The sequence below is a fragment of the Hyperolius riggenbachi genome, chromosome 3 (assembly GCF_040937935.1).
Source record: "Hyperolius riggenbachi isolate aHypRig1 chromosome 3, aHypRig1.pri, whole genome shotgun sequence".
NCBI classification, from domain to species: domain Eukaryota; kingdom Metazoa; phylum Chordata; class Amphibia; order Anura; family Hyperoliidae; genus Hyperolius; species Hyperolius riggenbachi.
The window spans coordinates 30,345,209-30,417,297 of NC_090648.1; the positions used below are offsets into that span (position 1 = coordinate 30,345,209).

Sequence of the window (72,089 nt, forward strand, 5' to 3'; positions counted from 1 at the left end):
AATCGAGCAGAAAAAACGCAGTGTGTATTCCCAGCATAATACTTTTAGCCATAGACCTTGAACAAATATGCAGATGACTTAAAGGAAACCAGAGATTAAAAATAATAAAATATTTATACATACCTGGGGCTTCCTCATGTGCACGGATCACTCCCATGCCACCATCGTCGTCCTCCTCTGCTGCCTGCAGCTCCGATATCAGGTCCCGTTACTTCAGCAAGTCTGCACAAGTGAAATGCGCTCTCTAGGTAACTCCAGCGGCCACTTTGTGCAAGCGCCAGAAGTGTGACACCATTCCGCACAAGCTGGCACAGGCCTTCGGCCACCACCTCACAAGACCATGTCCAGCAACGTGCGCGAGGACAGAGACAGGAGAACACCAGTGGTGGAGCAGAGCCACGTGATGAGTATGCCGAGGCCGGAGCAGAGCCACGTGAGTATAAAATCAACTACGTATGTATTTGTACTTGTGTTGCTGGATGTCCTGATTGTACAGATCTTTGAACGGCTTATGTATCTATGTTCCCCACTACTTGTTTTGTACTATTTACAGCACCACGGAACATGTTGGCGTTATATAAATCCTATAGAGTAAAACCCCTGTCCCTACATCCTCCTGTGTCCCAGCGCCTGGCGCGCGCATGCACGGCACACGGGCAGACTTCAGACAGCGGTGGGGGACGGTCGCGTGGCCCTGTGCGTGTGAGGGTCGTATCCGTGCACGTGGGACACGTCCGTGTGTTTTTTATTTTTTTTTTATCGGGCGGGCCTTTTTACTAGTAAGCAATAATGTGTGTGGCCACCCCTGTGTATCCTCTGTCCTGTCACACATTGGGAGGTGAGTTGGTGTCAGGCGGTGCCAGTGGGCGGCACCCTGCACTGTAGCACGTCACCTGTGTCCTCAGTCAGTAGTCTGATATCACACAGCGCAGGGTTTACAGCTCTGTTCCTGATCAGATAGGATGTGACAATTACAGCCAGATGGGTCTGTTAGTCCAAACTCTAGCAAGATAACCACGTTATTTCCGCAATGTGATAAGTGGAAACTGCGCCGTCACGGGATTCACCCCCTTATCTGCTGGGAGAGGTTGGAATCGCCCATCCCCCTCATTATCACTAAGGCTAGCACATCGATCCTGCAGCTTAGCAGTTGTGTGAGACACAAAGCATTAAGGACAACTGACAAAACTTGTACAATTTAATTGTCTCCATTAGACACTTTAATCTGTGTCTCATGACTATTTTAAAGGTTAGTGAGTTGGATAGTGTATTAGACTGATATTGCAATTGCATGATGCACCCACTACAAGGATGTAGCAATAATACATTTAGGACTAGATTTTTTTTTTGGGTGGGGGGGCATAAAGGGGGCCCGATTTGCGTGATCAAAATTTATATTTGTATGGCCAGCTTTACATATTTTTTGCCTAACTCAGGTGATAAAATGTAGGCAAACTAGTTGCAGCAATGATAGGAACCAAATGTAAACATCACAAACAGAACTCTTAGGGCTCGTTCCCACTGTTGCGACGCGATTTTGGCCGCATTCCGACGCTTGTAAAAACGCATGCGGATGCGTTTCCGCATGCGTTTTTACCCGCGATTTCGCATGCGATTTCGCATGGCAGGGTGCCATGCGAAATTAACCATGACACTGCCAGGGCAAAATAAAATTGAAAAAGGTGCGAAATCGCACGCGAAATCGCGGGTAAAAACGCATGTAACAAACGCATGCGTTTTTACTATTAAATACATTAGCGGCGATTCGCACGGATTCCCGACGCAGGCGAAATCGTTGGCTCTTTTGTGCGTTTTTTTCACGCTGAAAAAAACGCACCTCAACAACGCTACAGTGGAAACAGGCCCATCCACTTGCATTACATGTGCGGATCTGCATGCGTTGGACGCATGCAGATTCGCGATAGTGGGAACGAGCCCTGAGGCTTCTGAGCAGGGCAGATTGTCCAAATGATGGTGCTAGTATGGTAGGAAAGTTACTTACAGTTGTAGTTGGCTAGTTGGCTGGCATGTTTCAATCCTTACTTGCTAGTAGAGTTGGGCCGAACCTCCGATTTTAGGTTCGCGAACCGGGTTCGCGAACTTTCGCGGAAGGTTCGGTTTGCGTTAAAGTTCGCGAACCGCAATAGACTTCAATGGGGATGCGAACTTTGAAAAAAAAAAAATTATGCTGGCCACAAAAGTGATGGAAAAGATGTTTCAAGGGGTCTAACACCTGGAGGGGGGCATGGCGGAGTGGGATACACGCCAAAAGTCCCCGGGAAAAATCTGGATTTGACGCAAAGCAGCGTTTTAAGGGCAGAAATCACATTGAATGCTAAATGACAGGCCTAAAGTGCTTTAAAACATCTTGCATGTGTATACATCAATCAGGTAGTGTAATTAAGGTACTGCTTCACACTGACACACCAAACTTACCGTGTAACGCACCGCAAACAGCTGTTTGTGTAGTGACGGCCGTGCTGGACTGGTGCGCACCATGGCGAGAGTGCAGGTTTTGGTGGCTTTACAGCCCATATGGTCGCCTGGCTGATGTAGCTGAATGACAGAACAGTGACTGTCCAGCTGATCAAATTTGGTCTGACCACAATGAAGCAACGACCTTATTATCTTTTGTGTGCCCCCCGAGACACTGATCTAGGCGCCGGTCATTGCTTCATTGTGATACGCAAGCCCCTTCACCACGGCAAGGTAATGATCACGAAGGGGAATGGGCGCATGTACATGCCTTTTCTTTTGTTGTTGCAGCTGCCCGCAGTGCAGCCAGAAAAATTAGGCAGTCATGTACACGCACCAGAAAAATTATTACAGCGGCCGCTGCTAGCAGCGGCCTAAAAAATTCAGCAATCCGCCTGGAGTCCCGGACCCTGTTGGTGGTGGCGGAGAAGGTAGTCAAGCGGCCTGCAGGCAGACATGCTGTGTGGAGGGACTGGGAGCGACTTAGTCTTCTTGGGGCAGGTCAGGCAGCCAGTCACACGGCGTGCAGGCAGAGATGCTGTGTGTGTGCGGGGACTGACTTAGTCTTGGGGCGAGCAGCAGCCCTCCGGGATCCATGCCTCATTCATTTTGATAAAGGTGAGGTACTTAACACTTTTGTGACTTAGGCGACTTCTCTTCTCAGTGACAATGCCTCCAGCTGCGCTGAAGGTCCTTTCTGACAGGACGCTTGCGGCAGGGCAGGAGAGAAGTTGGATGGCAAATTGGGACAGCTCTGGCCACAGGTCAAGCCTGCGCACCCAGTAGTTCAAGGGTTCCTCATCGCTGTTCACAGCAGTGTCTACATCCACACTTAAGGCCAGGTAGTCGGCTACCTGCCGTTCCAGGCGTTGGTGGAGGGTGGATCCGGAAGGGCTACGGCGAGGCGTTGGACTAAAGAACGTCCGCATGTCCGACATCACCATTAGATCGCTGGAGCGTCCTGTCTTTGACTACGTGGACACGGGAGGAGGATTAGTGGCAGTGGTACCTTGCTGGTGTTGTGCTGTCACATCACCCTTAAAGGCATTGTAAAGCATAGTTGACAGCTTGTTCTGCATGTGCTGCATCCTTTCCACCTTCCGGTGAGTTGGTAACAGGTCCGCCACTTTGTGCCTGTACCGAGGGTCTAGTAGTGTGGCCACCCAGTACAGCTCATTCCCCTTGAGGTTTTTTATACGGGGGTCCCTCAACAGGCAGGACAGCATAAAAGACGACATCTGCACAAAGTCGGATCCAATACCCTCCATCTCCTCTTGCTCTTCCTCAGTGACGTCACGTAAGTCAACCTCCTCCCCCTAGCCGCGAACAATACCACGGGAAGGTTGAGCAGCACAAGCCCCAGGCGACGCCTGCTGCGGGTGTTCTCCTGCCGCCGTCCCCTCCTCCTCCTCCTCCCCCAAAAAAACACCTTGCTCATCATCCTCTGAGTCTGACTCATCTTCTGCACACGACTTCTCTTCTTCCTCCTCCTCCCCCCTCTGTGCTGCCGCAGGTGTTGAGGAAACAGCTGGGTCTGATGAAAATTGGTCCCAGGCCTGTTCCTGCCGTAACGGTTCCTGGTCACGCTCATTCGCAGCTTCATCCGCCACTCTACGCACAGCACGCTCCAAGAAGTAAGCGTAGGGAATTAAGTCGCTGATGGTGCCCTCACTGCGGCTCACCAGGTTGGTCACCTCCTCAAACGGCCGCATGAGCCTGCATGCATTTTTTATCAGTGTCCAGTTGTCGGGCCAGAACATCCCCATCTTCCCAGACTGTTTCATTTTACTGTAGTTGTAGAGGTAGTGGGTGACGGCTTTCTTCTGTTCTAGCAGGCGGGAGAACATGAGCAGGGTCGAATTCCAGCGAGTCGGGCTATCGCAAATGAGGCGTCTCACCGGCATGTTGTTTTTCCGCTGAATTTCCACAAAGCGTGCCATGGCTGTGTAAGACCGCCTCAAATGCCCACAGACCTTCCTGGCCTGCTTCAGGACATCCGCTAAGCCAGGGTACTTTGCCACAAATCTTTGAACAACTAGATTCATGACATGTGCCATGCAGGGTATGTGTGTCAGCTTCCCCATATGCAAAGCGGCAAGCAGATTGCTGCCGTTGTCGCACACCACGTTGCCTATCTCCAGGTGGTGCGGGGTCAGCCACTCATCCACCTGTTTCTTAAGAGCAGCCAGGAGAGCTGCTCCAGTGTGACTCTCCGCTTTGAGACAAGACATGTCTAAGATGGCGTAACACCGTCGTACCTGGCATGCAGCATAGGCCCTGCGGAGCTGGGGCTGTGTAGCTGGAGAGGAGAACTGCCACTCAGCCAAGGAGGAGGAGGACAGCGAAGAGCATGTAGCAGGAGGAGAGGAGGTGGCAGGAGGCCTGCCTGCAAGCCGTGGAGGTGTCACAATTTGGTCCGCTGCGCCCTGCTTGCCATCGTTTACCACCAGGTTGACCCAATGGGCTGTGTACGTAATGTAGCGGCCCTGCCCGTGCTTGGCAGACCAGGCATCCGTGGTCAGGTGTACCCTTGACCCAACGCTCTTCGCAAGAGATGACACCACTTGCCTCTTAACTTCACGGTGCAGTTGGGGTATGGCCTTTCTCGAAAAATAAGTGCGGCCTGGCATCTTCCACTGCGGTGTTCCGATGGCCACAAATTTACGGAAGGCCTCAGAGTCCACCAGCCGGTATGGTAACAGCTGGCGAGCTAACAGTTCCGCCACGCCAGCTGTCAGACGCCGGGCAAGGGGGTGACTGGCCGAAATTGGCTTCTTCCGCTCAAACATTTCCTTCACGGACACCTGACTGCTGCTGTGGGCAGAGGAGCAGGAACCGCTCAAGGGCAGAGGCGGAGTGGAGGAGGGTGCCTGTGAAGGTGGAAGGGGAAAGCGGCAGAAGCAGATGATGCACCTGAAGGAGGAAGAGAAGGAGGGTGACTTTTCTTTTGTGTGCTGCTGCTGCTTTTGCTCAGTTGGCCATCCCATTGCTGTTTGTGCCTTTTCTCCAGGTGCCTTCGTAAGGCACTTGTCCCTACGTGAGTGTTGGCCTTTCCACGGCTCAATTTTTGTTGGCAGAGCGAACAGATGGCTTTGCTCCGATCTGAGGCACACACATTAAAAAATTTCCACACCGCTGAGCCACCCTGGGATGTGGGCACTATGGGGACCTCAGCAGCTGATGCTTAAGGGCAAGTTGGCTGGCTGTACATAGGTGGCGATACATGGTGCCGGACACTGCCACCAGCTGTTTCTGACGAAGAGCTGCCCCAGCTTCTTTCAGCAACTTCTCTCCTCCTACTACTCTCTGACTCCCCCTCTGAACTGTCCCCCTCTTCATCTCCTCTATTGGGAACATACAGAGGATCCCTATCATCGTCATCATCGTAATCATCCTGCCCAGCTTCGCTTGCCTCAGACAAATCCAAACATGCACCATCAGTAGGTCCTTCATCCTCCTTACACGTTACATCCATAGTGTTGCCGCGTAACTCAGACATATGAGCTGGTGAAAATTCATCTGGTTGTAACAACAATGGCTGTGCATCAGTGATTTCAACACTAAATAATTCTTGCGAAGTGTCAAATGCAGCGGAAGTGGTGCTAGTAGTAGCGCTGGTGGCTGAGCAAGATGAGGTGTTCTGTGTCGCTAAATACTCAACCACGTCCTGACAATCTTGGGAGGTGATGGGACGTGCCTTCTTCCGAGCACTGTACTGTGGGCCAGGTCCACACGAAATTACATTCACACGACCTCGCGCAGACCTGCCGGGTGGCCTTCCTCTGGCTCTGGCACTACCTCTTCCTCCACCTGTTTTGTCCATATCGGGTATGCACGGAGTGGTATATCACACTGCGTGCACTCACGTAGGTAGGTGGGTTCACTTAACTGCACAGGTATGCGCACTGATGCAGTGGGTTCACTGAACAGAACAGGTATACAGTGGCGGGTTCACTGAACAGAACAGGTATACAGTGGCAGGTTCACTGAACACAACAGGTTTGCAGTGGCGGGTTCACTGAACACAACAGGTATGCAGTGGCGGGTTCACTGAACAGTACAGGTATGCAGTGGCGGGTTCACTGAACAGTACAGGTATGCAGTGGCAGGTTCACTGAACACAACAGGTATGCAGTGGCGGGTTCACTGAACAGTACAGGTATGCAGTGGCGGGTTCACTGAACAGTACAGGTATGCAGTGGCGGGTTCACTGAACAGTACAGGTATACAGTGGCAGGTTCACTGAACAGTACAGGTATGCAGTGGCGGGTTCACTGAACAGTACAGGTATACAGTGGCAGGTTCACTGAACACAACAGGTATGCAGTGGCGGGTTCACTGAACAGTACAGGTATGCAGTGGCGGGTTCACTGAACAGTACAGGTATACAGTGGCGGGTTCACTGAACACAACAGGTATGCAGTGGCGGGTTCACTGAACAGGTATACAGTGGCGGGTTCACTGAACAGAACAGGTATACAGTGGCAGGTTCACTGAACACAACAGGTATGCAGTGGCGGGTTCACTGAACAGTACAGGTATACAGTGGCGGGTTCACAGAACAGGTATGCAGTGGCAGGTTCACTGAACACAACAGGTATGCAGTGGCGGGTTCACTGAACACAACAGGTATGCAGTGGCGGGTTCACTGAACACAACAGGTATGCAGTGGCGGGTTCACTGAAAAGTACAGGTATGCAGTGGCGGGTTCACTGAACAGTACATGTATACAGTGGCGGGTTCACTGAACACAACAGGTATGCAGTGGCGGGTTCACTGAACAGAACCGGTATACAGTAGCGGCTCCACTGAACAGAACAGGTATGCAGTGGCGGGTTCACTGAACAGTACAGGTATGCAGTGGCGGGTTCACTGAACAGAACCGGTATACAGTAGCGGCTCCACTGAACAGAACAGGTATGCAGTGGCGGGTTCACTGAACAGTACAGGTATACAGTGGCGGGTTCAAAGAACAGGTATGCAGTGGTAGGTTCACTGAACAGAACAGGTATGCAGTGGCGTGTTCACTGAACAGAACAGGTATACAGTGGCGGGTCCACTGAACAGAACATGTATGCAGTGGCGGGTTCACAGAACAGGTATGCAGTGGCAGGTTCACTGAACACAACAGGTATGCAGTGGCGGGTTCACTGAACAGGTATACAGTGGCGGGTCCACTGAACAGAACAGGTATGCAGTGGCAGGTTCACTGAACACAACAGGTATGCAGTGGTGGGTTCACAGAACAGGTATGCAGTGGCAGGTTCATTGAACAGGTATGCAGTGGTGGGTTCACTGAACAGGTATGCAGTGGTGGGTTCACTGAACAGGTATGCAGTGGTGGGTTCACAGTACAGGTATGCAGTGGTGGGTTCACAGAACAGGTATGCAGTGTTGGGTTCACTGAACAGGTATGCAGTGGGGGGTTCACAGTACAGGTATGCAGTGGTGGGTTCACAGAACAGGTATGCAGCCAGGAACAAGCTAAGGCTAACTAATCTTTTCCTATGGGAGACAGTCTGCAGCAGCTCGCCCTACTCTCACTAATGCAGGCACACGAGTGACCGTAATGGCCGCCGCTGCCTGCCTTATATAAGGGGGGTGGGGCTCCAGGGGCTAGTGTAGCCTAATTGGCTACACTGGGCCTGCTGACTGTGATGTAGAGGGTCAAAGTTGACCCTCCATGTGCATTATGGGGCGAACCGAACTTCCGCAAAGGTTCGCCTGCGGGACGCAAGCGCGAACCACGGAAGTTCGCATGGAACCGTTCGCAGGAGAACCGTTCGGCCCAACTCTACTTGCTAGCAAGCTGCTCCAGTGTGGACAGATCACAGACAAATAAGCAAGGGGAGGGGGGAGAGGCAGGAGGGAGAGACACACTGTGTGTACTTCCTTATCTTAGTAGCTAAAGGTAGCCATACATTAGAACGAATATGGGCAGATTCGACCAAGAGACAAATGTATCTCTAATCGAATCTGCCCATACACTACAGGCCGATTCCCATCCGATTTCAGCATGAAATCATCAGGGAATCGGCTGAGCCGCCGCTGTCTGCCCCGCCGCTGCCCCCAAAATGTATGAATGTATGTAAATTATGTAGTGCATTTATACATTACCTGTCCTGTAGCAACTCGCCGGGTCCAGCCGTCCATCTCGCCGGTAAGCCGCATACACGCTAGCGGTGCATAGCGTCTGCCGTCAGCCGCTATGCGCCTTCATGACGTCAGAGCGCCGCCGGCGGAACCCGGCGAGATGGACGGAAACCAGGTGGAGGCCGACACTGGACAGGCAATGTATAAATCCACACACTACATACATTAATACATTGCGGCGGGGGTTTCATCGTCTCGTCGCTCGTTTGCAATTCGGCCGTATCGCCGCGCACCCGACCAACCAACCTCGGCCCGACATTTTCCAACATGCGCGATCGACTGTGCGGCCAATTTCTGTCCCGAAATTGGTCGCTTTGTCGGTCGGGCATGCACTTGGCAGCACCAATTTTCATCCAATTGGAATTGGATGGTCAAATGGTTGGTTGATCGCCTAGTGTATGGCCCCCTTAAGTATACTAGCGCTTGTATTTTACAGGCAGGACGTTTTGAATCCGGATAATGCCATTTATTGGGTAATTTAAAAGAAAACCAGTAAGCTTTCAGCTAGTAAGCCTTCTTCACACTCTATTCCTGGTGACTGACAGCGTTAGAACATACAATCAGAAGGAGGTAGAGAGATTATTTCTTTTTTGCAAATGTGTCATCCAGACACATTAAAGAGAACCTAAGGCAGATGGGACACAGAAGCATATTCTCTGCCTCCTGACATGTCTCTGTGTCCACACACCACTGCTCTCTGGCCCCCCGAGATTAGCAACAAGATTTGTTGCTATGTCAGAGGTTAACATAGGGGAGAGGGATTCCCTGTTTAAAATGCCCGCCAGGGGCGTTCCTGCAGGGTTTCCAGAGCTGCCATTGGGCAGGTCTCTCTGGCCACGCCCCCTGCCGCTCCCACGCCTCCCTGCATGCTGAGAATGAATCTCTCATTCCAGCGTCGTGACCCAGAGGTCATGAAAGTGGGCCAGTGTGGCCCACAGGAGCGGCGGTTTTTGCGGCCACCTGATCCGCTCAGCCCCGCGGATCAGGTAGCCTACTTTTTTTTAAATTTAATGAGCCCACCTCGGGCTCTTTTTAATTACAAGTGATCTTGCAAGCAGGGCCGGCGCTACCATAGAGGCAGGGGAGGCAGCTGCCCCAGGGCCACAGAGCTTGTAGGGGCCCCCAGTGGCTACAAGAGGAAAAAAAAATGTTTTCAAATCGGCCTTATAGGTTTTTGAGAAAATCGATTTTAAAGTTTCAAAGGAAAAAAATACACATTTAAAAACCTGCCGACTTTAATGGTTGATAGCAAATCCACCTTAAATGCTAGAAACCCTAAATTTGCAGGATATGTTAAGGAGTTCATTAGGAATAAGAGGAAAAAACAATTTTTCAAAAAGATCTTATAGTTTTTGAGAAAATTGATTTTAAAGTTTCAAAGGAAAAAGTATACTTTTAAATGCGGTAAATGTCACTTTTAGTAGCAAACCTAACGGTTGTGTAATTTTACATGCATCAAATGAAAGCGCAATAAATTTCCTGACGGGGTTTCCAGGGGGTCTATACGCAGCCGCAGCGCTTTGGCCAGGGATCGCTATACAGCCGCAATATGGCTGTATGAAGATCCCTGGCATTTTTTTCTATTTTCCCAATTTTTTTTTTATGTTTAGAGTGTGGGAATTTAAAAAGAAAATGATGTGGGGTCCCCCCTCCTGAAACTTTTTAACCCCTTGTCCCTCGTGCAGGCTGGGATAGCCAGAATGTGGTGCTCCGACCGATTGGGACTTCACACCCTGACTATACCAGCTGCAAAAAAGGTCCCCTAATGCCGATTTTTGTTCCGGGGTATATGTTGGGGGGGCCCCCCAGGTTTATTTTGCCCGGGGGCCCCATTGTTGCTTAAACCGGCCCTGCTTGCAAGGATTGTGAGGTATTTATATAGCAAATAGATTAGACCCTTCCTGAGTTTACTTAACGCCTACATAGATTCAGGCTGACATGGACCCTACAACGTTCAGTGTAGACTACTGGAGCCTGGAGACCGTAAACTGTGTGTTATAGTGTGTGTGTGTGTGTGGGGGGGGGGGGGGTGCACAGCGATTCTGGGGCTCGGGGGGCAGTGCCCCAGTGTTGCGCCGTCACTGTTTAGGACAGTGTGTGTTTCACTGCAGCAACATGCACATGACTGCACTCAGGGCTGGGATGCACTAGGACAACTATCTCGAAATTTTTAAAGTTTTTAAAATACACATGTACTAGCTGTACATTTGTCCCAGAGTACATCTTGTTTCCTATGATGCTGTCACAATAGAAAGTAAAAATCTGACAGCAGGTATTTTATTTTTTTACAAAACCACTGACTGGAAAGGACCCTATTATGGCCCTATTATGGCCAGGGTCACACTTGTTTGAATCGAATGCGTTTTAGAAAATACATGCAAAAACGCACATAATGATAGTCTATGGGCCGAACAAAAAAACGCATTGCTATGCGTTGTAGATGCGTTTTTAAAACACTCAACAAACTCACTCTTTCTGCACACTGTATGCAATGCAATGCTATGGTGAAAAAAAAGTGCATGCGTTTCACATGTGTTTTTGCCCTGATAAGGTAAAAACTACATTGAATTTTTTTTTTTTACTTGCTAAATATGAATATTAATTAAAAACCGTAAACGGAAACACATGAAAAACACATAAAAACGCACGCGAAAAATGGGAACGCAGGAAAAAACTAGAAAAAAACGTTCATAGCAGAAAACTGATGTCTTCTGCATGGACAGGCTGGGTTCACAATGCACAGTTCCGTTCCAGTCCTTTCCTGTCCTCAGGGCCGGATTTAAGGCAAGGCCACATAGGCCTAGGGCATCATATGATCAAGGGCGGATGGGCAGCAGGCTATAGTGGGGTAGGGGGGGCGGGAAGGGTCACCTGGCTACCTATACAGAAGGGAGGAAGGTCATCAAGCTATCTATACAGAAGGGGGGAAGGTCATCTGGCTTCTTATACTAGAGGGAAGGGGGGAGGGGTCATCAGACTACTTTTACTGGAGGGGGGGGGGGGGTGTTATCAGGCTACCTATACTAGAGGTGGGGGGGGGGGTCACCTGGCTACCTACACTAGAACAGTAGAGTGGGGTAGCTACAGTGGCCTTAGGCGGTGAAGAGTACAAATCCGGCCCTGCCTGTCCTGTCAGTTTTGTAGACGTTTTCTATGAGTTTTCTATGGCACACATTCAATGTGTACAGCTCCATTCCGGTCCAGTCCTGTCAGTTTTGTATGGCTAGGTTCACACATAAAAAGTGTACAGTTCCATTTCTGGTAAAACTGATAGAAAACCTCTGCCAACCATGGAGCACTGGTCCATCCTTGGACCAGTATTACAGAATACCCAGCTAGCTCATGGTGTCCTAGTGATTCTGGGTCAGCATGAGATTATAAATCAGGTTTATTGTTTGTGTTATATATTGGTATACAAATCCCGCACCTGCACTGTGTGGCAATCTGGCAATCATTCCACATGAGAAGTGCGGCAACCAGTCCACACATGAAGTGTGGCAATCACTCCACACATGAAGTGTGGCAATCACTCCACACATGAAGTGTGGCAACCACTCCACATGAGAAGTGTGGCAACCACTCCACATGAGAAGTGCGGCAACCACTCCACATGAGAAGTGCGGCAACCACTCCACATGAGAAGTGCGGCAACCACTCCACATGAGAAGTGGGGCAACCACTCCACATGAGAAGTGCGGCAACCACTCCACATGAGAAGTGCGGCAACCACTCCACATGAGAAGTGGGGCAACCACTCCACATGAGAAGTGGGGCAACCACTCCACATGAGAAGTGCGGCAACCACTCCACATGAGAAGTGCGGCAATCACTCCACACATGAAGTGTGGCAATCACTCCACACATGAAGTGTGGCAATCACTCCACACATGAAGTGTGGCAGTCACTCCACACATGAAGTGTGGCAATCACTCCACACATGAAGTGTGGCAATCACTCCACACATGAAGTGCGGCAATCACTCCACACATGAAGTGTGGCAATCACATGAAGTGTGGCAATCACTCCACACAGGAAGTGTGGCAATCACTCCACACAGGAAGTGTGGCAATCGCTCCACACAGGAAGTGTGGCAATCGCTCCACACATGAAGTGTGGCAATCAGTCCACATATGAAGTGTGGCAATCACTCCACACATGAAGTGTGGCAATCACTCCACACATGAAGTGTGGCAATCACTCCACACATGAAGTGCGGCAATCACTCCACACATGAAGTGCGGCAATCACTCCACATATGAGGTGCGGCAATCACTCCACATATGAGGTGCGGCAATCACTCCACACATGAAGTGCGGCAGCCACTCCACACATGAAGTGTGGCAATCACTCCACACATGAAGTGTGGCAATCACTCCACACATGAAGTGTGGCAATCACTCCACACATGAAGTGTGGCAATCACTCCACACATGACGTGTGGCAATCACTCCACACATGAAGTGTGGCAATCACTCCACACATGAAGTGTGGCAATCACATGAAGTGTGGCAATCACTCCACACATGAAGTGTGGCAATCACTCCACACATGAAGTGTGGCAATCACATGAAGTGTGGCAATCACTCCACACAGGAAGTGTGGCAATCACTCCACACAGGAAGTGTGGCAATCACTCCACACAGGAAGTGTGGCAATCACTCCACACAGGAAGTGTGGCAATCACTCCACACATGAAGTGTGGCAATCACTCCACACATGAAGTGTGGCAACCACTCCACACGAGAAGTGCGGCAACCACTCCACATGAGAAGTGCGGCAACCACTCCACATGAGAAGTGCGGCAACCACTCCACATGAGAAGTGGGGCAACCACTCCACATGAGTAGTGCGGCAACCACTCCACATGAGAAGTGCGGCAATCACTCCACACATGAAGTGTGGCAATCACTCCACACATGAAGTGTGGCAATCACTCCACACATGAAGTGTGGCAGTCACTCCACACATGAAGTGTGGCAGTCACTCCACACATGAAGTGTGGCAATCACTCCACATATGAAGTCTGGCAATCACTCCACACATGAAGTGTGGCAATCACTCCACACATGAAGTGTGGCAATCACTCCACACATGAAGTGTGGCAATCACTCCACACATGAAGTGTGGCAATCACTCCACACATGAAGTGTGGCAATCACTCCACACATGAAGTGTGGCAATCACTCCACACATGAAGTGTGGCAATCACTCCAAACATGAAGTGTGGCAATCACTCCACACATGAAGTGTGGCAATCACATGAAGTGTGGCAATCACTCCACACATGAAGTGCGGCAATCACTCCACACATGAAGTGTGGCAATCACATGAAGTGTGGCAATCACTCCACACAGGAAGTGTGGCAATCACTCCACACAGGAAGTGTGGCAATCACTCCACACATGAAGTGTGGCAATCAGTCCACACATGAAGTGTGGCAATCACTCCACACATGAAGTGCGGCAATCACTCCACACATGAGGTGCGGCAATCACTCCACATATGAGGTGCGGCAATCACTCCACATATGAGGTGCGGCAATCACTCCACACATGAAGTGCGGCAGCCACTCCACACATGAAGTGCGGCAATCACTCCACACATGAAGTGTGGCAATCACTCCACACATGAAGTGTGGCAATCACTCCACACATGAAGTGTGGCAATCACTCCACACATGAAGTGTGGCAATCGCTCCACACATGAAGTGTGGCAATCACTCCACACATGAAGTGTGGCAATCACTCCACACATGAAGTGTGGCAATCACTCCACACATGAAGTGTGGCAATCACTCCACACATGAAGTGTGGCAATAACTCCACACATGAAGTGTGGCAATCACATGAAGTGTGGCAATCACTCCACACATGAAGTGCGGCAATCACTCCACACATGAAGTGTGGCAATCACATGAAGTGTGGCAATCACTCCACACAGGAAGTGTGGCAATCACTCCACACAGGAAGTGTGGCAATCACTCCACACATGAAGTGTGGCAATCAGTCCACATATGAAGTGTGGCAATCACTCCACACATGAAGTGTGGCAATCACTCCACACATGAAGTGTGGCAATCACTCCACACATGAAGTGCGGCAATCACTCCACACATGAAGTGCGGCAATCACTCCACATATGAGGTGCGGCAATCACTCCACACATGAGGTGCGGCAATCACTCCACACATGAAGTGCGGCAGCCACTCCACACATGAAGTGTGGCAATCACTCCACACATGAAGTGTGGCAATCACTCCACACATGAAGTGTGGCAATCACTCCACACATGAAGTGTGGCAATCACTCCACACATGAAGTGTGGCAATCACTCCACACATGAAGTGCGGCAATCACTCCACACATGAAGTGTGGCAATCACATGAAGTGTGGCAATCACTCCACACATGAAGTGTGGCAATCACTCCACACATGAAGTGTGGCAATCACTCCACACATGAAGTGTGGTAATCACTCCACACATGAAGTGTGGTAATCACTCCACACATGAAGTGCGGCAGCCACTCCACACATGAAGTGCGGCAGCCACTCCACACATGAAGTGTGGTAATCACTCCACACATGAAGTGTGGTAATCACTCCACACATGAAGTGTGGCAATCACTCCACACATGAAGTGCGGCAATCACTCCACACATGAAGTGTGGCAATCACATGAAGTGTGGCAATCACTCCACACATGAAGTGTGGCAATCACTCCACACATGAAGTGTGGCAATCACTCCACACATGAAGTGTGGCAATCACTCCACACATAAAGTGTGGCAATCACTCCACACATGAAGTGTGGCAATCACTCCACACATGAAGTGTGGTAATCACTCCACACATGAAGTGCGGCAATCACTCCACACATGAAGTGTGGTAATCACTCCACACATGAAGTGCGGCAATCACTCCACATATGAAGTGTGGTAATCACTCCACACATGAAGTGTGGTAATCACTCCACACATGAAGTGTGGTAATCACTCTATACATGAAGTGTGGTAATCACTCCACACATGAAGTGTGGTAATCACTCCACACATGAAGTGTGGTAATCACTCCACACATGAAGTGTGGTAATCACTCCACACGTGAAGTGCGGCAATCACTCCACACGTGAAGTGCGGCAATCACTCCACACGTGAAGTGCGGCAGCCACTCCACACGTGAAGTGCGGCAATCACTCCATACATGAGGTGTGGCAATCACTCCACATATGAAGTGTGGCAATTACTCCACACATGAAGTGAAACAATCGCTCCACACATGAAGTGTGGCAGCCATTCCACATATGAAGTGCAGCAATCACTTCACATATGAAGAGCGGCACTCACTCCACATACGATGTGCAGCAATCACTCCACAAGATACCGGAAGAAAGGGAAGCCTCAGGATCATATTGAGGCTTTCCTCGGTGGTCCAATGTCCCCCATCGCAGAGTGTGGCCCCTCTCCTAATTTGGCCGCAGCATCTTCTTGTAGCATAGCCATGCAGTAAACACATGAGCATGGCTGCACATGCGCAGTAGCATGGAGCCCAAAAGATCATCACTAATCTTTCGGGGGGCCGCGCTCAGCGACGGAGCATGGGGGATTGTCGCTAATCTTCAGGAGGGGGCGCGCTCAGCAGGGGACATCAAAGCACCAAGGGAAGCCTCAATAGGCTTCCCTCTCTTTGGGTAAGTACCGTATATCAATTTGTACCTTTGGCTTGGGTACACTTTAAGGATACAGTAAATAATTACATTTTTTTTTATCACAAGAGGATCCATTGAACGTTTAATTTTCACTGAACAGTCTCTTTAAAAGGAATTAAAAATGGAAGCCACCATATCCCTCTCACTTCAGGTGTCCTTTAAACTAGCTGTGCTGTATGTGAAGGAAATCTGCCATTATTATCTCTGCAGTAAATATCCTGACTAGAGATGTCGCGAACGGTTCGCCGGCAAACATCTCAACATCTCTGGGCCGTGTACTACTTCCGGGTCGCTATGACCCAGAGTAGTACGCTTGCGCTGGCCCAACAGTGCGCGTCCTAGATCGCGCTCCTGTTGCCGGGCACTTTCTGCGCGTGACGTCATGAACGACATCACGCACATGCGCAGAGAGTGCCCGGCAACAGGAGTGCGACCTAGGACGTGCACCGACGGGCCAGCGCAGGCCCAGAGAGATTCGCCCGGCGAACGGTTCGGGCCATCTCTAATCCTGACCACAGTTGGTTAAAGTACAGAGTTATTAATTAGCGTTTCTTCCATCTCACCTGTGTGCACAACGGCTGATGTCATTTTATTGACCTGATAAAATACTTCTCTGCTAGCATGGGAAATACCATCCGAGTAAGCGTGGGATGGACCCAGGCACGTATTAGGAGAGTGGGGGGGGGGGGGGGGGGGGTTGCAGGCATCTGTTGTTACGCTGAGATTTTCGGGGGCATTTTTCGGAGGTATCTCTCTTTGACTTTCACGAGTCATTATGTCTTTGTCGTCTTTCTTTGATCTCTGGCCGCGATCCCTCCCTCCCTCCTCTTGCTTCACCTGTCGGCCTGGTCCCTTCCCCGAACTGATAACTCTCATGAACTTTGCCCATCTCCTTATCATTAAGCTAACATACAGTGAGCGGAGCAGGCTGACAACGGACCTGTAGAGGATTCACGTTGGGTCGCCTGTCCCGGAGGTGCTGCCGCCATGTGCACCGGAAAATGTTCTCGCTTCGTCGGGCTCTCGCTGCTGCCCATGGCGTTCATATGTATCATTTGCAACCTCCTGCTGATGTTTCCTAATGGGGAGACCAAATGGACGGACCACATAACACTCCAGGTCTGGCTGATGGCTGGCATTGGAGGAGCTGGTTTATTTGTGAGTAGAATATCACTTTTTTGTTATTTGATTCACTGACTCTTACCTACAAGACATTTTACAACCTACCTCCTTCACATTTAAAGGGACTCCGAGCTCTACTTAAAAAGTAAAATAGTACTCACCGGGGGCTTTCTTTAGTCCAGCGCTGGTCGGGAGGTCCCACGACGGCGTCCTGGCTCCTCTCCTAGGCCCCGCTCCGGAATGGCTGGACGGCGGCAGCCCGGGCGACACTCTGCTGAGTGTCGGGCTCCTTCTTCCGCGTATGACGCGGCTGACGTCACACGCCGGCCGCCTCGCGTCATCACGGCGGCCGGCGTGTGACGTCAGCCGCGTCATACGCGGAAGGAACAGCCCGACACTCAGCAGAGTGTCGCCCGTTCCGGAGCGGGGCCTAGGAGAGGAGCCAGGACGCCGTCGTGGGACCTCCCGACCAGCGCTGGACTAAAGAAAGCCCCCGGTGAGTACTATTTTACTTTTTAAGTAGAGCTCGGAGTCCCTTTAAGGGACAACTGACATAAGACGAATATGAAATATTTATTTCCTTTTAAGCAATACCAGTTGCCTGGCTGCCCTGCTGATCCTCTGCCTCTAATACTTTTAGCCATAGCCCCTGAACAAGCATGCAGCAGATCGGGTGTTTCTGACATTATTGTAAGATCTGACAAGATTAGCTGCATGCTTGTTTCTGGTGTGATTCAGACACTCCTGCAGCCAAATAGACCAGCAGGGCTGCCAGGCAACTGGGATTGTTTAAAAGGAAATAAATATGGCAGCCTCCATAGTCTTCTCACTTCAGTTGTCCTTTAAATAAACTTATTTCCAGAAACCATCCTACACGCAATCTCCCTCTCCAACAATACTGACAAATGCCCTCTATCTGGACATACTTTGCCGTATCCATACACATATTCACCAAAGAGAAAGAAGGAGGGAATCATTGCTTCAAAGTGTCTCAAGCCGAGGGCCCCATCAAACCTTTTGCCATGGGGCCCGGTGGCTGCTTTTATGCCAGTGTAAAGCAAAGCAGATAAATTATCCAAGACAATCTTTCTAATGCTTTTCTCATGTCTACGCAGATGCTGTGCCCATCCTGCAATGCCATCCGGGCCGGGGGCAAAGGCTGCTGTGGAGAAGGTTGCTGTGGTAACCGATGCCGGGTACGTCATAGTGCAATTATAGTAAAATGTTAGCAAAAAAACAAGTTTTGTTAAAGTAATACCTTTTGATGGCTAAATGATTACGTTTAGTTATACAAGCTTTCGGGGGAACCAGTCCCCTTCTTCAGGAATATTTCCAGAAGTAAAATACTGTATGCAGGTAAATAGTGTACTTGTAAGTGGCAGTTGTACTGGTTACTAGTTAGCAGTTATGCTAGGTACACACCATACAATTTTGTGTTGGATAGATGGTTCCTAGCATTAGGTGTCTGGTGGTCAAGTGGTTATGTTATGTGCTGGTGGGAGGTCATATTGGTCACACTTTGTTTTATGGGTGGGTGGGTCATGGGCCCCTAGGCTGTGGGGATTGCTATGGGGAGGGGGTTGTACCCTTCAAAATTGCCCTGAAGGTAAATGATGCAGGGGCCCTGCTAAAATAGGTTCACTTAATGCAAGCTGTGTAGTTGTGGAGAGCGCACCACCAGTTTGTTACTAAATGAAACACATGTGGTATTATTTTAATTGTGAAGAGTTGTAGAATGCATTTTGGTGTGTTTTAGAGCTTGGACCCACGTCACATAAAAAATAGGTACGGACGAACTCAATCCAACATAAAAAGTCATTTTCAAAATTACTATGAAACTTTTAGCAAACTTACACGAGGCATACAGTATGTGGTAACATTTTAACCATGATAAGTAGCAGATTAGAGTTTAGAGAGTTTTAGGGTTGAGGCCCATGTCTTGTGTATTCTTTTTAGCCACAAACTGAATCAAAAGCAATTACATTTTGCATATTCTGTACCAAAATAAAAGACTTGTAAAATGAAAACAAAGTGACAGAATATAAAAGAATATATATATATATTGTTACCTTAGGAACTTGGCTTTTAAATATGTATGCCATGAGGGTATATTACTATAGTTTTTGTAAATAAGGTGTTGTAATCATCGATAGTGTACATTGAGAAAGCAAAAAGCACAAAACAGAAAAAGACACCTTTATTTCCAAATACAATATTGTCACCATACATTGTACTAGGAAAATAATCTACACATTGTAATAACCAGGATGGATAAGCAAATAAAATGTGTGGGTTTAACTAATAATTAGCACTGTTCGTTGTAAAGCTATAATGTATGTAAATGGAGAAATAGTGGTGGTTGTTGGGGGGGGGGGGGGGAGGGGGGTTGCATATTTTCCCTTTAAAATGCAAAGAGAATTAGGTAATTACTAAACAAAAATATCACCCACTAAAAGCCTAATTTATCCTGAAAAAAAACAATATATCGATCATTTAGGTGTGATAAGTAGTAATATAGTTTGTGTCAAATGAATGGGAGCAGTGCTGATATGTGAAAATTGCTCTCGGGCTGAAATGGTTAAATCATTTTGATTGAAGAAACCAGATTACACAGTGTTGCTGGGATCTCGATCTGCACTTTGGAACTAATAATCTCTTGATATCGGTTGCCAGAGCTGGAGAAAACAAGCTGGGAGAAGGAGACGACTGTAACAGGAATCAAGTGAAAAGGACTAAGGACCTATTTGGAGCTGTCTTGCCTATTTGTATGGTCTGGTAAAACCCATAGGTCTGCCAGCAGTTGCGCTTGTGTCCCACTTAGAAGAGAAACCGTGACAAAGGACTGAACTTCATCCCAATCAGTAGCTGATACCCCCTTTCCCATGAGAAATCTATTCCTTTTCACAAACGGATCATCTGGGGGGGGTCTGGATGGATGATTTTGTGGTGAAACCCCACCCACAGTGTGATGTCAGGACCATGGTGCTGACATCACACTGTGGGAGCCTTGTTCCACTGTGGGAAATAACAGCCGTTTCCAACTGCCAACAAAGCAAGCAGTGTCTCCTTCCAGTGACATCACCTGCCAGCAGTAAAAATGTCACCATGTGATAAATGTCAGAATGTAAATTAGGGAGAGGAAAGCTTTTACAATGGGTAAACACTGACTACATCATTTATACATTATGATTGTAAAAATTAAGCACTTTTTTATTACATTATTTTCACTGGAGTTCCTCTTTAAAGTGAACCTCCGGACTAAAAATCTACTCAGCAGAACTGAAAAGGCTTGGTGTTTCTTTAACAGTTTAACAGCATCAGAACTTTGTTTTTCTTACCCAAGCCTCATTTTTAGCTGTACAGAAGAAAACTGCCAGGGCATTTTTCCCCTGATGCTGTGCAAAGCATGATGGGATTTCTGATGCTGTTGTTCTCCTTCTGCTGTTTTGGCGCAAATTTGTTTTTTTAAATTTTGAATTTGAGATTTGAAGCCTAGCGCTCATGGCGGGGAGGGGTGATCAGGACACAGGACAGTTGGAACTGTGTCTCATGCTCCCCGTCACCTCCTTTCAACCAAAAAGATGGCTGCCCCCATGAAATCACAAACATTTGTCTGTTCTTTTAAAACAGTGGCTGGATAGTGTAATGGTTAAGTGCTCTGCCTCTGACACAGGAGACCTGGGTTCGAATCTCGGCTCTGCCTGTTCAGTAAGCCAGCACCTATTCAGTAGGAGACCTTGGGCAAGTTTCTCTAACACTGCTACTGCCTATAGAGCGCGTCCTAGTGGCTGCAGCTCTGGCGCTTTGAGTCCGCCAGGAGAAAAGCGCGATATAAATGTTCTGTGTTTGTTTGTTTGTTTGTTTAAAACAGGGTGGGTAAGAGATTATATCACCTATCTATTTTAATTAACATAACTAATGTAACTTAAAGCGGTATTGTCACCATAAAAATCAAATTTCAACAGCAACTGGTCTGAGTGTATTAAGTGATAAAGATGCTAATCCTGCATTCAAAACTTGCAAAACTTTTTCTGCTGTTATGATTTGGAGTTATCACTTACTTAAGGATCACTGGCCCTTTAGTAGTCGGTGCCAAACAGTTGAATGCTGGGGAATCTTTTTATCTATAATATATTCCTCCTCTCCCATTTATTTTCCTGCCTAGCTGTTCATCAGAAACTCCCTCTGCTCACTTGTGTTTACAAGCAAGGCTGAGGTTACTCAGCGATTGGAGGATAAGACAGTGTAGTTCCTAGTATACACCTCAGTGGGAGTGTCTGAAGACTCTGGGAGGAGGGCAGCTAATGAATACACAATGAACAAGAGAAGGGGGGGGGGGAGAAGCAAGAGTCAGGGAGGATATGATGTCAGCATTAGCTTGGCAAGATGGCCGCTGCCTAGAATATTGTGGATAGCACAATACATCTGTTATGTAAGTAGAAGTAGTATTTATCTACTTATATATGTGTTTTCTATTTCTAGGTTAGCATGGGTGTCACTTGTTCTTTTAATGACAGTATGTTTGTTTAGGCTGAAGTTCCCCTTTAAGCAGGGGACCGGGCTGGTGGCAATGTCCTGAGCAGAGAAGCTGTGAGATGAAGATACTCAGCTGAAGGCTTCAATAGCAGCTTGTGATGCACACAGTGATGTGAGAATGTCTGGCAGACTGCGCTCAGTAGTACCAGCATATCCTCTGACAGTGCGTGTGGAAAGATAAAGGTAGCCGACGCCGTACGTCTAGTGAGGTTGGGCAGGAGCTACCAAGAGACAAATCTCTCTCTGGTCCAATCTGATTAGACAGAGATCTGTCGGCCACCCATACACCGCAGGCCGATTCCCGAGCAAATTTCAGCATGAGATCTCTAGGGAATTGGCCAAGCATGCTGCATCTGCCACCTTGCCGTTGTCCCCTAATGCAGGGGTAGGGAACCTATGGCTCGGGAGCCAGATGTGGCTCTTTTGATGGCTACATCTGGCTCACAGACAAATCAGTAGGGGTTGATTCACTAAGCTACACTGCTCAAGCAGCACAGCTTAGTGTGACAGCGCAAGTAACATTTTCAAAGTAGGCACGCTACTGCTGTAGCATGCACTACTAACTTACTCGAGCTACCCAAAAAGGAAATTGACCCACTCTAGAACCTGTCAGGTCCAGTGACTTTGTAGGACGAGAGCCCCGGACTTTGGCCCAATAGGCTGCCTGTCAAGTGACAGGCAGCCTATTGGGCCAAAGTGAGAGGGATCTCTTCCTACAAAGTGAATCAACCCCCGAGTCAACTTGCTAATTGTACAAGCTGTTAGTCGGTATTTCTCCTGTCTGGCTCTCAGGGAATTTGCTGATGTTGCTGAAACCCAAGAGAAGCTGAAGACGCGTCTGACGCTTCCGCTGCCTGGCGGATCAACTGTGTACACATCACCAATGCAACAGGGACGTGAGCCCTACTGTCCCAGTTTGAAACATATTGTATGGCTCTCACGGAATTACATTTTAAAATATGTGGCGTTTATGGATCTGACAAAAAGGTTCCTGACCCCTGATCTAGTGTATAAATGTGTATGGTGCCTGTCCGTCTTCTGAATCCTCCTCTCCTCTATAGCTGCACACACGCCACTGCCGTGCTATGCGCCGGCGGCATATATGCGGCTATGGAAGAGCGGGGGATTCAGAAGACAGACGGGCACCGCGGCACAGGACAGGTGATGTATAAATGCACAGATTACATACACAGTTATACATTAGGGGAACAGCACCGGGGTTTCACTGCGTATGTCGCTCGTCCCGATATCGGTCGCCGTTACCGCCGTGCACCCAATCGACCACGGCGATCCGACATTTTGCAGCATGTCCAAACGATATATGTGACCAGTTTTGGCCCGAAATTGGTCGCATTGTCGATCGGGCGGCACCAATTTTCATCCGAATCTGATTATAATAATCAACTGGCCTTATTTATGGCTACCATAAAAGTATTTAAAGTGGACCTGAACTCAGTACTTCCTCTCTGCTCTAAATGATAAGCAACAGCATAATAATTGTTAAGGAAAATATTTCTTTGTTACAGCTTACAGCACTCCTGCAATAAATCTGCAGTGTGTCTACTTCCTGCTTTCACAGAAGCAGATAAAGGATTAACTTCCTGTGTTTACATATTAGCTGTGATTGCCAAGGCTGCCAAATTTCTGAGCTAACACAGCTGAGAGATCAAATTACACTTGTGATTACTTACAGATGAGGCAGAATTAGACAGGCACTGCTCTCTAAAAACTCACAGGGTGCATCTCTCTCTGTTTTCCTTGTGTCCTGTGCAAGAGTTCAGGTCCCCTTTAACTGTTTCCAGCACATTATTGCGGCCTCCAGCACAGTTTATGCATCTCACGGCTCCGCAGCTCTGTCCCCGGCTAAAGTGGGAGTCACTTACGATTAATGGCAGCCTGTATGTATTGTATTTTCCAGCCTATCTTAATAGTTGAGAATGCTTTACATTGGGCATTAGCCTGTTCACATGACCTCTGCTCTGTTACAGTGTGTGCTTTTTTTCTTCTTTGTCTCCCTCTCGCAGTACTGTTTTACATAGGAAGCCGCACCTGTCCCTCCTACACACTCACAGATCGCTGGCTAGAGAGCACTATCTCTAGAGCAAGGGTGTCAAACTCGAGTACAAAGTGGGTTGAAATTGATCCCTGGGGCCAAGTTGCGGGCCAACCTCAATGTCTAGTGGCCTGCTCCCTACCCCATGCAGTTCCTTGGTGTCTAGTGCACCCCTCATGCAGTTCCCTGGTGTCTAGTGGTCATCCTCCCTCCCCTATGCAGTTCCCTGGTGTCTAGTGGTCCTCCTCCCTCGCCTATGCAGTTCCCTGGTGTCTAGTGGTCCTCCTCCCTCCCCTATGCAGTTTCCTAGTGTCTAGTGGCCCTCCTTCATCTTCTATACAGTTCCCTAGTGTCTAGTGGCCCTCCATCTTCTATACAGTTCCCAGGTGTCTCTAGTGGCCCCATCTTTACACTCTACAATTACCAGGTGTCTAGTGGCCCCTCACTCACCTATACAGTTCCTTGGTGTCTAGTGCACCCCTCATGCAGTTCCCTAGTGTCTAATGGCCCTCCTTCATCTTCTATACAGTTCCCAGGTGTCTCTAGTGGCCCCATCTTTACACTCTACAATTACCAGGTGTCTAGTGGCCCCTCACTCACCTATACAGGTCCCTGGTGTCTAGTGACCCCCACTCTCCTCTATACAGTTCCCAAGTGATCTAGTGCATCACCTCCAATATGGCTTCTCTGGTGATCTAGACTGGGTCAAACATAATGCAAAGTGGGGAAACCATTTGGGGACCAAATTCAATGGCTCTGTGGGCCAGATTTGGCCTGCAGACCGAAGTTTGACATGTATGCTCTAGAGCGACCCCTACTCCGAATAGGAGAAAAAAAAGCTGAACACTGGACTCCACTGTTGCTAGAAGCTGGCCTTTGGTCCGTCACCTGACTCCGCCCACCCTCTCCTTCTCTGTGGCCAGCACTGCGGGTCAGCAAGCATCCTCAGACGTGCGGATGAATCCAAAATGAAAGAGAGGGGTGGAAATGGGCAGAGATTCTGTACACACCTGGGAACTGTGTGAGTGTGTGTGTACAGAGAGTGTGCGTGCGTGCGTGCATGCGTGCATGTGTGCGTACAGAATCTCTGCCCATTTCCACCCCTCTCTTTCATTTTGGATTCATCCTGACGTCTGAGGATGCTTGCTGAGCCGCAGTGCTGGCCACAGAGAAGGAAAGGATGGGCGGAGTCAGGTGACAGTGACGGGATCTATGCTGAAGCAGCAGCTACAAACTGCTGTTGAAGTACAATATTTAATAGTGTCACCTGCTGTGTACACCAATGTACAGTATATTTGTTACTTGATGTATGAATTAAAGGAACAAATGCTGAATTGAAATGTTCTGTAATTTTTCTGCCACCTTGCATTTCAGATGTTGCGATCCATGATCTCTTCTATCTTCGGAGGTCTTGGGAGCTTTTATTGTTTGGCCGTCTCCGGAGTAGCTCTCAATGATGGGCCGCTGTGTAACTTCGCCGACCCCGAACAAAAATCCAACTGGAAGTACCACTTCAAGGAGATGGAGTAAGATACAAGGGCCTATATGCAATTAACTGTTTCTCCTACGTTTTCTCCTAGGTGATATTTTTACATTATAAATATAATGCCTTTTAAGCTCACCAGCAAGCAAGAAAATACTCAGAATAATTTTTACAGTACTTTTTTCACACTACTTTTTGGTACTTTTTTAATTGCAGGTTGATAACGTTATTTTAAACAAAGAAGAACAAAGAAGAAAATGATCTCCTAGGAGAAAAAGGGAATTGGATTGGGCCCCATGTCACGCACTTTAGAGTGTACCTCAACTCAGGGACCACAGTGCAAACAAATTTCCCGTAATGCAGTAGTGTGCAACCTTCTCCTCCCCTAGGGCGTTCATGTAAGGCACGGTTCACACGATGACGAAACGCGGAGGTTTTTGGCGATTTCAGTGGTTTGTCATTTTAAAATGATCAACTGCTTCCATTCAAATGAATGGAAGTGTTTTTTAAACGATGGTACTGGCTCTTCCCGTTGTTCACGTAAATGTTGTGGTAGTTCCCATCGTCACGTCCTGGATGCTATGTGAAGTGTCCAGGATCGGTTACGTTTGGCAATTTAGGTCCCCCTACTGGTGTCAGAACACAATGACAAAACACTGGGAACCGCCGCTTAAGGTTGCCAAATGCCGCCGCTGCCACTTCTGCTCCAGATACCCGTGTGAGACAGCCATAAAAGTGATAGAAAGTAAAATGGGTGTGATATATTACCAATAGTAGAATATCAGTAATTTTACCAATCGTCTGCTATGACCTGTTGTCGATAGTAAAATATCGGTAATGTTACTGATGTTCCACTATCGCCTATCTTATGCAATCCTCACACAAACATTCCCCCATCTATGCCTAACACTAGCCTCCAGCACCACGTGGAGTGGCCCCAGCACTCTGCTTGCCAATCTCCTGGGCACTCTGCACACCACGCTCATGCTCCTCCAGCCTCAAACTGAAGTTCCATCTTCTCTTCCACAGCGCCAACATCCTCCCTGGCCCCAGCGGCATCAGTATCCTCCCCAGTTACTCCAGCAGCAGCACCATCACTGAGCTCAGCCGACAGCCGCTATTGTCCACCTCCAAAGTTCCCAGCAATGTATGGAGCTTTCCCACCACTCTCTCCTCCAGTGCCCGGCTTCATCCGGTAGTTAACATTCTCTGTGCTGCCTCCGATGCTCCAGACTTCCCCACCGTAGCTATTAATGAACATTCTCTGTGCCACAATTAGCCACCATGCCTGCTGTTATCTCCTCTTTGGGTGCCACAAAAGAACAAATTACCGGGTCTAGCCAATTCTCTGATTTAACATGGGTGGCCATGATGACGGTTTACATTTCTAGAGGACAAAAAACACACCCAGATGATCTGCTTTGCCCCCAAGAACCTGTCTCATGCCTCAACAGAGACGTCTTCCCACAATAGGCCATCAAGACCATTGTCATTCTTGCCACTGCTAAAATGTGTGACATGAGACCTAACTAGGATAGGGCAGATTTTGCATCTAATTTATTTATTTTTGTGTGGTTTATTATGCACCCTGTTTTTTGTTGTTTTATTAGAAATAGTTACCTCACTAACAAGACCTCATGGAACCTTTGCACCCAGCCTCCAAACATTGTCCTCTGGCACATTGTCCTCTTCTCCATTCTGCTGGCGATTTCATCCATAGAGTTCGTACTGTGCGCCATTCAGATCATCAACAGCCTCATGGGGGTGATGTGCGGAGACTGCCGGAAGAAGAATAATGTAAGTGCTTTCTCCTGAATCAGGGGTCCTGTTTCTACAACTGATATTTCTTCTAGTGACATACTACAACAGGATCCCAACACCATGGTCATATTTACACAAGAGACAATGGGCTTGATTCACAAAAGGGTGCTAAGTGTTAGCACGCCTGTGAAAAGCCCCTTAGCATACCTAAAGAGACTTTGCGCACGCTAATACGCGCGCAAAAAGTTTGTGTGTGTAAAGTTTAGCGCTGCACACCTCGCATGAAACGTTGCATCGGGTGCGATTATAACGGTGCACCAGGTGCCCCTAAAACATTGCACCAGGTGCGCCCGAGACGTTTCAGGCGCACCCGGTGCGACGTTTTAGAGGCAGCTGGTTTATAGTCGCACCTGGTGCGCCATTTCGCGTGCACCGCGCATCGCTAAACTTTGCGCGCAATGAATAAAAGCTTTTAGGCATGCTAACTGAGTTATCACTCTTTTGTGAATCGAGTCCAATCTACGTTAGGAGTCCGAAGGTCTAAAACTTAACTTTTAACTGCTTCCGGACCGAAGCAGTACAAATCTACTTCCTGCAGGTGGTGCTGTGGCTGTGACAGGACGTAGAATTTACTGATTCAGAAATGAGTGCCCCCGCCATTACCGACGATAGCGTCTCTATCTTCCCGCCGCAGTTCACTCGCTCTTCGTCTATAAGATAGCAGAGCTCTGTGAGCCGGTCAGGAGTTGATTTCATGGGCTCCTGACCAGAGCCGGGGCAAGGGCCTCCAGCACCCAAGGCTGAGACACCAAAGTGCGCCCCTCCTTCCCTCCCACCCCAGCTGTCACACACTGATTGCTATCAGTAAGAGGTGCCCCAGGGCCCCCAACACCTTCATCTCTAGTTATCTGGCTTGCAGTCACTGCCATTTATCCCCTTTTCTTATGTCTCTCTGCTTCAAACACAAGTTGTGCACCCCCTCCTACACTGCGCCCTGAGGCTGGAGCCTCTCTCTGCCTCAGCCCGGCCCTGCTCCTGACCACATGACCACCGTAAGACAATCCCATTGGCTTATATTGATGGACAGGGTCAGAAGCCAATGAAAGCGTCTCCTGACCTGCACACAGAGCTCTGCAGTCATAGCGATGACAGAAAGTGGATCCTGCGGCGATGGGAGAGCGTTGTGACCTGCAAGAGTGGCGGGTATGTGCAGCGATTCGTCGGTAAGCACCGTTTTGGGGTACCAGCAGTCTCTGGTCCTTAACCTCCCTGGCGGTTAATTTTTTTTGCCACATGGGCAAAAATCCTTTTTTTTTTTTTAATTTATTTTTTTTGTTTGTTTCATGTAAAGCTACCAGAGTGGTAGCTACATGAAACACCACTAGAGGGCGCATGTGTCCCTCTAGTGCGATCGTCGCCGGCACTAATAGCAAACAGGGGAGCGCGTATATAACGCGTTCCCCTTTTTGGCTTCTCCTGTCGCCATGGCGACGATCGGGATGACGTCATGGACGTCCTGACGCCAGGCGCATCCGATCCGGCCCATAGCGCTGCCCGGAACTCATTGGTCCGGGCAGCGCAGGGCTCTGGCGGGGGGAGGCCCTCCTTCGCCGCTGCGTGCGGCCGATCGCCGCAGAGCGGCGGCGATCAAGCTGTGCGCGTGGCTAGCAAAGTGCTGGCTACGCACACAGCACTTTAAATGGGGCGAATCGCCCCAATAGATGCGGAGAAATCCTCCTGCGCGGCATAGCCCGAGCTCAGCTCGGGCTTACCGCCAGGGAGGTTAAGGGGCCAGAGACTGCTGGTACGCAAGCGGTTAATAACTTTGTTAAAACCATAGGACGTTACAAAACAATGATCGAATTAGTTGGTTGGTTGCTATAAGAGCCGGAAGGCTGTCATTTTGTTGTGTGATATGATGTAATGTTTTCTTTATAGATAGACTTTTACACTTTATCACAGGGCACTTCAGCACCAGAGATGACATGTGACATGATGAGATAGACGTGTGTATGCACAGTGGCAAGCATACAGACACTTATGTGGCTGAATGGAGTAAGGGTTCGAATCTCAGCCCTGCCTGTTCAGTAAGCCAGCACCTATTCAGTAGGAGACCTTGGGCCAGTCTCACTAACACTTCTACTGCCTATAGAGCGCGTCCTAGTGGCTGCAGCTCTGGCGCTTTGAGTCCGCCAGGAGAAAAGCTCTGTGTTGTATGTTCTGTGTTTATGTTTTGCTCCTTTTCTTTTTACCCTGCCTGAAAGAGTGTATAATTAGCTATGGAACTGACAGTTTTTCTCCAGTCAGGACTCAATCGGCTCACTTATAACAAATTACAGCTATAATACATTTTCCTAAGCAGATACCCGGGCTTGTTACTTGAAGGGGAAAAGATAAAAAGGTCAATAGTTCATGTACTTCACTCTGGGACTCTTGAGACACTGCAATTGAGCAGAGACTATGAAACATTAAATCTGTGTTGTAAATGTTTATACATAAAATAAAACCTTGAGATATCTAAAAGAGTAATTTTTAGGAGTAGAAGGACAGATCCAATAGTTTATCTCATTAGTTTATTTTCATCTCTGGTTCACTTTAATGATCCCCTGACAAAACCCCAAATTTGGGGGGTGAAACATGTAGGATTTTCTGTTGGCCGGTGTAACTATATCTGTCTTGCAGTGTGAAGTGAGGTTAAACCCCAGTGACATTAACAGGGAGGTCTGTTGCTACTATTACCTCTATCCACTGCTATGACATTATCAGGGCCGGTTCTCTCATGAAGCAAGGTGAAACACTTGAATCAGGTGCAGAGATTACAGGGGCAGCATGTTTGTACTGTGTGTTTACACTAACAGCAGTCAGAGTAGGAGGAGAAGCGAGAGGTGTGACGCCGGGCGACGCCCAGTCGTCCGAGGATTCGCGGCCGATTGTCCGATCGCAACCGTGATCGGAAAACTGACATTCTTTATTTTTAAAATAGAAGTTTTTCCTTCCTGCCTTCCCCCCCCCCTTTTGCCATGAGGGCTGAATGGGCCTGCGTTAGCATATGGCTAAAGCAACCTGGTTTAGCAAGAAATCCTGTTAAGGCTCCCGGAAAAGCTCTGGTGACACTAATGTGCTAATTGGGCAGAGCTGAAATACCAACAGAGTCTATTCAACAGGGGAAGCTAGCCCAGCATGAGGTCTATTGACACCTACATTCCTCCCAGTCTTGACGGCACCGACTAGACTGAGTATGGAATGCATGGTGTTGATAACTTTGTCACATTTTGCAAATACCATCCATGGGAGGAATATGAAAATTACATAATTTTGTTTCCCTAATTCTGTAGAATATGGTGATACTAGACATAGCCAGGTAACCCGAGCAGGGGCTGAGATATGAATAATGGGGTCCCCGTGCGCCCCAAATATTGCAAGTTTGATGTCCTATGAACGTGTATTCTCAGCCCAATCTGAATATGAAATCGGTTTGCATGTGCGACAAAACCCCGGCGGGGTATGAAATTGGACATATTTTGTGGATGGCTGGAAGTTCCTCCCCTGAGAACTCACTGCCTGACACGCCCCTGGGCTGAGCTTGAGACTCCGCCCAGAAATGTCAGTGCTCAAAACTGATTGCATGAGGACCCCCAGCCAATTCCCCCACTTTCCATCATACCGAAAAGACTGCCACTGCTTGGGGAAATAGCAGTGGCCATCTTGCAGGCGGAGCAACGGCCATGTGGTTCGGCCATATTGCGAACTAACTGCAACAAAGGAACTTTGTCTTTTCCCGAACGGACTTTCCACAGAATCATAAGTATTCGTTCTTTTTATCCCTTTTTCTTTTATGTACTGTGTTATCACTGTCTCTCATCGTTTAATTGTTCACGATTGTCTGTATATATTAATTATTTATATTGTAACAAATAAAGGCTTTCTAAAAGGTCTTTACCTCTCAGTAAAACCTTCTATTCAGTATACACAGACGAGACCTAAACTTCCGAAGGGACGCTACTGTTTTGATAGATAGATAGGAATTGCACAGTTTTAACCGGTTGTTTGTTTCACAGGTCTATAGCCAGTTAGCAGTTTTCTCTGGGCTGATAGAAAACAGAGATGGTGGCAAATCTACCCCTGGGTTGGAGTAAAAGTGTATTTTCGTAACCTCACAGGCTCCCTACTGCGTCGTGACGCTCAAACTCCGCCAATTCTACGCAGATTGCGTCCATAGCTCTCAATCTGTGTGCTAGAATCGGATCGGACGGTTTTGCGTGTTCACGGCCAGTGGGGCTCATGTGACAGTGGTCGGCAGCGTTTGGGATCTGTGTGTGCTGATAGTATCTCAGGTAGGGCTATCGAATTAGCCCTATCGAGAAACGAACTAATTCGTTGGTAGTGACTGAGTGCAATATATTTTTCATATATACAGAGAGACTGTGTAACCAGTACCCCTCCCCTAAGTTTTCTTTTATTTGGCATGGAAATGTCCGGGAATTACAAGGTCATGGTCCTATCCGACCTGCAGAGTCTGTGCGAGGCGAGAGGCATGGACATCCGCGGCAAGAAACAGCAGGACCTGATAACGGACTTGTACCGATGGGATAGCCAGAATCTGCGGACGCTGGAGGTGTCCACTGTGGAGGACACCGGCTCATCTAACGCAAGTCGAGGGGAACCAGAGACTGAAGATCCTGTGCGTACCGAGGTTGAGCAACCCGCGGGCAATGCGGCAACAGATACGCAGGAGGCTGTCAGTGTGATCCCCGACCCCAGAACCCCTGAAAGTACTCGCCTGGAACCGGCCAGTACTGGACTGTCCAGTTATGTTGATCCAGTAATGCAGCAGGCATTGCAAAAGCTGATGGAAACTGATGTGGACAAGTACCTGCAGTACATGGCGGAGCAAAAGCGAGAGGAACGCCAATCTGCAGAGGCGCGGGAGAGACGACAGCATGAGCTGAACATGGCGAAAGTGCAGCAAGCCAGCCGGAGTTCAACGCCCAGCCTCCCTGCTGAAGGGACTGCCGCTCCAGTAAGTGCAAAATTTAAATTTGCTATTATCGAAAAAGACACTGACATTGACTTGTTCTTGAGGTCTTTTGAAAAGGCCTGCCGTCAGTATCGTCTGTCCCAAGACCAGTGGGCCAGACATCTGACACCCTTGCTGCGCTACAAAGCGCTTGATGCTTTCTCAGAGCTGCCTGTGGAAAAGGACAATGATTATACCGCTATAAAGGAGGCTATAATCACTAAGTACCAGCTGACGCCAGAAGCCTACCGGAAAAGGTTCAGGTCCTGGCAGAAAAAATACACTGATTCTTATCAAGATGTGGTCAGCAGTCTGCTCACCACACTCCGCCAGTGGACGCTAGGCCTCACTAAAGGGTCTTACGGTGTCCTGGAGGACTTAATCGTCCTGGAGCAGTTTCTGAACATTTGCCCGGCTGATGTACGCCAGTTTGTGCTGGAGCGCCGACCGGCGTCAGCGACGGTCGCTGCAGACCTCGCTGAGACCTTTGCAACGACCAGGGTGCCGGAGACCCGCAGGACTGCCCCATCTAGCTGGAGAGGAGGTCAGTCCCACAATTTTGCAGACTCTCCTACCTCTGTGAGCCGTGCGCCCCAGAGGCCCTCCAGCGCAGCTGCTGCGTCCAGGCCTGCAGTAACAGAGGGCATCACCTGTCACTTTTGCCGCAAGCCCGGACACATGAAGTTTAACTGCCCGGAGCGGAGGCAGACAGCGCCAGCTCCTGCACCACCTACACCTCGCCCACGGCAACTGCCGCCAGCCAGCGCACCCCAGCCGGGAGCACCCAACAACGCCATGTTCGCAGGTGGGAGAGGGATCCACTCCGCTACGAGCAACCACCAGCTGGTTACAGTGAACGACCAGCTTGTTACCGGTTTCCGCGACACTGGAGCGGATGTCACCCTGGTGCGTGCGCACCTGGTCCCGACGGAAAATATCCTCCCTGACAAATACCTTACCCTCACTGGAGTGGGGGGCACTCTTTCTCGCATTCCCCAGGCTCGGGTGTCCATCGATTGGGGGGTGGGGGTTCAAGAGAAGGTTGTTGGGGTCCTGGACCAACTGCCGGTCCCAGTTTTGTTGGGGACCGACCTGGGCAAGCTTGTGTCCTATTATGAACCTGCCCCAAGCCCCTCAGACTGCCAGGAGGGAGACGGACTCTCCGCCCACACTAAGGTACTTTGCACCAAGGGGCAAGAACAGGGGGGAGGTGGGTTGAATGTGCCCAGTCCAGGGGTACCGAGTCCAATAGTACCTGTGTCACAGGTACCTGTGTTTGATATACCGATTGTTTGTGATGAAAATGTTGTTGTACCTGTCACTGTAATTCATGCATGCAGCCAGGATGTGAGTAATGCCAGTATGTGCCAGTCTGAAGGTGTACCTGTACTGGCTGTAACACGCAGCCGCGCTGCTCAGAACCTGGGCTCAGAGCAGGTGGAAGAGGTTCCGGCCTCCTCCCCCTCCTCTGACCACAGGGATGGTAGCCTTCAGCCACTAACTGCATATGCCACGGGCCAGCTGGCTGAGAGCGAGAGTGCTGCATTTGTGCAAGCACTCCAGACTGACCCTAGCCTCGAGGCACTCAGAAGACAGGCTTCGGAGCCCCTCACGAATGAAGATACCTTCAAGGTATATTGGGAAGGTGGTAAGCTGTACAGCGAGCCTGTACAGCCCACCGAAGGTGAAACAAGTGTGGGTACCAAGTTGCTTGTGGTACCCAGTGCCTTCCGGGGGCATGTGCTGAAGTCCGCACATGACATTCCCCTGGCAGGGCACTTGGGAATCCACAAGACACTTGACCGTATCCAGGGTCATTTCTACTGGCCCAGGATGCGGATCGATGTGACCAACTATTGCCGCTCATGTACTGTTTGCCAAAAGGTAAAACGGGCTGGGAACCCCCGCAAGGCTCCCTTGTGTCCACTGCCAATCATAGGTGAGCCCTTTCACAGAGTGGCAGTCGACATAATTGGACCATTGCCCACTCCCAGCAGCAGTGGCAAAAGGTACATCCTGACGGTGGTGGATTACGCCACCCGCTATCCTGAGGCCATGGCGCTTTCCTCCCTGAGGGCGGACAAGGTAGCAGACGCGCTACTTAACATTTTCTCCCGAGTCGGGTTCCCTGCGGAGATGCTCTCCGATCAGGGATCCCAGTTTATGTCCGAACTCATGGAGGCCCTGTGCAAAAAGATACACATGACGCACATTGTCTCCAGTCCCTACCACCCGCAGACCAATGGACTGTGTGAACGGTTCAACGGGACGCTGAAGCAAATGCTGACCACGTTTGTTGAGTCGCAAGGTGGGGACTGGGAACGATACCTGCCTCATCTGTTTGTGTACAGGGAGGTGCCGCAGGAGTCAACCGGGTTTTCCCCGTTTGAACTCCTGTATGGGAGGAATGTCCGAGGACCCTTACAATTGATGCGGGAGACATGGGAGGGCAAGGGCGACCCCACTGATGTCTCCGTGGTCGATTACGTCCTCAAGTTCAGGGACAAAATGGAGTCCCTGTCCGCAGTAGTGACCAACAACCTGGCCCAGGCTCAGGCCAAACAAAAAGCATGGTACGACCGCACTGCTGGAGAGCGGTCATTTGATGTGGGTGACAAGGTATATGCCCTTCTTCCCGTGAGGCAGAACAAGCTGCAAGCAGCCTGGGAGGGGCCTTTTACTGTAGTGCAGCGGTTAAACCATCTGACGTATCTAGTGAACATGGGGGGCAGGAAGCAGAAGAGCTTTCATGTAAACATGCTGAAGGCCCACCATGACAGGACCCAGTATGCGCTGCCAGTGTGCAGCCGGTTAGAGCAGGGAGAGGCAGACCCCCTGTTAGACCTGCTGGCTGACGTACGAGATGTGGACGGCGACCTAAACGTCAATCCACAGCTCGCCTCAGCCCAGCAAGAGCAGTTACAGAAGGTGCTGGGCCAGTACCAGCACACCTTCTCCGGTATCCCGGGGCGGACCAGTATGGCGGTGCATGGGGTAGATACAGGTACCCATCCCCCCATCAGGCAATCCGCTTACCGTGTCTCTCCCGAGGTACAGGCGGACATGCAGAAGGAGGTGAGGGAGATGCTGGAGTTAGGGGTGGTTCAAAAGTCCAGTAGTGCCTGGGCAGCCCCTGTTGTCCTGGTCCCCAAGAAGGACCAGACAACTCGGTTCTGCGTAGACTACAGGAAACTGAACGCCATCACCACTACAGACGCCTACCCCATGCCTCGCATTGATGAGCTGCTAGATACACTGGCATCAGCCAGGTACCTATCAATCATGGATCTGAGCCGGGGGTATTGGCAGATACCACTTGCACCTGACGCGAGGCAAAAGTCGGCCTTCATCACCCCTTTCGGCCTCTTCGAGTTCACGATGATGCCCTTTGGGATGAAGAACGCCCCCGCCACGTTTCAGCGGGCCGTGAACGACCTGCTAGAGGGAATGCAAGGGTTCGCTGTAGCGTATCTGGATGACATTGCGGTGTTCAGCCCCACCTGGGAAGAACACCTCAAACACCTGTCCCAGGTACTAGAGAGGCTGGCCATGGCCAATCTGACGGTTAAACCGAGTAAGTGTCAGATTGGCATGACCGAGGTGCAGTACTTAGGTCACCGGGTGGGGGGTAACACCCTGAAACCTGACACGGGAAAGGTGGACGCCATCCTGGCATGGCCTCGACCTATCACGAAAAAGCAGGTCCAGGCGTTCCTGGGGACCGCCGGCTACTATAGGAAATTTGTTCCCGCCTATAGTACACTGGCGAAGCCCCTGACCGATGCCACTAGCAAGAAGCACCCCAAGGTTGTTAGCTGGACCCCCGCTTGCGAGAATGCCTTCCAGGCCTTGAAGCAGGCCCTCGCAAGCGCCCCTGTGCTTCAGGCCCCAGACTTCAGTCGTCGGTTTGTGGTGCAAACCGATGCCTCTGACTACGGTCTCGGCGCAGTCCTCAGCCAGGTGGATGGAAAGGGGGATGAACACCCTATCCTCTACCTGAGCCGGAAGCTCCTGCCCCGAGAGGTAGCCTACTCCACAACTGAAAAGGAGTGCCTGGCGATCGTGTGGGCCCTACAGAAACTGCAGTCGTATCTGTACGGCCGCTCCTTCACGATCGTCACTGATCACAATCCCCTGAGTTGGCTAAACCGTACTGCTGGAACCAACGGCAAGCTCCTACGGTGGAGCCTGTCATTGCAGCAGTACGACTTTACGATCCAACACAAAGCAGGCAGCCGACACCAAAACGCTGATGGGCTGTCGCGGTGTCAGGGGGAACCCGACCCAACAGCGCCAATAGCTGCTACGGAAGGCGTCCTGTTGACACCTCCCTGAGCAGAGCTCGGGAAGGGGGAGGTGTGACGCCGGGCGACGCCCAGTCGTCCGAGGATTCGCGGCCGATTGTCCGATCGCAACCGTGATCGGAAAACTGACATTCTTTATTTTTAAAATAGAAGTTTTTCCTTCCTGCCTTCCCCCCCCCCTTTTGCCATGAGGGCTGAATGGGCCTGCGTTAGCATATGGCTAAAGCAACCTGGTTTAGCAAGAAATCCTGTTAAGGCTCCCGGAAAAGCTCTGGTGACACTAATGTGCTAATTGGGCAGAGCTGAAATACCAACAGAGTCTATTCAACAGGGGAAGCTAGCCCAGCATGAGGTCTATTGACACCTACATTCCTCCCAGTCTTGACGGCACCGACTAGACTGAGTATGGAATGCATGGTGTTGATAACTTTGTCACATTTTGCAAATACCATCCATGGGAGGAATATGAAAATTACATAATTTTGTTTCCCTAATTCTGTAGAATATGGTGATACTAGACATAGCCAGGTAACCCGAGCAGGGGCTGAGATATGAATAATGGGGTCCCCGTGCGCCCCAAATATTGCAAGTTTGATGTCCTATGAACGTGTATTCTCAGCCCAATCTGAATATGAAATCGGTTTGCATGTGCGACAAAACCCCGGCGGGGTATGAAATTGGACATATTTTGTGGATGGCTGGAAGTTCCTCCCCTGAGAACTCACTGCCTGACACGCCCCTGGGCTGAGCTTGAGACTCCGCCCAGAAATGTCAGTGCTCAAAACTGATTGCATGAGGACCCCCAGCCAATTCCCCCACTTTCCATCATACCGAAAAGACTGCCACTGCTTGGGGAAATAGCAGTGGCCATCTTGCAGGCGGAGCAACGGCCATGTGGTTCGGCCATATTGCGAACTAACTGCAACAAAGGAACTTTGTCTTTTCCCGAACGGACTTTCCACAGAATCATAAGTATTCGTTCTTTTTATCCCTTTTTCTTTTATGTACTGTGTTATCACTGTCTCTCATCGTTTAATTGTTCACGATTGTCTGTATATATTAATTATTTATATTGTAACAAATAAAGGCTTTCTAAAAGGTCTTTACCTCTCAGTAAAACCTTCTATTCAGTATACACAGACGAGACCTAAACTTCCGAAGGGACGCTACTGTTTTGATAGATAGATAGGAATTGCACAGTTTTAACCGGTTGTTTGTTTCACAGGTCTATAGCCAGTTAGCAGTTTTCTCTGGGCTGATAGAAAACAGAGATGGTGGCAAATCTACCCCTGGGTTGGAGTAAAAGTGTATTTTCGTAACCTCACAGGCTCCCTACTGCGTCGTGACGCTCAAACTCCGCCAATTCTACGCAGATTGCGTCCATAGCTCTCAATCTGTGTGCTAGAATCGGATCGGACGGTTTTGCGTGTTCACGGCCAGTGGGGCTCATGTGACAAGAGGAGAGTGAGGTGAATAGGTCATCCTTGGGGAAAAGCAGCTTGTTGTGCTGTGTGAGGAGTCTGACAGTGAGTGAGGAGGGGAGGCAGGAGAGCAGCAGTGTTTCATTTGACTTGCACAGCAGAAGGAAGGAGGTGGCACTGATGTCCTGACTGAGGAGGAATGGAGTGGCTGAGGGTGAGCAGTTTGTTTGTCACAGACTCACAGCCATCCTGCCAGGAAGCCTGTGTGTTATTGTGGTGAGCTGCAACATGTCTTGTCACAAGCTGTTGCATACGCTCCCTTGCTGACTGAGAACATTAAATGAAGCAGAGTAAATTTTCTGGTGCTGTGCGATTATTCCAAATCAGGAAGGGAGGGGGGCGCATCCTCATAAATTTGCCAGGCAGCAAAAAGTCTAGAACTGGCCCTGGATTCCACAAAATGTTATTTCGCTTTTTACAAATAACTAACGTTATTGACAAAACAAACAAAAAATAAACTAAAAACATTCTGTGGAAATCGGTAATCGTAAAGATACTTCTTGGATAGTGGAAATCCGCCAGATTTGTAAATCTGTGTTTCCGACACTCCCCTCCACCCTCCCCCCAACCCTGCCCACGTTTTCTGTACTGACATAGAGCCTAACTGTGCTGTTTGGGAGAATAAGGGTGTTCAGAATTCAATATCACAAATTCACACAACAACATTACAGGAATATTATCACGAAAATCATAAAAATGTAAAATAACATATACAAATACAGGCAAGAAGTCTGTTTCTTTCAGAGTAAAATGAGCCATAAATAACTTCTCTCTTATGTTGCTGTCACTTACAGTAAGTAGTAGAAATCTGACAGAACCGACAGGTTTTGGACTAGCCCAGCTCCTTATGGGGGATTCTCAGTTTTTTTCTTTATTTTCAAAAGCACTTAGTAAATGGCACTTGCTCTGCCCAACTGCCACAAAAGTGTGCAATCTGCATCTTTATATAAATCCTTTTCGGGGATTGTTTCTTTACAAATAATAAAGGCCATGCGGAGAATCCGCTGTAAAGAGATGGACTAGTCCAAAACCTGTCGGTTCTGTCAGATTTCTACTACCTACTGTAAGTGACAGCAGCATAGGAGAAAAGTAACTTATGGCTCATTTTACTCTGGATGGAACACACTTGTATGTGTTTGCATATATTTTTAATTTTACGATTTTCGCAATAGTGGTCCTTTAAAGTGAACCTAAAGCCGATCAAAAAAAAATGAGATTAACTCACCTGGGACTTCCCTCAGCCCCCTGCAGACGATCGGTGCCCTTGCAGCTCCGCTCCGATGCTTCTGCACCCGCCGGCGACGACTTCCGGTTTCGCCGTCACCGGCCGACAGGCATGGGAACGTGAGTGATTGTTCGCGTTCCCAGCCTGTATATCGCCCCCTATGCTGCTATTGTGACCTCCTGGCCGCAATAGCAGCATAGGGGGTGATATACAGGCTGGGAACGCGAACAATCACTCGCGTTCCCATGCCTGTCGGCCGGTGACGGCGACACCGGAAGTCGTCGCCGGCGGGTCCAGAGGCATCGGAGCGGAGCTGCGAGGGCACCGATCGGCTGCAGAGGGCTGAGGGAAGCCCCAGGTGAGTTAATCTCATTTTTTTTTTTATCGGCTTTAGGTTCACTTTAATGAAAATATTTGCACAAATAAATGGAAGAAAATAAAAAAAAACATTTTCACAAAGACAAGAACATTTGCAAAAATATATTGGCATGAGAAAACACATTTTTTTTTTTTTTTTACAAATAAATCGATATCAGTGTGTATGAGAAACACATTTTCACTAAATGCATTGAAGTCGATGAGCATGAGAAAAAAACATTTTCAAGAAAGATCTTATTTTCATGAAGAGTTATATCGTGCAGAAATTCACTAGATTCTTGTAAGAATTTGGGATTATTAATATTCATAAACTTTATTTATAAAACACTAGCATATTAAGCAGTGTTGTACAATAGACAGAGGAGACATCACAACCTTGCCTCCGGCCCGGGCTCCCACACATCCTCTCCTCTGACGTCCCCACCATCATCCTCGGGGATTTCAATATTCCCATCGATGAACCCAAGAACTCTGTTGTGACCCGGCTACTCACCATAGCCAACTCACTTGGCCTAGTGCAACACACCAATGCCCCCACTCACACTGCAGGTCACACTCTCGACCTTATATTCACTAAATCCACCACCATTGCAGACCTCGACATTGCACCATTTCCACCCTCAGACCATCACCTCACCTTCAACCTCCTCATGGAAGGCACCTCCAAACTATCCGCCCACCCAGCTGGTCGATGACAGCGAGACCTACGCAAGCTCAACCCTAACGTCCTTGCTGACCCCCTCCATGCCCTCTCCTCCACTCTCCCCACCCTAACCTGTCCTAATCTTGCTGCAGCTCAGTATCACCAAACTCTCTCATCAGCCCTAGAGAAAGCTGCTCCGCCAATATTCCGCCGCAACCGACCCCCTAACCCCAGCCCTGGCGCACTACCCATACTCGTAACCTCCAGAGGGAAACACGTGCCAATGAATGAAAATGGAGGAAAACTCGACTAAACCAGGATTTCCTACAGTAAAAGACTAACCTGCTGCAGTTCCACACTGCCCTTGCTCATGCGAAGCAGGAATACTTTACCAAGTTCATCGGAGCACAAGCTTCCAATCCCCGGCGTCTTTTTGGCACCTTCAACTCCCTGCTTAAACCCACCCCCCACCTTCCGTTTCCTCCCTCTCTGCCACAGATTTAGCCACCCACTTCACCAACAAAATAGTCTCCATCCGTCAGGAAATATCCAATCTTCACCTCTCACCCGCTCACAACCAACTCCTCCTCCACCCTATCCTCCCCTCACCTCCTTCACTCCTACTACCATTGAGGAAGTCAACCACCTACTGCTGACTTCCCATACCACTACTTCCCCCCTTGACCCCATCCCTTCTGATCTACTTCAGCCTCACTTCACAGATTTGGCCCCAGTCCTCACTACCCTGTTTAACCTCTCCCTATCCACAGGCACCTTCCCCTCAGACTTCAAGCAGGCCACAGTACTGCCGCTGCTCAAGAAACCCTCCCTCAACCCCTCTCTACCCTCCAACTACCGCCCGATCACCCTCCTCCCCTTTGCCTCAAAACTCCTTGAGCGTCTGGTTCACAAACGCCTGACCCAGTACCTCAATGCCAACTCACTACTAGACCCACTACAATTTGGATTTTGGCCTGCCCACTCAACCGAAACGGCTCTCACTAAAGTGGTCAATGACCTTGCCTTAGCTAAAGCTGAAGGTAAATACTCCATTTTCCTCCTCTTTGATCTTTCAGCAGCTTTTGATACAGTAGATCATCCCCTACTCCTCCAGTCCCTCCAGTCCATGGGCATTCACGATCTCGCCCTGACCTGGCTTTCATCCTACCTCTCCAACCGCTCCTTCACGACCTCCTTCAATGAGTCCTCGTCCACCCCCAACCACCTCTCAGTGGGAGTTCCCCAAGGCTCGATCCTTGGCCCCCTACTGTTCTCCCTATACACATCCTGCATTGGCAAGGTTATCTTCTCCATGGGTTTTAACTATCATCTGTATGCAGATGACACCCAAATCTACCTCCACACCCCTGACATATCCACCACTACTATGGACAAGGTCCCCTCCTGCCTATCTGCCATCTCCTCCTGGATGTCCGCTAGGTTCCTGAAACTAAATCTAGACAAAACGGAATTTATGATCTTCCCACCCCGGTCATCCCTGGACTTCCCAGATGTACAGGTCACTGTTAACCATACTACCATTCGCCCTACCTCTCAAGCCCGCTGACTGGGTGTCACTCTCCTTCACTCCCCATATCCAAAACCTTACAAAGTCCTGCAACTTCCACCTTTGTAACATCTGTAAGATTCACCCTTTCCTGACCTCTGCCACCACCAAACTCCTCTCGTGTCCCTACCTCTCCCTCTAGATTGTAAGCCTTTGGGCAGGGTCCTCCTCCTTTTGTGTCCTACCTGATCATGCACCTCCATTACTGTGAACCCATGCTATGCATTTGAGTGAACCTAACTTGCCTAATCTCCATGCTCCATCCAGTGACTGACTAAGCATTACCTTGTACTCATACTGTGCTGCATGATCTGGTCTTTCTTGTATTCCTGTCATATTGCTGTATGTCACCCCTAAATATTGTCTGTAACCAGGGGCGTCGCTAGCCCTGTTTTAGGGGGGCACGTGCCCCCAATCTTTCCTGGGGTGCCACGGATCTCCGCCCGGCCGCCCCCTCTGTCAAGACTCAGCGGCTCCCTCCAGCCGCCGCGTCACTGACAGTCTCAGACCTCAGGATCAGGCGGCGAGCCGGCGACCAATCGTGCGGGCGCCAGGACCCAGCGCCCGCACTGATATGCGGAAGTGACATCACTTCCGCATATCGAGCGGGGTGCGTCCAGCGCCCGCTCGTACATCTGGTCGGGTCGCCGCTGATCCTGAGGTCTGCTGAGAGGTAGGGGGGAAGCGCCGGCGGCTAGAGGGGGGACCTCCCTGTCACTCATACTATGTGACAAAAAAACGAAAAAAAACCACAGAGACACCGGGAGCCCCTATAGTGTATTATCTTTGCGAAGCGATCAAGATATACAAATAAGACTACTCACAAGTGTGGGTTGCTTGAAGAGGCAACCACTCGTGTACGCAGGTGGAGAAAGCCCGTCTCCACTCGGTCTTTACGGTTCGCGGTCGCAGCTCCTTCGAAAAAAAGTTACCTGCCACGAATTGTGGCAGGAAATAACACGTCCACAGCGTGGGATGTTAGACTCAAGGTTAAGTAGCAGTAGGAGGCGCCCTTGTTGTAATATTTGCACTTATACGTACTTATAACAGTTAATGTATAATATGTAGTAGATCGCCTACCTTAAGAATGGACACTCCACTCGGTAGGATGAATTTGAAAGTTTTAATAATAGTAAGCACCTAGGACAACGCGTTTCGCGGAACAAACCGCTTCATCAGGTCAATATAGTGCTCAATGGGTCTAGATGCAGAAGTGAGCGCCTCTGTCTAGACCCATTGAGCACTATATTGACCTGATGAAGCGGTTTGTTCCGCGAAACGCGTTGTCCTAGGTGCTTACTATTATTAAAACTTTCAAATTCATCCTACCGAGTGGAGTGTCCATTCTTAAGGTAGGCGATCTACTACATATTATACATTAACTGTTATAAGTACGTATAAGTGCAAATATTACAACAAGGGCGCCTCCTACTGCTACTCTCCCTGTCACTCACTCACTAAAGGGGCTCCCTGGCACGCACTCACTCCCTAGAGGGGCTCCCTGGCACGCACTCACTCCCTAAAGGGGCTCCCTGGCACGCACTCACTCCCTAAAGGGGCTACCTGTCACTCACTCACTCCCTAAAGGGGCTCCCCTGGCACTCACTCACTCCCTAAAGGGGCTCCCTGGCACTCACTCACTCCCTAAAGGGGCTCCCTGGCACGCACTCACTCCCTAAAGGGGCTCCCTGGCACTCACTCACTCCCTAAAGGGGCTCCCTGGCACGCACTCACTCCCTAAAGGGGCTCCCTGTCACTCACTCACTCCCTAAAGGGGCTCCCTGGCACGCACCCACTCCCTAAAGGGGCTCCCTGGCACGCACCCACTGCCTAAAGGGGCTCTCTGGCACGCACCCACTCCCTAAAGGGGCTCCCTGGCACGCACTCACTCCCTAAAGGGGCTCCCTGTCACTCACTCACTCCCTAAAGGGGCTCCCTGGCACGCACCCACTCCCTAAAGGGGCTCCCTGGCACGCACTCACTCCCTAAAGGGGCTCCCTGTCACTCACTCACTCACTCCCTAAAGGGGCTCCCTGTCACTCACTCCCTAAAGGGGCTCCCTGTCACTCACTCCCTAAAGGGGCTCCCTGTCACTCACTCACTCCCTAAAGGGGCTCCCTGTCACTCACTCCCTAAAGGGGCTCCCTGGCACGCACTCACTCCCTAAAGGGGCTCCCTGGCACGCACTCACTCCCTAAAGGGGCTCCCTGGCACGCACTCACTCACTAAAGGGGCTCCCTGGCACTCACTCACTTCCTAAAGGGGCTCCCTGGCACTCACTCACTCCCTAAAGGGCCTCCCTGTCACTCACTCACTCCCTAAAGGGCCTCCCTGTCACTCACTCACTCCCTAAAGGGCCTCCCTGTCACTCACTCACTCCCTAAAGGGGTTCCCTGTCACTCACTCACTCCCTAAAGGGGCTACCTGTCACTTACTCACTGCCTAAAGGGGCTTCCTGTCACTCACTCACTGCCTAAAGGGGCTCCCTGGCACTCACTCACTGCCTAAAGGGGCTTCCTGTCACTCACTCACTGCCTAAAGGGGCTCCCTGGCACTCACTCACTACCTAAAGGTGCTCCCTGTCACTCACTATCGGGGTCCCTGTCACTCACTACCTAACTGGAGGCGCCTGTCACTCACTAGCTAACCTGGGGGTCCCTGTCACTCACTACCTAACTTGGGGGGGCTACCATATTAAGGGGGCATTCTGCCTATTTATGTGAAATGCTGTCTATTTATGTGCCTCATGACTGCTGAATGTGTCTTTTTGGGAGCCTTATGATTTGTTGGGGGCCTCATGATTGCTGAATTTGTCTTGTTGGGGGCCTCATGATTTGTTGGGGGCCTCATGATTGCTGAATTTGTCTTGTTGGGGGCCTCATGATTGCTGAATTTGTCTTGTTGGGGGCCTCATGATTTGTTGGAGGCCTCATGATTGCTGAATTTGTCTTGTTGGGGGCCTCCTGATTTGTTGGGGGCCTCATGATTGCTGAATATGTCTTGTTGGGGATCACATGATTGCTAACTGCGAGACTATGGGAAAAGCTGAATCCTTATCATATGAGACAATAGCATTAAACCTACTTTTTTAGCGTTTTAAAACAGAAAATAAAACTGGGAGGTTCTAAAAAATTGAATACATTTTTCAGGAGTAGGATGGATGAAATTGTTTATCTTCACAGTTTATTTTCAACTTGGATTTTCCATAATGTTCATGTATGAGTTAAAACGTTTGTACAGTATTTAGTTTAAATTGCTGTTGCCACTTTGCGATAGATACCGGTAAGTGACTTTTGGGTTGCAGTTTGGGCACTCGGCCTCCAAAAGGTTCGCCACCACTGTCCTAATCTGATGTCCCACCATTGCTAGGTTCATGTAAATTTGTCTCCACCCGTTACCACACCTATATTCTGGTCCATGGCCCACCCAATTTTTGGTGCGGCGCGATAAGCACGCCGCACAACGTGATCGTCATATTTTTGGCACGCTAGCTGCAGTGTGCTGAATTCTGCTGCCTACAGTATGTACAGTATACGCTGTTCTCTAGTGCTTGCACTGTGTGCTGATTTACCTCCAGTGTGTACAGTGTAAGGTGTTACTCTGTGCCTTTATTGATTGTAAACCAGCTGTATTGTATGCAGATCCCTGCTACTTTCAGTATGTACAGTATTAGCTGTAAAGCCTGGTACACACATACAATTTTGATTAGCCAATTTTAGCTCTGTTCATAAAATTCATTGTCTGTTGGCCCACTTACTGCACGGGGGTGGGAAATTGGGGGTCAGTGATTGACCAATCAAAATTGTATGTGCGTATACATCTTTGATCTATGCCTATACTGATTGTAAATGATCGAAATAAAGGACAGGGGGCTCCGTCCAATATTTCGATGGGCAGGCCCGTTATCCGTAGCTTACACCGCTGCTAAGTTCATGTACATTTGGCCCCACCCATGGCCACGCCCACTCACCGCATGGCCACGCCCATTTTTTTTGCCACCTCCCCTTGCCACCTGGTGCCCACAGGTGCCACTGATCTCCAAGGACCCTAGAAACGCCCCTGTCTGTAACCTAAACTAATGTCCAGCGCTGCGTAATATGTTGGCGCTTTATAAATACAATAAATAATAATAATAATAATAATTTTACAGTATTACACAGGGACATTGTAGCATTCATAAATTGTACACAAAATAGTGATGTAATGATGTAGGGATATAAATAGAACAGACGAGTCACTGAGTCTATATGGTGGCAGAGAAGAGCACATGGGGAGGAGGGCCCGGCCAAATTGGATTTACAATCTACTGACTCATTCCTACCTATTATTGAGACTGAACGTCTGTCTCTGTCTGTGAAGTTCTTTTTTATCTGGACCTTTTTTGGACTTGATCTGACTCATCTTCTGGAGAACCATAGTTGACTAAAGCTGGCTATACACTAGGCCGATTCCCCGTCGATCGACAGCAGATTCGATCACTGGGATCGAATCTGCTGTCACATCTTTCACGCTACACGCTAAATTTTGATCTATTTCGTCCCGAAATAGATCGATCCCGTCGATCGCTCCGTGTGGGAAATTACCCTCGATCGCCCGCGGGTAGGGAGCGCGTCGCTAGCAGCGTTCGAGTGCCTGACGACCGATGCAATACAGCTGCAATACATTACCTGCTCCGCCGGCGCGACTCCCCAGGTCTCCGCTGTCTTCTCCGCTCTGGTCTGGTCTCCGGGTTTGGCATGCTTCACTTCTTCCTGTCCCGGCAGGAAGTTTAAACAGTAGAGGGCGCTCTACTGTTTAAACTTCTGCCAGACAGGAAGAAGTGAAGCATGCCGGAACTGGAGACCAGACCAGAGCGGAGAAGAAGACAGCGGAGACCTGGGGAGTCGCGCCGGCGGAGCAGGTACTGTATGCGGGGGGGGGGGGGGGGGGGGGCGTCAGCAGCACCACCACCACTACAGATTGTGAATCGATTTCAGCATAAAACAGTTCACAATCTGTTTGCAGTAAAGGCAGCCATACGATCCCTCTCTGATCAGATTCGATCAGAGAGGGATATCTGTTGGTCGAATCTGTTGGCAAATCGACCAGTGTATGGCTACCTTAAGTGCCAGTGTTGGGTGGGTGCGTTATCACCAGGCTATTAATAGTGTGCTGTAGCCTATTCCTTGCTAACTGTGTGCCCATATTAACTCTGACCTTCTGTTTCCTCTTCCCAGAATGAAGCCTAAGACAGATGGCACTGCTGTAGGGTTTGTCACCCCTTCTTCGCTCCACACTTAAAGTTTCTTTACTTAGTAAAACCACTCCTTTGGACTTTTTGTTGAAATGCTAAATATGGGACTTTGACAAGTCTGAGATATAAATACTGTATATTTTTTATATGTAATCAACAAGGCCAACTCTTTTCGAATGAGTGCTTCAAAGATGGTTGGATGTTGGTGGCCTTGATAAAGTACGTCTTCAGGATTCTTGGTGGACTTCTGTGGCATGTATTGAAATAGCCCGCAATGTGTCTGTTCTGTCGCGTCTTGTTACTTAATCAATAAAGACTTTGATGTCCCAACTAAAGGGGAAAAAATGACTTATTTCTGCTTATTTTGTGAAAGTGCACAGGATGCTGATACTTGACATGAATATTATAATTTAAACCAGTGGTGTTGCTAGGATCCTACAAGATCTGGGGCACTTTTGGACACTCCAGCCAAAAAATGGGTGTCGCCATACACTGGGATGTAGGTGTGGTCATGGGTGGAGCTAAACTTACATGAACTTAAAAAGAGTCTGTAGCGAGAATAAATCTCGCTTCAGACCTCATATATAGCAGGGGCACGTGTGCCCCTGCTAAACCACCGCTATCCCGCGGCTTAACGGGGGTCCCTTCACCCCCAAATCGCCTCGTTTCAGCGGGGGAGCGCTTCCTGGTTGGGGCAGGGCTAACCGCCGCAGCCCTGCCCCACGCGCGTCTGTCAGCGCGTATCTCCGCCACTCCCCCGCCCCTCTCAGTCTTCCTTCACTGAGAGGGGCGGGGGAGAGGCAGCGATGCGCCACTGACAGACACGACTGGAGGCAGGGCTGCAGCCGTTAGCCCTGCCTCCAGGAGCGACCAAGTCTGCGACCAAGTGTCGCAGTGGGGGGTTTGGGGGTGAAGGGACCCCCGTTTAGCGGCGCGATAGCGGCGGTTTAGCAGGGGCACACATGCCCCTGCTAACTATGAGCTCTGAAGCGAGATTTATTCTCGCTTCAGAGTCTATTTAACAGCAGTCTAAGCTTCTGTGCTGGCTGGTCTGGCTTTCTTGTGGGTGAGCTGACCTGCTTCCAGGTTATCTGGCAGTTCCCCCATAGCATTCCCCGACCTTCTAGTGGACCCCCTCCCATACCTGCCACGGACCTCCCACTGAAGCACTAAAACTCCCAGAATGCCGCCAAAGAACAACCACAGCTCCCTGCATTCCCCCATAAAGGCATCACAGTTCCCAGTATGCCCACATAGAGGCACCGTAGCACCAAGCATACCCCCCATTTCTGTGTGCCGTGGTGCCATGCTTGGTGTTATGTAATGCCATACTGGGTGCTGTGATGCCATGCTTGGTGTTATGTAATGCCATACTGGGTGCCGTGGTGCCATGCTGGGTGTTATGTAATGCCATACTGGGTGCTGTGGTGCCATGCTGGGTGTTATGTAATGCCATACTGGGTGCTGTGGTACCATGCTTGGTGTTATGTAATGCCATACTGGGTGCTGTGGTGCCATGCTTGGTGTTATGTAATGCCATACTGGGTGCCGTGGTGCCATGCTGGGTGTTTTGTAATGCCATACTGGGTGCTGTGGTGCCATGCTGGGTGTTATGTAATGCCATACTGGGTGCTGTGGTGCCACGCTTGGTGTTATGTAATGCCATACTGGGTGCTGTGGTGCCATGCTTGGTGTTATGTAATGCCATACTGGGTGCTGTGGTGCCATGCTGGGTGTTATGTAATGCCATACTGGGTGCTGTGGTGCCATGCTTGGTGTTATGTAATGCCATACTGGGTGCTGTGGTGCCATGCTTGGTGTTATGTAATGCCATACTGGGTGCTGTGGTGCCATGCTTGGTGTTATGTAATGCCATGCTGGGTGCTGTGGTGCCATGCTTGGTGTTATGTAATGCCATACTGGGTGCTGTGGTGCCATGCTTGGTGTTATGTAATGCCATACTGGGTGCCGTGGTGCCATGCTTGGTGTTATGTAATGCCATACTGGGTGCTGTGGTGCCATGCTGGGTGTTACGTAATGCCATACTGGGTGCTGTGGTGCCATGCTTGGTGTTATGTAATGCTATACTGGGTGCTGTGGTGCCATGCTGGGTGTTATGTAATGCCATACTGGGTGCTGTGGTGCCATGCTTGGTGTTATGTAATGCCATACTGGGTGCTGTGGTGCCATGCTTGGTGTTACGTAATGCCATACTGGGTGCCGTGGTGCCATGCTGGGTGTTATGTAATGCCATACTGGGTGCCGTGGTGCCATGCTTGGTGTTATGTAATGCCATACTGGGTGCTGTGGTGCCATGCTGGGTGTTATGTAATGCCATACTGGGTGCCGTGGTGCCATGCTTGGTGTTATGTAATGCCATGCTGGGTGCTGTGGTGCCATGCTTGGTGTTATGTAATGCCATACTGGGTGCTGTGGTGCCATGCTTGGTGTTATGTAATGCCATACTGGGTGCTGTGGTGCCATGCTGGGTGTTATGTAATGCCATACTGGGTGCTGTGGTGCCATGCTTGGTGTTATGTAATGCCATACTGGGTGCTGTGGTGCCATGCTTGGTGTTATGTAATGCCATACTGGGTGCTGTGGTGCCATGCTGGGTGTTATGTAATGCCATACTGGGTGCCGTGGTGCCATGCTTGGTGTTATGTAATGCCATGCTGGGTGCTGTGGTGCCATGCTTGGTGTTATGTAATGCCATACTGGGTGCCGTGGTGCCATGCTTGGTGTTATGTAATGCCATACTGGGTGCTGTGGTGCCATGCTTGGTGTTATGTAATGCCATACTGGGTGCTGTGGTGCCATGCTTGGTGTTATGTAATGCCATACTGGGTGCTGTGGTGCCATGCTGGGTGTTATGTAATGCCATACTGGGTGCTGTGGTGCCATGCTTGGTGTTATGTAATGCCATACTGGGTGCTGTGGTGCCATGCTTGGTGTTATGTAATGCCATACTGGGTGCTGTGGTGCCATGCTGGGTGTTATGTAATGCCATACTGGGTGCTGTGGTGCCATGCTTGGTGTTATGTAATGCCATACTGGGTGCCGTGGTGCCATGCTTGGTGTTATGTAATGCCATACTGGGTGCCGTGGTGCCATGCTTGGTGTTATGTAATGCCATACTGGGTGCTGTGGTGCCATGCTTGGTGTTATGTAATGCCATGCTGGGTGCTGTGGTGCCATGCTTGGTGTTATGTAATGCCATACTGGGTGCCGTGGTGCCATGCTTGGTGTTATGTAATGCCATACTGGGTGCTGTGGTGCCATGCTTGGTGTTATGTAATGCCATACTGGGTGCTGTGGTGCCATGCTTGGTGTTATGTAATGCCATACTGGGTGCCGTGGTGCCATGCTTGGTGTTATGTAATGCCATACTGGGTGCCGTGGTGCCATGCTTGGTGTTATGTAATGCCATACTGGAAGCCGTGGTGCCATGCTTGGTGTTATGTAATGCCATACTGGGTGCTGTGGTGCCATGCTGGGTGTTATGTAATGCCATACTGGGTGCTGTGGTGCCACGCTTGGTGTTATGTAATGCCATGCTGGGTGCTGTGGTGCCATGCTTGGTGTTATGTAATGCCATACTGGGTGCTGTGGTGTCATGCTTGGTGTTATGTAATGCCATACTGGGTGCTGTGGTGCCATGCTTGGTGTTATGTAATGCCATGCTGGGTGCTGTGGTGCCATGCTTGGTGTTATGTAATGCCATACTGGGTGCTGTGGTGCCATGCTGGGTGTTACGTAATGCCATACTGGGTGCCGTGGTGCCATGCTGGGTGTTATGTAATGCCATACTGGGTGCCGTGGTGCCATGCTGGGTGTTATGTAATGCCATACTGGGTGCTGTGGTGCCATGCTTGGTGTTATGTAATGCCATACTGGGTGCCGTGGTGCCATGCTGGGTGTTATGTAATGCCATACTGGGTGCTGTGGTGCCATGCTTGGTGTTATGTAATGCCATACTGGGTGCTGTGGTGCCATGCTGGGTGTTATGTAATGCCATACTGGGTGCCGTGGTGCCATGCTGGGTGTTATGTAATGCCATACTGGGTGCTGTGGTGCCATGCTTGGTGTTATGTAATGCCATGCTGGGTGCTGTGGTGCCATGCTTGGTGTTAAGTAATGCCATGCTGGGTGCCGTGGTGCCATGCTTGGTGTTATGTAATGCTATACTGGGTGCCGTGGTGCCATGCTTGGTGTTATGTAATGCCATACTGGGTGCCGTGGTGCCATGCTTGGTGTTATGTAATGCCATACTGGGTGCTGTGGTGCCATGCTTGGTGTTATGTAATGCCATACTGGGTGCTGTGGTGCCATGCTGGGTGTTATGTAATGCCATACTGGGTGCTGTGGTGCCATGCTTGGTGTTATGTAATGCCATACTGGGTGCTGTGGTGCCATGCTTGGTGTTATGTAATGCCATACTGGGTGCTGTGGTGCCATGCTTGGTGTTATGTAATGCCATACTGGGTGCTGTGGTGCCATGCTTGGTGTTATGTAATGCCATACTGGGTGCTGTGGTGCCATGCTTGGTGTTACGTAATGCCATACTGGGTGCCGTGGTGCCATGCTTGGTGTTATGTAATGCCATACTGGGTGCTGTGGTGCCATGCTTGGTGTTATGTAATGCCATACTGGGTGCTGTGGTGCCATGCTTGGTGTTATGTAATGCCATGCTGGGTGCTGTGGTGCCATGCTTGGTGTTATGTAATGCCATACTGGGTGCTGTGGTGCCATGCTTGGTGTTATGTAATGCCATACTGGGTGCCGTGGTGCCATGCTGGGTGTTATGTAATGCCATACTGGGTGCCGTGGTGCCATGCTGGGTGTTATGTAATGCCATACTGGGTGCCGTGGTGCCATGCTGGGTGTTATGTAATGCCATACTGGGTGCTGTGGTGCCATGCTGGGTGTTATGTAATGCCATACTGGGTGCTGTGGTGCCATGCTGGGTGTTATGTAATGCCATACTGGGTGCCGTGGTGCCATGCTTGGTGTTATGTAATGCCATACTGGGTGCTGTGGTGCCATGCTTGGTGTTATGTAATGCCATACTGGGTGCTGTGGTGCCATGCTTGGTGTTATGTAATGCCATACTGGGTGCTGTGGTGCCATGCTGGGTGTTATGTAATGCCATACTGGGTGCTGTGGTGCCATGCTTGGTGTTATGTAATGCCATACTGGGTGCTGTGGTGCCATGCTTGGTGTTATGTAATGCCATACTGGGTGCTGTGGTGCCATGCTTGGTGTTATGTAATGCCATACTGGGTGCTGTGGTGCCATGCTTGGTGTTATGTAATGCCATACTGGGTGCTGTGGTGCCATGCTTGGTGTTATGTAATGCCATACTGGGTGCTGTGGTGCCATGCTTGGTGTTATGTAATGCCATGCTGGGTGCTGTGGTGCCATGCTTGGTGTTATGTAATGCCATACTGGGTGCTGTGGTGCCATGCTTGGTGTTATGTAATGCCATACTGGGTGCTGTGGTGCCATGCTTGGTGTTACGTAATGCCATACTGGGTGCCGTGGTGCCATGCTGGGTGTTATGTAATGCCATACTGGGTGCTGTGGTGCCATGCTGGGTGTTATGTAATGCCATACTGGGTGCCGTGGTGCCATGCTTGGTGTTATGTAATGCCATACTGGGTGCTGTGGTGCCATGCTTGGTGTTATGTAATGCCATACTGTGTGCCGTGGTGCCATGCTTGGTGTTATGTAATGCCATACTGGGTGCCGTGGTGCCATGCTTGGTGTTATGTAATGCCATACTGGGTGCTGTGGTGCCATGCTGGGTGTTATGTAATGCCATACTGGGTGCTGTGGTGCCATGCTTGGTGTTATGTAATGCCATACTGGGTGCTGTGGTGCCATGCTTGGTGTTATGTAATGCCATACTGGGTGCTGTGGTGCCATGCTGGGTGTTATGTAATGCCATACTGGGTGCCGTGGTGCCATGCTGGGTGTTATGTAATGCCATGCTGGGTGCTGTGGTGCCATGCTTGGTGTTATGTAATGCCATGCTGGGTGCTGTGGTGCCATGCTGGGTGTTATGTAATGCCATACTGGGTGCTGTGGTGCCATGCTTGGTGTTATGTAATGCCATACTGGGTGCTGTGGTGCCATGCTGGGTGTTATGTAATGCCATGCTGGGTGCTGTGGTGCCATGCTTGGTGTTATGTAATGCCATACTGGGTGCTGTGGTGCCATGCTGGGTGTTATGTAATGCCATACTGGGTGCCGTGGTGCCATGCTTGGTGTTATGTAATGCCATACTGGGTGCCGTGGTGCCATGCTTGGTGTTATGTAATGCCATACTGGGTGCTGTGGTGCCATGCTTGGTGTTATGTAATGCCATGCTGGGTGCTGTGGTGCCATGCTTGGTGTTATGTAATGCCATGCTGGGTGCTGTGGTGCCATGCTGGGTGTTATGTAATGCCATACTGGGTGCTGTGGTGCCATGCTTGGTGTTATGTAATGCCATACTGGGTGCTGTGGTGCCATGCTTGGTGTTATGTAATGCCATACTGGGTGCCGTGGTGCCATGCTTGGTGTTATGTAATGCCATACTGGGTGCTGTGGTGCCACGCTTGGTGTTATGTAATGCCATACTGGGTGCTGTGGTGCCATGCTGGGTGTTATGTAATGCCATACTGGGTGATGTGGTGCTATGCTTGGTGTTATGTAATGCCATACTGGGTGTTGTGGTGCCATGCTTGGTGTTATGTAATGCCATACTGGGTGTTATGTAATGCCATGCTGGGTGTTATGTAATGCCATACTGGGTGCCGTGGTGCCATGCTTGGTGTTATGTAATGCCATACTGGGTGCCGTGGTGCCATGCTTGGTGTTATGTAATGCCATACTGGAAGCCGTGGTGCCATGCTTGGTGTTATGTAATGCCATACTGGGTGCCGTGGTGCCATGCTTGGTGTTATGTAATGCCATACTGGGTGCCGTGGTGCCATGCTTGGTGTTATGTAATGCCATGCTGGGTGCTGTGGTGCCATGCTTGGTGTTATGTAATGCCATACTGGGTGCTGTGGTGCCATGCTTGGTGTTATGTAATGCCATACTGGGTGCCGTGGTGCCATGCTTGGTGTTATGTAATGCCATACTGGGTGCTGTGGTGCCTCTATTCTGCCTGGGGGACATCAGGGGCACCTCAGGATAAGTGGCACGTGCCACTGATCTTTGGAGCTAGCAACAGCCCTGATTTAAACCCCGCTGGTAATTTCTATCATCATTAGTTTTTTTTTCAGTTCAACATTTGAATATAAGAAATAAACCAATTTAATTGATGGGAATAAAGATTAGTTTCAGTTAAACGCATTTTTCAATAGAAAAATATGAGTATGGTGAATCTTAGCTCCCAACTGTCCGCCTTTCGGAGGGTTAGTCTTTGGAAACCGAATCCCTCCGTCCCTCTTTCTTCCTCATTTGTCCCTCTTTCAATACTGATGTACAGATTTGTGTTCATTTATATATCTATTGAAAAATGTGCTTAAAGGGAACCTGTACTGAGTAAAATTATTTAAAATAAACACATGAGGTAACTTCAAATGAACATTACAGAGTTACCTTGCCATCAGTTTCTCTCATAAGCTCACCATTTTCTTCTGACAATGATCCCTTCCAGTTCTGACAATATTTTGTCAGAACTGAAATATCAGTTGCTGTCAGTTATATATCAGTTGCTGTCAGTTATAGCTGAGTGGACAACTGATGTGCCTGGTAATGTCCATGTTTCCCTATGGCTCAAGTGGGCGATGTTACAGTTTAACAGTGTGCCGACCAGAAAGCCGTTATGGGGTAATGACCATTTTCAAAATGGAGGAAGGAGAATTCCATTGATCACAGTGGACAAACAGGACGCAGGAGAGGAGAAAGCGATTGAGGAGTAGACTACACGGGAGGTACGTATGACTTGTGTATGCTTATTTTGCCTTTTAATTGTCAGTTCAGGTTTTCTTTAACTGAATCTAATCTTTATTCCCATCAATTACATTGATTATAAATAAATAAATAAATTTATTTCTTATTTTTCAAATGTTATAATGAAGAAAAACAAATGATGATAGAAAGGACCAGTGGGGTTTAAATGATAAAACTACATCGTTGATTTCTGAATTCTTTGTGATATGCCTGAGGAGGGTTGTGGTGGGGGTGTGGTTAGAGGTGTGGCAGGGGCGTGTCTTAAATTGTCCCTCCTTCTTATCTTAAAAAGTTGGGAGGTATGTGGATGTCACTCAGCGTTAGACTACAGGTGCCCATAAATCACTTGGTCATTAGAAAGAGCATTCTCGTGTTGAATCATTTGCCTGTCCACACACTGCATCTTGATTTAGGATAGTTTTCAACATTAAATCTATTAAAAATCGGCCTAACACCACTGCCTCTGCTTGCCAGGCTGCCTTCATGTGTATGTGTCCCCATGACCAGTGTTAAAAACCTACCTTTCTCCGTCGGAGTGACTCCTGACCTCTTCCGGTGTCTGTAGTCACTGCGAGCACTTGTACCAATACCACATGACACAGGCTTGTAGAGATATACAGAGGTGCCAGTAGGATAAAACTCACTAAAACCGTTTAAAACGTTCGGGAGGCGGTGGTGGACCAGCCAACCCAAAACAGACACAAAACTGTCAACTTCAGTGGAAAAACAGAGGTGCCAAGCTCTTATTGGACCCTAAGCTGTGTGATACTCCTGTTGTTTATTAGCTGATGAAGTGGGATTGAGCCTGCGAAACGCGTTGCTAATTGTTGCAGGAGTATATGAATAAATGTTTTTCCACTGAAGTCGACAGTTTTGTGTCTGTTTTGGGTTGGCTGGTCCACCACCGCCTCCTGAATGTTTTAAACGTTTTTAGTGAATTTTATCCTACTGGCACCTCTGTACATTTCTACAAATCGAGATATCCACCCTTGGTGGAAGGGTGTCACACCCTCTTCTTTCCTCTATCCACAGAGAGCGACGTCTTAGTCCTGAGTGGGGACACGCTTGTACTCCCCACCTGCCCATACAGTAGTTGCCTTGGTGGTAACCCAGGTTTGTAAGTATAATACTTACGCTTCACTTATTCTCGCCCATATTCCAATACATACTACACTATATTGGGCTCTCGGTTTTCTGCTTTTTATTCCTTCACATGACACAGGCGCATGTAAGACATCACTATGTGCGCTGGTGTCACATGGTACAGAAGCTCGCTATAGCGACGGACACCAAGAGCTACGATAGTGGAGAGTTGAGCCTTTATACACTGCACAACCGGCAAGAGAGGACAAAGATTCACTCCAGGGCCGGGGGACACTGGCCAGGGGGTCCATTGGGTATGTAAGTCATTGCAATATTTATGCATATTTATGGGCACCTGTAGTCTAATGCTGACATCCACATACCTCCCAACTTTTTAAGATAAAAAAGAGGGACACTTTAAGACACGCCCCTGACACACCTCTAACCACGACCCCACCACACCCCTCATCAGTGTTATCATCATAGGCGCCTCCACCAGTTTTTTTTTGTATAGCCTATACCCAAAGGGGTTCATAGTCATGAGAGCCTTGGTGTCCTCAGTACTCATCCAGGAGAGCGACCAGCCAGCATCTGCACCAACAGAACTGAGACACCGAGCGGGGACGGTTCACTGTTCACGGTTCACCTCACTGAGCAGCTCCCACAGCTGATGCAATCCTGATTTTGAGGGGAGTGGGGGGGAATCATGAAGACCAAACACTCGTATGTATGCCCCGCACTTCTGTACATTAAAATATGGAGAGTGGATCCCCATCAGCGTGGCTTAACAAAGATAATGAATTAACTTTTACCTTAAAGAGACTCCGTAACAAAAATTGCATCCTATTTTTTATCATCCTACAAGTTCCAAAAGCTATTCTAATGTGTTCTGGCTTACTGCAGCACGTTATACTATTACCATCTCTGTAATAAAACAACTTATCTCTCTCTTGTCAGACTTGTCAGCCTGTGTCTGGAAGGCTGCCAAGTTCTTCAGTATTGTGGTTCTGTGATGCATCTCCCCCTTCCAGGCCCTTCTCTGCACACTGCCTGTGTATTATTTAGGATTAGGGCAGCTTCTCTCTTCTCTCTTATCTTTTACAAGCTGGATAAATCCTCCTCTGAGCTGGCTGGGCTTTCACATACTGAAGAATTACATACAGGCAGAGCTGTCTGCACTCTGCAGGAAGAAACAGCCTGACACTTCAGTGGAAGATAGCTGCATGCGGAAAGAAACACACAAATATTCTCTTGAGATTCAAAAGGAAGGCTGTATACAGCCTGCTTATGTATGGATGTATTTTCTATGTGTGGACATGCTGTACATCAACCTACTTCCTGTTTTGGTGGCCATTTTGTTTGTTTATAAACAAACTTTTTAAAACGGTTTTTAAACACTTTTAATGCGGCGAGGAGCGGCGAAATTGTGACAGAGGGTAATAGGAGATGTCCCCTAACGCACTGGTATGTTTACTTTTGTGCGATTTTAACAATACAGATTCTCTTTAAAGGAAATATCAGGCAAATTACAAATTTCTAAGCTACAGAGGGTCATCAGATCAGCGAAAATAATCATTGGAAAACCTCTCCAGCCTCTAGACCTCCTCTACACCACCAGATTGAGCTCCAGAGCAGTGAAGATCGCCAACGATCCCTCACACCCAGGCTCCCGCTTCTTCAGTGGGCTCCGTTCGGGCCGGAGGTATCTGTCCATCTACACCAGGACCTCAAGGCACAGGAACAGCTTCTTCCCCTCAGCGATCAAATCACTGAACTCTCTGGACTCACTCCCATCGCCCTCTCCTTACGCTGTTCTTACTCAACAAGCCAGATCCATCCTTTTAGCATGTCTGCATAGCTGAACTTCATATTTACTGTGAACAAGGTTTCTCTCTCTGTTATGCACTACTGTATTGCATTTGTTTGATGTATGCTACTGTGTTCTCTCTGTTGTTTGCCTTTTTGCTGTACCATCTTGTGTCAAGCCCAATTCCGGGCACGAGCAAGTCGCGCTTGGTGAATAATAAAATGATTCTGATTCTAAAAAACAGATTACCGTATTTTTTGGAATATAAGACGCTCCGGAATATAAGACGCACCTAGGTTTAGAGGATAAAAATCAGGGGAAAATAAAAAATACACTTTACCTAGGTGCGTCCAAGTTCCAGGAGCGTCTTGTGGAGATTGCCCTCTTCCCAAGATCTCTATCTAAGCTACACTAACTCCTGCTACCTCACAAGCTACACTAACCCCCTGCCACCCCCAGCTGCTCCATTAACCACATTAATTATGCTTTGCCTTTTTTTTTTACCCCCTGTTGGTAGCCAAAGAGACCTCTTTAGGCAGCCAGTGGGTCTCAGCCAGGCAGTATGTGCGGCCATTTGTCCCCCTCTAGGCAGCCAGTGGGTCTCAGCCAGGCAGTATGTGTGGCCATTTGTCCCCCTCTAGGCAGCCAGTGAGTCTCAGCCAGGCAGTATGTGCAGCCATTTGTCCCCCTCTAAGCAGCCAGTAGGTCTAAGCCAGGTAGTATGTGGAGCCATTTGTCCCCCTCTAAGCAGCCAGTGGGTCTCAGCCAGGCAGCATGTGCGGCCATGTGTCCCCCTCTAAGCAGCCAGTGGGTCTCAGCCAGGTAGTATGTGGAGCCATTCGTCCCCCTCTAAGCAGCCAGTGGGTCTCAGCCAGGCAGCATGTGCGGCCATTTGTCCCCCTCTAAGCAGCCAGTGGGTCTCAGCCAGGTAGTATGTGGAGCCATTCGTCCCCCTCTAAGCAGCTAGTGGGTCTCAGCCAGGCAGCATGTGCGGCCATTTGTCCCCCTCTAAGCAGCCAGTGGGTCTCAGCCAGGCAGCATGTGCGGCCATTTGTCCCCCTCTAAGCAGCCAGTGGGTCTCAGCCAGGCAGTATGTGAGGCCATTTGTCCCCCTCTTATACGCAGCCCTGGAGTTATATGAGCCACCAGTCAGATGCGGGTCAGTGCAGAGCGGCAGGTATGGCAGCATACTGTGACCGCGATCGGTATGGATGTCGGGGAGGCGGCCGGAGATCAGCCTGCTTGGCTGTAAGAGGCATGCTATTCATGCAGAGCGCAGCGGAAGGCGTTATTACCGATCCGGGATCCAGCCGACGAGTCCTCCATCTGCTTCTCTATCTTCAATACCGGCTCGCGCTGATCCCCGTCCTGTTACTTCCTGGTCTGCCGCTCTCTCACTGCGTGACCCTGACGCACGTGAGCTGCCGAGGTCACGCAGTGAGAGAGCGTCAGACCAGGAAGTAACAGGACGGGGATCAGCGCGAGCCGGTATTGAAGATAGAGAAGCAGATGGAGGACTCGTCGGCTGGATCCCGGATCGGTAATAACGCCTTCCGCTGCGCTCTGCATGAATAGCATGCCTCTTACTTACAGCCAAGCAGGCTGATCTCCGGCCGCCTCCCCGACATCCATACCGATCGCGGCCACAGTATGCTGCCATACCTGCCGCTCTGCACTGACCCGCAATCTGACTGGTGGCTCTTATAACTCCAGGGCTGCGCATAAGAGGGGGACAAATGGCCGCATATACTGCCTGGCTGAGGCCAATATGCCAGTGCTGAATTGTTAACATTTGGAATATAAGACGCACTGACTTTTTCTCCCCACTTTTGGGGGAGAAAAAGTGCGTCTTATATTCCGAAAAATACGGTAACTTCCTCTAGCCCCTGGAATTATGTTCCTATCACAATGTATGGCGACAATATTTTATTTAGAAATTAAAGTGAATGGTTACCGATTAAAAAAAAGAAAAGTCAGATACTCACCTAAGGAGAGGGAAGGCTCGGTCCTAATGAGCCTTCCCTCTCCTCTCCCGGTGCCCGGTGGATCCTCCGTTCAAATCCCCCGCCGCGGAGGACTTCGGAAGTCTTCGGGAGCACTCGGGGTCCCGAAGACGGGCCGCTCCATACTGCGCACGCGCGAGTGCGTCATAGACCCGCGCGAGTGCGTTATAGTGGGCACTCGCGCATGCGCAGTATGGAGCGGCCCGTCTTCGGGAGCCCGAGTGCTCCCGAAGACTTCCGAAGTGGCAGTATTTGACCAAACTGATCGTTAGCGGGACCGGGAGAGGAGAGGGAAGTCTCATTAGGACCGAGCCTTCCCTCTCCTTAGGTGAGTATCTGACTTTTCTTTTTTTTAATCGGTACACATTGGCTTTAAGGGTTTTTTCCAGCTTTGCTTCCAACTCTATTTACAAGCAATTATTTGCAAAAAAAAAAAAAAAAAAAAGACTCAGTAAATACACTCTTGACTTACATATTAAAAAAGTTTAATCCCTAAGTTAACTATTTATGTTTTTTCTTTTAAATGCCAACTTTTTTTTTTTATTAAAGTTTATATTGGGGTAACTATGGGAGGAGTAGTAAGGGGTTAATTAATGCCATATTACATTTATTTTTCTTTATTGCAAAGTTTTTAGGTGTAGTTTTACTTTTTAGCCACTAGATGTCCCCCACACTTTATTTTGATTCAACTCTTCACGGCATACACACGTTACAGAAAGTATGTAATACTTGATTTTTTTTCTCAATGAACTCCGGCATCACATTGATGGCTGGAATTCATTGACCAAAGGCACTTAGATCGGTGAATAGGAGCCGTGTTTCCATTCACTGATTTGAGCACTAACAAATAGCGACAAGTACGGCGCATGGGAGTGCGCACTGCGGCGATCGTGGTGGAAGACGAATATCTACGTCCCTGGGACTTCAGATGAATTCATGCAGCGCGTATACCGCCTGTGAAGCAACAAGTAGTTAAAGTGTACCTGAGATGACATGTGACATGATGAGATAAACAGGTATATGTACAGTGCCAAATATATTAATAACTAGGCTGTGTTCCTTTTTTTCCTTTTTCTACCTCAAAGAGTTATCTTTCAGGTATGCAAGTCAATTTAATCATATGACACTTCTCCATCTGATGCAGATTTTAGCTTACTACTGATCCACACATTTACTGTACTACTGCACCATACCTACAGCTACTGACAGAGAGAGACAGCCAGCCTCCCACGCATGAGTTATACTTCGCACAAAGGCCATTTTTGGAAAAAGAAATAGGCATTATCAAAGTGAGCAATAGGTAATTATTTGTACTGGTAATTCTTTAACCACTTCACCACTGAGGGGTTTTACCCCCTGACCACCAGAGCAATTTTCACCTTTCAGCGCTCCTTCCATTCATTCGTCTATAACTTTATTATTACTTATCCCAATGAAATGAACTATATCTTGTTTTTTTTGCCACCAATTAGGCTTTCTTTAGGTGGGACATTATGCCAAGAATTATTTTATTCTAAATGTGTTTTAATGGGGAAATAGGAAAAAATGTGGGAAAAAATTATTATTTTTCAGTTTTCGGCCATTATAGTTTTTAAATAAAGCATGCTACTGTAATTAAAACCCATGAAATGTATTAACCCATTTGTTCCGGTTATAAAACCATTTAAATTATGTCCCTATCACAATGTTTGGCGACAATATTTTATTTGGAAATAAAGGTGCATTTTTTTCAGTTTTGCATCCATCCCTAATTACAAGCCCGCAGTTTATAAAGTAACAGTGTTATACCCTCTTGACATAAATATTTAAAAAGTTCAGTCCCTAAGGTAACTATTTATGTTTTTTTTTTTATTGTATTTTTTTTTTTTTTAATTACAAAAAAAAATAAAAATTGGGGAGTGTGGGAGGTAATGAGTTAATTTATTGTGTAAATGTAATGTTTGTATATGTAAAATGCTTTTAGGGTGTAGTTTACTATTTGGCCACAAGATGGCCACAGAGTGTTTGTTTACATGCGATGCGGAAGGACGCTTACAGGAAGCAGTAGGAGGCTGGGAGACGCACAATGATCTCGCTGTTTCTGAAAGAAGCAGCAGATCATTGCGGGGGCTAGATCAACGAACGGGAATGGATTTTTCCGTTCATTGATCTCCGGGCGAGCGGGCGGCGGCGTGCACGAGCGTCGGGTGCGCGCGCACGAGCGGCGGGAGCGCGGAAAGCGGCGGTAGCGCGGAAGGTACGGATTTCTCCGTCCCTGGTTTTTTAGGAGGGAAAAAAGGGGCGGAGAAATTCGTACCGCTGGGGGTAAAGTGGTTAAGATTTATACAAACAGTCTGTGTATTCCGCTACCTGAAGTGAGAGGGATGTGGATGTTTTCATTTCACTTTTTTTTTTTTTTACATTTTCTTAAAAATTATTTAGCCACTTACCAACATTGTAGCGTATTAAAACGTCATGTTTGAGCCTGTTAATGGAAACACGACGTTTTAATATGTTGCGCGTTCCCACCACTGCTCACCACGTGTGCGCGCCGCTCCCACCGCCATTTCCATTGGGATTCCGTGTTCAGCGATTGGGGAAGAGGACCGAGTGGTCTTCTACCCAATCGCAATGCCTGGAATGAATGGACGTTACCGCGATCAGCGGCCATGTCCATTCATAAAACAGGAAACAGTCACAGTGTAGTTAAATGTAGAAAAAAAGTAAACACTTCCTATAACGGGCAAGTGTTTACTAGTGCCATCTTGTGGCCAAAAAGTAAAATTACACATACAGGCACATACATACAGTACTTACACAATACTAATAAAATTAATAACATTACCACAGCCCTCCCCCCCCCAAAAAAAAAAAACACTTGTAAAAAAAAATCAGTTTAAAAAAAAAATACATACATAGTTGCCTTAGGGACTCAACTTTTTTAATCTATATTTCTAAATAATATATTGTCGCCATACATTGTGATAAGGACATCATTTAAACGGTTTAATAATCGGGACAACAGGGCAAATAAAATGTGTTGGTTTTATCCACAGGAGAATGTTTAATTTTAAAACTATAATGGCCAAAAACTGAGAAATAATGATTTTTTTCCATTATTTTCTTAGTTTTCCCATTAAAACGGATTTAGAATAAAATCATTTTTAGCAAAATGTACTACCCACCGAAAGCTTAATTGGTGGTAAAAAAAACTGAGGTATAGATCATTTTCTTTTGATAAGTAGGGATAAAGTTATTAGGCAATAAAAGGGAGGAACACTGACAGGTGAAAATTGCTCTGTTCCATTAGGGTAAAAACCCTTTGGTGAACTGGTTAATTTCAAATAATACCAGTCGTCTGGCTGTCCTGCTTATCCTACTGTTAAGGCCCATACACACGTCCGTTTTTTTGCGAACGACGGGTCGTTTGAACGTCCCGTCGTTCAGTCGTTCGCCCACTAAATCGGGCGTGTGTACAGACTGTCGTTCGCATGATAAGAGTGAGTTTGAGCGATCCGCCGCTTTCAAACGACCCGTCGTTTGCAAAAAACGGACGTGTGTATGGGCCTTTAGCCATAGACTCTGAGCAAGGATGCAGATCAGGTGTTTCTGACTGAAGTCTGACTGGGTTAGCTGCATGCTTGTTTCTGTTGTGATTCAGACACTACTGCAGCCAAATAGATCAGCAGGACTGCCAGGCAACTGGTATATTTTTTTTTAAATAAATATGGCAGCCACCATATCCCTCTTACATAAGGGGTAATTTGACACTTGATAACAGATTTTTGTAACTGCCTAGTCATGTGTTGCCTACAGTTCCTCATGTGGCTGCCAGTTCTTCGCAGAGCTGAATTTCTTATTCTGGGTCATATGATCTCAACTACAAGGTCAAAGTGTCTCTGATCGATCTGGCAGTTCTATGAACAATGCACAATGGGTTGGTCATGGTTCAGCTACGGAAGAACTTCCCATCTCTGTCTGGACTTCAAATTGAGAATTGAATAGTCTCATCTCTCTTCACGTCTTGTGTGGTAGCGCAATGATTCACCTTGGACTTTCCTGGTCTTTGATCTTCTCACTCACTGCCATGAAGGTGGCATCTGGGAACTCTGAGACCATCTCAGTTACCAATGGAGAAAAGGAGGGAACTTGGGGTGAGCGGGAAACATGCCCATCTAAACAAAAGGCCCTTGGATTCGAGCAAAAGGTGACGTACGTTTTGGTGCATTAACATCCTATGGTTAAAGATGCTCTTGGGATAACAGAATGGGCTTCACTGACTGAGTTTCTTCAGGGCTAGAGTTCATCTGAGAACATATGTGATCTGGCAACCCTGGCATGGATATTAAAAAGTATCAGCTGTTAGTTGGCAAAAATCCTCACCTAGATCATAGTAAATCACAGTGAGGATTTTTGAAAGGTTAGTGATTGCATGATTCAAGTCGGGTGCATGTATCTATTACAGCAGGCAATGGCAAACTATGACACACAGGCCAGATCTGGCCCATTTAGTTTTTTAGCCCGGCCAACACCTAGGGCCAGAATTGCAGAGTACAAATTAAGTTACTCACCCGCTCTCAGCTTCCATCGCCAGTCTCCCTTTAGCCGCGCATCCAGCATCCCATCTCTATGGCTACAGTGGAGTCTCATCATGATTCATGTAACCCACTGCCAGTACAAGCCATTGGTCAAATGATGAGATACATCCGCTGCTGCTGTAGCCATAGACAGAATGCTGGATGCGTGGCTGAAGGGAGATCCCATTGGTGGAAGCCGAGAGCCAGTGAGTGACCTCATTAATACTCTGCATTGGGAGGGAGAGGCACCCCTGCTGACTACTGCCTATACTGGGGAGGGGCTATTTAATACTGGGGGCCCACCTGGCTAACTATACTGGGAAAGGAAGGGGGGCGGGTCATTTGCTACGTAAGTTGGTGGTAAACCTAACACTGGGGGCACTTTTGGCTTCCGAAACTGGATGTGGGGGGGGGGGGGGACTGGCACATTTGTTACCTATACTGGGAGCATACTGGGTGGCATATCTCCTATCCATACTGGGGGGTACTGAATTCTAGGGCTCATCTGGCTTCCTATACGGGGGGGGGGGGGGGGGGCAGGCAGATCTGCCACTTAACCTGGGGACCTACCTAATACTGGGGGAATATTTGAATTCCTACACTGGGGGTGGGGGGGGGGGGTTGGGGCATCTGCTACCTATACTGGGGGGGGGGGGCTGCCTAATACTGGTTGTATATCTGCTACGTATATGGAGGACCTACCAGGTACTAGGTGAACATCTGGCTTTCTATACTGGGCCAGGGGGCTGCCCATCTGCGACCTATACCAAAAAGTCTGGCAACACTGTCAAACTTAGGAACCCATTGTGGCCGACAAGTCAAAAAGTTTGTCCATCCCTGTTCTTCAGGGTATTGCTGAAACAAACCTGACCTGAAGATAAACGGATGAGATAAACACTGGGTGGTACACATGGAATGGGGAGGCTGCACATGTAAGGGAGGGGCAGCTGTACATGGGTGGTACACATGGAAAGGGGGGCTGCACATGTAAGGGAGGGGCAGCTGTACATGGGTGGTACACATGGAATGGGGAGGCTGCACATGTAAGGGAGGGGCAGCTGTACATGGGTGGTACACATGGAATGGGGAGGCTGCACATGTAAGGGAGGGGCAGCTGTACATGGGTGGTACACATGGAATGGGGGGCTGCACATGTAAGGGAGGGGCAGCTGTACATGGGTGGTACACATGGAATGGGGAGGCTGCACATGTAAGGGAGGGGCAGCTGTACATGGGTGGTACACATGGAATGGGGGGGCTGCACATGTAAGGGAGGGGCAGCTGCATATGGGTGGTACACATTGAATGGGGGGCTGCACATGAAAGGAAGGGGCAACTGCATTTGGGTGGTACACATGGAATCGGGTGGGGGGTGGGGGGGGGGGGCTGAACATGTAAAGGAGGGGCAGCTGCATATGGGTGGTACACATTGAATGGGGGGCTGCACATGAAAGGAAGGGGCAACTGCACATGGGTGGTACACGTGGAATGGGGGAGGGGCCACACACAAACAGAAAACAACAAGAAACTGGCCAAGGGGCGCTAAAAGTATAAGTTTGGCCCTGTTGCCCAAACCCAAATGACAGACCAATACTTCATAATGGACTTTCCTGTGTATAATTTCACGTTGTACTGTTTATACTGAACTACAGGTGGAGGAGAGTGAAAGTACTTTTGATGGGACAGCGGTGAATGGCATTAAACTGATCTGCGGGACCCCCGGACAGACTGGTTCATACACAGAAATAACATCACAGACAGGAAAGTGAGTAACATCACTGCTTCATGTTGGGGGGCGAGGGGTGGGGAGAACCATTACAACCTCAGGGAGGGGGGGGGAGAACCATTACAACCCCGAGGGGAGGACGACTGTTACAACCTCAGGGAGGGGGTGAGGGAGGGGAGAACCATTACAAACTCAGGGAGGGGGGAGAGGGGAGAACCATTACAACCTTGGGGAGGGGGGGGAGAGGGGAGAACCATTACAACCTTGGGGAGGGGGGGGAGAGGGGAGAACCATTACAACCTTGGGGAGGGGGGAGAACCATTACAACCTCGGGGGAGGGGGGGGGCCATTACAACCTCGGGGGAGGGGGGGAGAGGGGAGAACCATTAAAACCCCGGTGGAGGGGGGACCATTACAACCTCAGGGAAGGGGGGAGAGGGGAGAACCATTACAACCTCGGGGGAGGGGGGGGGCATTACAACCTCAGGGTAGGGGGGAGAGGGGAGAACCATTACAACCCCGGGGGGGGGGCATTACAACCTTGGGGAGGGGGGGAGAGGGGAGAACCATTACAACTTTGGGGAGGGGGGGAGAGAAGGGGACCATTACAACCTTGGGGAGGGGGGAGAACCATTAAAACCCCGGTGGAGGGGGGACCATTACAACCTCGGGGGGAAGAACTCAGCATGTGATAATAATAATGGAGGGCCTGTATCCTTCATTCAGAGAGATCTGCATGTCAAAGTGATCAGTAGATCCAGGATTTCCACAAGCTTTAAGCAGAACCCCAGATTTAAGGGTTAAAAGATTAAGTGATAGATTAACCCTCTTCAGATATACTCTCTAAAAATGTTCAGCCTACCGATAGGTCCAAATATTGTATTTTTGGGTGTGAGAGAAATGGTATAGAGCTGCTTTGGGTTTGATTGTGATAATACTGTGACCACTGACATACTGTGTCCACTGACACATAGTATCCACTGACACATAGTAACCACTGACACACTGTGTCCTCTGACACATAGTAACCACTGACACATAGTAACCACTGACACACTGTGTCCTCTGACACATAGTAACCACTGACACATAGTAACCACTGACACACTGTGTCCTCTGACACATAGTAACCACTGACACATAGTAACCACTGACACACTGTGTCCTCTGACACATAGTAACCACTGACACATAGTAACCACTGACACACTGTGTCCTCTGACACATAGTAACCACTGACACACTGTGTCTACTCACACTTAGTAACCACTGACACCGTTACCACTGACACACTGTGACTACTGAAATGCTATGACCACTGACACACTATTTACATTGACACATAATAACACATAATAACAACTGACACACTGTGACTAATGACATACTATTACCACTGACACACTGGGAACACTGACACACTGTGACTACTGATAAAATGTGACCACTGACACATTGCCAACACTGACACAATGTAATCACTGACAAACTGTTACCACTCACACAGTGACCACTGACACATTGTAATCACTGACACACTGTTACCACTGACACATTGCTAGCACTGACATCATTGTACCTAGTAATGCACTGTGACTTCTTACACACTTTGACCACTGAACCTCTGTGACAACAAACGCTCAGCAACCCTTGAGAGTAACCACTGACACACTGTGACTACTAATACACTGTGATTACTGATGCACTGTGACCACTGACATAATGTGACCAGTGACACACTGCTACTGTAACCCGATTTATCCTTTAGCACTCAGCCCTGGCTGAGAGGAGTGCACCAGACACTGACTCAGATGCGAATATCAAGAATTTATTTGTGACCGAACAGTGGTTAACTTAGCTGGTAACTTTTCTCAACCAGTAAACTTCAACAACAATATACGCTTCCCTTGAACATCATAGGTCAAAATGCAGTCTTCTCCTCTTCACAGCTGATGCACCGGTAAAAGCTGCGGGATAAAAAGGCTAAGTTACACAGAAACTTTTTAAATAAAATTTGAGCTACAACAGATCATCTTTTACAATCATCAACCACTTTACAATATAACACCTTTTATTCACAGTACCATTCACTGAGGCATAGGGGCTTGGGTAGGGAGAGGTCTACTGAGCAATTCAGTTCCTAAACAGTCCAAGTCCCTTGTAGCCAAATCCAAGCTATATTGCTCAGCAAAACCTTAGGGAACTCGTGACTCTCTTTACTATGGTACTGAAGCAATTTAAACTGTTCATTGGTTGGCAATATGGCATCCCAAAAATGTTCACTTTACTCAGATGATCTCTTAGACTCTTACTCTTTATACTATATTTCTCAACGCAATGTCCTCTTAAGCACCACTTGTTTAGATAGTGCTTCCCAAAATAATAAACAAAATAAAAAAAGAATCAAACAATCAAAAAGGTTAGAGAAATAAAAATAAAGAAAATAAAATCACAAAATTGACCAATGCACCCAGTTATACCATCAATATCTCACTCCTTCAGTATAACTCTTTTCTTATGCTATTTGAACTTTATGCCGAATAAGCTCTAATTTTGTTATTTTGCAAAACGTGTATCTCCACTCTGTTGACTCTTTATCTCTGACAGATGTCACTCCGCTTTTCACTTTACTTCACTTAGTAACACAAGATGCAGTAAAACTTCTCCTCAAATCTTCTTCTTTAATGCTGACAGGTTAACAGACTTAGTTATTTCTCACTGACAGGTTCTCTTTATCTCCACAGCTTTTGCTCTCTTTCTCTCTCAGGCCGTGCGCTCCAGCAACACAAAATATTACTTTGGTTCACTTCTTAAATCAGACGTTTAGTAAACACTGCACAACAAATCAACTGATGAACTGATGACTTATGACTGAAGCAGATTGACAGGAAAAATGTCTCTGAGTCAGGATCACTGCGAGCGGCTGAGCTGTATTAGTTCTGAGGGGGCTATTAGAGGCTGATCACTTTTCTGATGACAAAAGGCACTCACACTTAATATACTTGGTTACAGTCTCTGGGTCTTTAGGTGCGTACACACGCACTACCGCCGGCAATGACTGGCCCGCTGGGCGGACGTTCAGTCGACAGTAGTGCGTGTGCACACGCTGTCAGCGGACTGATAAGGCTGCAAATTTGCGTATAAAAAGGCCCCTTCTCTGGCGTCCACCCTTTCCCCCAGTCTCTTTCAATCTACCACTGTACCTGTACGGCACACATGGTTATCTACTGTGGGGTCTTACAGGTGCGGTTTTTCTACCTGTAATTATTGCTTCTGCCACCACCCCTCACGAGACGTCTTGTCAATTGCTAATCAAAAAATGTCCTTTACGACAATTCATTACTTGCAATGCTAAATCTGTCATTTATGTGGTCACCTGTACAATCTGCAGCCTACAGTATGTTGGCTGCACTACACGTTGCTTAAAGGAGTCATCAGGCAAAAAAAAATAAAAATGAGTTTCACTTACCTGGGGCTTCTAGAAGCCCCATGCAGCCATCCTGTGCCCTTGTAGTCACTTACTGCTGCTCTGGTCCCCCTCCGTCAGCTAGTTTAGTTTTTGCCGACCCAGGGGTCGGCGGGCCGCATTGCATACATTTTTACGCATTCCCGCTGGTGCAGGAACATTAACACATACATTTTTACGCGTTAGCGGTTCAACGCGTAAACATTTACGCATGGAACCACTCGCATAAATATGTATGTGTTAATGTTCCTGCACCAGGACGTACGTAATGCGGCCCGCTGACCCGGAGGTCGGCAAAAACTAAACTAGCTGACGGAGGGGGACCAGAGCAGCAGTAAGTGACTACAAGGGCACAGGATGGCTGCATGGGGCTGGTAGAAGCCCCAAGTAAGTGAAACTCATTTTTTTTTTCCTGATGACTCCTTTAAGACAGAGAATTTCTGAACATTATAGTGGTGCCTCATGGAAGATGGATAGCATTAGCAATGTGGCAAGACATTTCAGGGAGAAACATGGAAACATGAAAGGCTTTACGTTTCAGGGTATTAAAAAAAGTGACTACTTCTGTGAGACGGGGTGACCTATACAAAAAACTGCGGACGAGAGAAGCTTTTTGGATCCTGCAGTTGGGTACTAGGGAACCATGGGCGTCCCCACGTATGGCAAATTCGGGCGGCTGCACCCCCCCCCCCCCCGGCCGCCCGCTGCCCCCCCCCCATGCGGCCAATCGGCCATCCTGTGAGCAGGAGGGGAGCAGTGCAGAGAAGAGGGAGAGCTGTGTGCACAGCGGGAAAGGGCCATCTCCCCCCCCTTCCCTCACCTTGGGGCTCTCCCTCCCTTGCTCTCCCTTCCAGAACTAAGTGTTGTGTGGCAGCTAGCAGTGAGTGGAGCTTATCTCCGTCTTGCTCCAACGCCGGAAGTTCTGGTGCCGCTGCTCTGGTCTGGACCAGACCAGACTAGCGGCAAATCCATCCGCCTGCGACAAGACAGAGGTAAGTTCCGCCCGCTGCCAGCCACTGCACCACACTTCGTTCTGGAGGGGAGAGCGAAGGAGGGAGAGCCCTAAGGTGAGGGAAGGGGGGGGAGATGGCCCCCCTTCCCCGCTGATCCCACAGCTCTCCCTCTTCTCTGTGCTGCTCCCCTCCTGCTGGGGGGACACTTGGCTCCCTATTCTGGGGACATATACCCCTGCCTACATATACTGGGGACATATACCCCCGACTACATATACTGGGGACATATACATCTGCCTACATATACTGGGGACATATACATCTGCCTACATATACTGGGGACATATACCCCCCGACTACATATACTGGGGACATATACACCTGCCTACATATACTGGGGACATATACCCCCGACTACATATACTGGGGACATATACCTCTGGCTACATATACTGGGCACATATACACCTGCCTACATATACTGGACACATATACACCTGCCTACATATACTGGGCACATATACATCTGCCTACATATACTGGGCACATATAACCCTTACTGCATATACTGGGGACATATACCTCTGGCTACATATACCTCTGGCTACCTATACTGGGCACATATAACCCTGACTACATATACCGGGGACATATACCCCTGCCTACATATACTGAGGACATATACCCCTGACTACATATACTGGGGACATATACCCCTGACTACATATACTGGGGTCATCTATACCTCTGGCTACATATACTGGGGACATATACCCCTGACTACATATACTGGGGTCATCTATACCTCTGGCTACATATACTGGGGACATATACCCCTGACTACATATACTGGGCACATATACCCCTGACTACATATACTGGGCACATATACCCCTGACTACATATACTGGCCACATATACCGCTAACTACATATACTGGGGACATATACACCTACCTATATATACTGGGCACATATACCCCTGGCTACCTGGTCTGGGGACATCTCTACCCCTGGCTACCTGTTCTGGGGACATCTATACCGCTGGACAATCAATTCTGGGGACACCTATAGACCCGGGGCTACCTATTTTTGGGGAACCACTGCTGTCAGATTGAGTGTCTTTTGGGGAACTGCTGCCAGGTGAGAGGTGTCTACATATTAAGGGGGCATTCTGCCTATTTATGTGAAATGCTGTCTATTTATGTGCCTCATGACTGCTGAATTTGTCTTGTTGGGGGCCTCATGACTGCTGAATTTGTCTTGTTGGGGGCCTCATGACTGCTGAATTTGTCTTGTTGGGGGCCTCATGGTTACTGAATTTGTCTTGTTGGGGGCCTCATGGTTACTGAATTTGTCTTGTTGGTTGCCTCATGATTGCTGAATTTGTCTTGTTGGGGGCCTCATGATTGCT

General features: G+C 48.8%; 2 protein-coding genes across 2 annotated transcripts in view; both read left to right on the forward strand.

Annotated features, from left to right (window-relative positions):
- Window positions 1–17,246: 17,246 nt before the first annotated feature.
- On the forward strand, window positions 17,247–47,483 carry TM4SF5 (transmembrane 4 L six family member 5). The gene is made up of 5 exons (XM_068272057.1): window positions 17,247–17,490; window positions 18,570–18,650; window positions 25,418–25,569; window positions 27,137–27,323; window positions 47,119–47,483. The coding sequence occupies exons 1-5, from the start codon at window positions 17,320–17,322 to the stop codon at window positions 47,128–47,130; spliced, it is 603 nt and encodes a 200-aa protein (XP_068128158.1). The 5' UTR covers window positions 17,247–17,319; the 3' UTR covers window positions 47,131–47,483.
- Window positions 47,484–63,993: 16,510 nt separating this feature from the next.
- Window positions 63,994–72,089, forward strand: part of LOC137561996 (vitelline membrane outer layer protein 1 homolog) — an 18,413-nt gene continuing 10,317 nt past the window's right edge. Inside the window, exons 1-2 of the mRNA XM_068273339.1 lie at window positions 63,994–64,161; window positions 66,184–66,296. Of these exons, the coding sequence (XP_068129440.1) occupies window positions 63,994–64,161; window positions 66,184–66,296 (281 nt within the window). The remainder of the gene's footprint in view (window positions 64,162–66,183; window positions 66,297–72,089) is intronic.

Bases quoted from the DNA above. Each gene is read 5' to 3' on its own strand.
- TM4SF5 (XM_068272057.1), top strand. From the start codon at position 17,320: ATGTGCACCGGAAAATGTTCTCGCTTCGTCGGGCTCTCGCTGCTGCCC. The intron at 17,491-18,569 runs GTGAGTAGAATA...ATGTCTACGCAG, and splicing joins TTGGAGGAGCTGGTTTATTT to ATGCTGTGCCCATCCTGCAA. The intron at 25,570-27,136 runs GTAAGATACAAG...TTGTTTTATTAG, and splicing joins TACCACTTCAAGGAGATGGA to AAATAGTTACCTCACTAACA.